The sequence below is a fragment of the Maylandia zebra genome, linkage group LG16 (genome assembly GCF_041146795.1).
Source record: "Maylandia zebra isolate NMK-2024a linkage group LG16, Mzebra_GT3a, whole genome shotgun sequence".
Classification (NCBI taxonomy): domain Eukaryota; kingdom Metazoa; phylum Chordata; class Actinopteri; order Cichliformes; family Cichlidae; genus Maylandia; species Maylandia zebra.
Window position 1 is genome coordinate 18,356,544 of NC_135182.1, and position 71,371 is coordinate 18,427,914.

The 71,371-nt window shown below is 40.6% G+C and overlaps 5 protein-coding genes, 1 long non-coding RNA gene and 1 other non-coding gene across 8 annotated transcripts; 4 read left to right on the top strand and 3 right to left on the bottom strand.

The window, feature by feature from the left end:
• Nucleotides 1-4,478: 4,478 nt before the first annotated feature.
• Nucleotides 4,479-6,091, top strand: LOC101469108 (potassium voltage-gated channel subfamily E member 2). Its single transcript, XM_004557875.3, has 2 exons — nt 4,479-4,923; nt 5,538-6,091. Exons 1-2 carry the CDS (start codon nt 4,894-4,896, stop codon nt 5,868-5,870), a joined length of 363 nt encoding a protein of 120 aa, XP_004557932.1. The 5' UTR covers nt 4,479-4,893; the 3' UTR covers nt 5,871-6,091.
• A 1,256-nt stretch (nt 6,092-7,347) lies between these two features.
• Nucleotides 7,348-12,338, top strand: casq2 (calsequestrin 2). Of its 2 annotated transcripts, none has more exons than XM_014409028.3 (11): nt 7,348-7,858; nt 9,607-9,691; nt 9,856-9,956; nt 10,057-10,168; nt 10,604-10,677; nt 10,755-10,885; nt 10,973-11,018; nt 11,095-11,149; nt 11,387-11,487; nt 11,623-11,697; nt 11,907-12,338. In XM_014409028.3, the coding sequence occupies exons 1-11, from the start codon at nt 7,622-7,624 to the stop codon at nt 12,150-12,152; spliced, it is 1,263 nt and encodes a 420-aa protein (XP_014264514.3). In that variant the 5' UTR covers nt 7,348-7,621; the 3' UTR covers nt 12,153-12,338. The 2 variants fall into 2 exon arrangements, with proteins under 2 accessions (XP_014264514.3, XP_076731051.1); XM_076874936.1 differs by having other exon boundaries at nt 7,348-7,544.
• Nucleotides 12,339-14,584: 2,246 nt separating this feature from the next.
• LOC101468313 (vang-like protein 1) lies at nt 14,585-37,540 on the bottom strand. The gene is made up of 9 exons (XM_004557872.5): nt 37,302-37,540; nt 31,529-31,778; nt 30,327-30,498; nt 23,671-24,099; nt 23,113-23,288; nt 21,694-21,827; nt 18,914-19,064; nt 18,030-18,264; nt 14,585-17,217 (listed from the first exon to the last, which is right to left on the bottom strand). The coding sequence occupies exons 2-9, from the start codon at nt 31,597-31,599 to the stop codon at nt 16,957-16,959; spliced, it is 1,629 nt and encodes a 542-aa protein (XP_004557929.2). The 5' UTR covers nt 31,600-31,778; nt 37,302-37,540; the 3' UTR covers nt 14,585-16,956.
• A 2,088-nt stretch (nt 37,541-39,628) lies between these two features.
• LOC101468015 (helix-loop-helix protein 1) lies at nt 39,629-41,192 on the bottom strand. The gene is made up of 2 exons (XM_012920881.3): nt 40,943-41,192; nt 39,629-40,423 (listed from the first exon to the last, which is right to left on the bottom strand). Exon 2 carries the CDS (start codon nt 40,411-40,413, stop codon nt 40,066-40,068), a length of 348 nt encoding a protein of 115 aa, XP_012776335.2. The 5' UTR covers nt 40,414-40,423; nt 40,943-41,192; the 3' UTR covers nt 39,629-40,065.
• Nucleotides 41,193-42,450: 1,258 nt separating this feature from the next.
• LOC143412887 (uncharacterized) lies at nt 42,451-51,055 on the bottom strand. The gene is made up of 3 exons (XR_013093399.1): nt 50,952-51,055; nt 50,461-50,745; nt 42,451-43,094 (listed from the first exon to the last, which is right to left on the bottom strand). It is a non-coding gene; the product is annotated as an uncharacterized LOC143412887 (long non-coding RNA).
• Nucleotides 48,898-48,980, top strand: trnal-cag (transfer RNA leucine (anticodon CAG)). The gene has a single exon. It is a non-coding gene; the product is annotated as a tRNA-Leu (tRNA).
• Nucleotides 51,056-63,509: 12,454 nt separating the features above from the next.
• Nucleotides 63,510-68,949, top strand: ackr3a (atypical chemokine receptor 3a). The gene is made up of 2 exons (XM_004557870.2): nt 63,510-63,652; nt 66,403-68,949. Exon 2 carries the CDS (start codon nt 66,472-66,474, stop codon nt 67,612-67,614), a length of 1,143 nt encoding a protein of 380 aa, XP_004557927.1. The 5' UTR covers nt 63,510-63,652; nt 66,403-66,471; the 3' UTR covers nt 67,615-68,949.
• Nucleotides 68,950-71,371: the final 2,422 nt, after the last annotated feature.

Here is a 71,371-nt window from a genome sequence, read left to right on the forward strand (position 1 = left end):
AACCCAGCGGCTTTCTTTTTTTAAAATATATGTCTGACTTCACAAGATGGTACGATAAGGTAACTTAACCTGAATACATTCAGTCAGCCATTTAGTGACTCTTGTGCTTTAATAGTAAACCCAACTGACCAATTTCAATGTCAGTCAGTTCACATGATGTCGTCCAGTGCAAAAACTTTCAGGGCTGTCAGCTTTGTAGGACAAGTAATGGTCGTTGTTAGCTGATATTTAAGATCACATTTTACTTAGGTGTTGTTCAAAGATTTTTTAAAGTATGTAAGTATATAACGAAAGCGATAAATATTTGTTATTAATGCTACTTTGAGTGTGAAATGAACATGTTGCAATGAGCTGAGCTAATGAGATAGCTGCAAGTTGTAAGTTGTATCGTGCGCCCTTTTAGGTCACGTTGCTATCCAGACACTTTGAAACATCAAAAACGTCTCTGTTGTTCTTTCTTATTGAAGTGACAACGGAAGCAGCCATGTATGCAATGTGCTGTGACCTTTCAAATATACGGCAAACACATAGTCAATGCATTCCTGACGTTCCAAATGCACCGCACCGACTAAACTATGGCGGCATGCCTGGGATTCTGCATTAATCCATGGAATAGGGCTTCAATGGCAAAAGGAAATATTTACCTCTTTTAGAAATAACAGCTGGGAGACTAGTGTCTAGGGCCCCAACACAATAACTGCGAATCACTGAAGCCAGCGAGGTCTTTTCCTATCTTTCTGGGTCAAATTGACCCCTGACAACAACATTCTTGATGAGTTACACCTCAACAACACAGCTGCTGATAAAGGGTTTGCTCAGAGAGAAGCAGCAAGTTATTGATATGATGTGCAAAAAAAAGTAGACCAGTTTAGTTAATACGCAACCAGCTAAATCCTTATCAATGCCGGTCAATACTGTATGTCATTATAAAGAGATAAACAATCCTTATCACTCTTCTTACATTAGTATTATCATAGGACAGTAAACTCACTGCAATAACTTAAGGCAAATAGGTGAGAGTGAATGGAAATATTTAAGAGTGTGTTATATTTCAGGCCCTCCAGGGTTAGAACTTTACTCTCCTGCCATGTGTTGTATTTCTTTAATACAGGCACGTGCTGTAATAGAAAAACATCAATTTTCCATATGGTCAGCACTGTTACCAAAGTCTGCTTGCAATAGAAATAAAAGCAACATCATATTTGCAATTATTGCTAGGCCAAGCAATGTATTTTTCCTTCTGTTACCATGCTGAGTCATTTGATTGTTAAAAATGAAACATCTTAACTTTGTTAATAACATATCCCAAGCTTTGGCCCGCAGCAGAATGTGTGCATGAAACATTTCCTTTCAAAGCAGATTAAAATTTATAATTTACATTTTATGGCTAGTCCTGTCTAATTTGTGGAGCATTAATTTAAGTGATAATATCATCATAATTATTGGACCCCATGACCCAAGAGACATATATCATACTGTATCTTTAATTAGACTAGCGAACTGGGTATCCATCACATTAAACAGCTTTAATGTCTTCATCAGTAAAGTGTAGGCTGTTCTTTAATTATTTTGTTTTTCCTGCTTTATTGTTTCATAGCCAGTGTCAGGCAGCTGCCCCCTAAAAGAAGGGCCGTTCAGCCACTGCAAACAGATGGTCCACACTTCTTTATTAATCACAGCATCAGCTTTGGTTTCATTACAGACTGAACTGTGTGCACCACATGACCAGTATGTGGAACGTTTTCATTGGTAATCCATTACTGTCTTTTGCTTTTACACATACACACATATGTTTTTAGCATCAAAATGAGGACTCAGAAACGCAGGGAGATCTCTGTTTTGAACATATTCATGTTATCCTTTACTTTTTCTGCCCTAACGTGCACTTGCATCCTCATGTAAACACAGTGTGACTGCTATCTTTTGCAGTATCTCATTACAATTGCACCAAGTCACTGAGATAGGAAGAAAGAATGCTAACGTAAGAATGCTCATGTGTGGAAAAGTACTGCAGCTCCAAGGTCAGGTGAATCACAGTGGAAAGACACAAAGGCTCGGTGTCAAGCAAGTTAAAACATGAGCTACGTCAACATGATTAAAAGACATAATTGAAATTTGCATCAAGGTGCCCTCTTTCTTAGAAAGGTATTATCTATTGAACTGCTACATACCTGATCAACTGAAAAGACAAGTCTTGACTGTACTTGTCGATGATTATATAACCATGAACACTGACTCATGTGAACCCAGAATTTGCAAACCAACACTTCATGGTAAAGTGCTGCCAGGACCCCATGAACATACACACAAGCTCTTTTGAGGAAACTGAGTGTGCTTTTTTTGCAAGTATTGTGACAAAGAAGAATGATCAGAATGTAGTTTTAGTGTGTGTGTAGTTTGTGTGTTTTTTTCTTTTTGCGTTTCTAAATCTGCATTTCAGAGTTTATATAACTTTCTGGCCTAGCTACACACTATGGTTCGCTGCGTCCGGTGGCACTGCCCTCTGTTTTGCATATGTCACCCTCGCCCTTGGGGTTTCTTTTGCCATCCGGTCCTTCCGTGACCACTGACGTTTAATCCAGCCAGGCTTGCGATGACTGCCTGTGTTGCCCTTTTTTCGGATCACGTTGTTGTACATTCCACTCATCCTTTTACTAATAATTCGGGGAAACTCAGTTTCTCTGTCTGGCTCTGTACTTAATTTATCTCAGAGTTTTTCAATCTGCCTCCCTTTAGAAGCCAAAAAACATGTATTCAACACAGCCCTGGATTTCTAGAAAGCACTCAGGACTCCATGCCAGAGGACCCATGTCAGTGCAATATTGAGTTTGATATAATCAGAGGTCATTTTAGGGGTTTTCTTAGCTTTCATGTCAGAGTATTGAAGCAGTTTTTCTTTAGTGCTGCTTGATTGTGACCTTATAAATGATTGCCGCACTCCTCTTTGATTCATAAACCCGTTTAGTTAACATGGTTTATAAATAAAACTTGTTAACTAAGATACCTGCATTTGCTGCCTGTGACAGTAAGTGTCTGCAATTTTAGAAATGCATGAACATAAAACGCATGAGAATGATGATATCATAAGTAAGATTATATAGATTATAAATTACAATTAAGGATTTAAGGGTAACGATTAATGTCACACTCACTAGTGTTGCATTAAACCTTGCAAGTCAAAAGCTAATCTGTCAACTAGTCTATAGTTGCTTTGTACTCTAAAGCATCATTACAACAGGTAATTGTAGTAATATACGACAGACTCTGAGTGACTTATTTAATGCCCATCTGCTGTATGCTTGCATTAAGTGCAACAATCAAACTGTTCATATAACTGTATGTTATTTTTTTCCATTCATTTCATACATAAGGTGGATGAGATAACAACTCTCTCGAGGCTGATGTGGTACTCTTGCCTTTTATTGCGAAAGCATGACATGTGGTCTCCCGCTGTCCGTCCATTTCACCACATATTGTGTTGTAAGGAGCTTTCATCAGACTAAGCCAACTGGAAAAATTCACCTGAAAAGTGTCTGAAAACTGACCAGAGTTAAGAGAAACATAGAAAAAATCCAGGGTCAGCGTGGAGACCCTGAAACACTTGGACTTTTTTTTTTTACTATGCAAAATCTCCTTTTATCTGATTTGCACATGAAAATTTCCATCAGACACCAGCCTGTAACTTTTCCACGAGGAGAGCATTAGCAGGAGGACCTACATTTGCAAAGTAGATAAGGCAGTTTCTATTTTACTTTTTAAGACTCTTTCCCCCCTTTTCTTTCTTTTTGGCACACTGGTTGAGGAATTTTGCAAGACATATTCCACAGAATGTCTATCGGGTTACAGACTTACTGTTTTCATCTATTCTGCTTCTATTGTCTCTCTCCTTTAGGCTAGAGACAACTCTTTTCAGTGTGTCTCATTGCACTGATGGTCTTTGTGCAAAACCTTCCATATGCCTTAAGTTTTGTGTTTACAGGGAAGAAACCCAGCAGCTATCCAACTGCTGGCCCAGCAATACAAAGCATGAATGATCTGGAAATGATCAGATATAGTAGGAGTCATCCCTTACAGCAACGTGGCTCTGTTGGGCAAAAACACCAGGCTTTCAAACAATTATAAAGTATGTTATCAAGCATCCTTTTTACACACAGACACAAAGCTGGAGTGTCCTTGAGACAGACCTCTTATTGCTCTTGACAGCTGGTACCGGAAAATTTACTATAAACAAGGACTTCATTTTAATTCCTTGGTTTTTCGCTGAATATGGAGTCAAGCATATCTGAGAACTGATTTACTGGGGTAATTCATTAATATATATATGTATATGTATATATGTATGTATATATATGTGTATGGCTCTTAAATGTGTTGCATTACGTGTTGCTGCCATCTAGGGTAAGCCTGTTTAAAACTGCTTTAGACTGGCTATCACTCAATTTTATACTGTGCTCCCTCTATGAGGGCAAATGAGGAATTACATTTCAAACAAGTCAGGCCAAGCCAATAACTATAAAGTGATGTTATTTCTTTTTGGTATATGGGAATTAATGGGCGTATAAATGTGTTTTTCACCTTTTAACCACTATCAGCACTCTTATGTCTCAAGTATCCAAAGCAAATATCAACATTTTAATATGCCTTATTCAAGGTCATGCCTCACTATCACACACACACACACACACACACACACACACACACACACACACACACACACACACACACACACACACACACACACACACACACACACGAAAGATAAAGACAGCAAATAAAATATAAGCAGCTTTCTGTGAGCTAATTACTTCGTAGGTTACTCTGACCGGCGACGCTCTTGTGCTCTCTCCCTGTTTTTCTCTGCTTTCATTCCAAAGTGATTTCCTGATCAGTTCCATGATGTGGCCTTCTCAAACATGGCAAAAGGTTGGTACAGTTGAAGCTTAAATGTTTATAGTCTTTGTCACTCAGTAATGTTAAATTGTTAAATCTATCTCTATATATTTAAGAGCAAATTTGTCTTCAGGTGACATTAAATGAAATAAATAAAGGAAAAATAATGCACTGTTACTTGTTTTGTGTTTTTGAGCTCTGAAAACTCATTTTCTCACCTGATAACAAATGTGTTACTTTGTGTATTCAAAAGGGCACATGAAGGGTGCATGTCAGTTTTCTATGCTTTTTCTTTTATAAGCAATTAAAGAAAGAATTTCAGTGTAACAATAAAAAACCTAACATCATGTTTTGATCAGACTTGCAGTGTTTTACATTTTATGCTGATAAAAAACAGTAAAGTACTGTTGACGCAAATCAAATGAATTGAAAGTTCAACTTTGAATGAAAATTGAATTAAAGAATACCCAAGAACATCTTCTTTGCTGTTTTTTCTTTTTTTTCTTCTTTATATTTTGCTTTATTTTTTGTGTTTGTGTCAAGCAGATTTTGGATTTACAGGATTTAAAGCAAACAAATGGGGCTTTAAAATAAATTTTCCATGTTTTTTCATTTTTTGATAAAAGTCTTGTGGTTCTTTCAACTAGTTGAGTGACACTAATTGGTCAAACTTGACCCTTCATCTTGAGACGTCCCTTACCAACGCACTGAATCACTTCCTGGATAACTGGAGGCGCAACGTGACTGCTGCAAGCAACTCTCTGGACAAGACTCTGGCTGAGGAGAACTTCAGGGACGTGATCTGGTATCTCGCCGTGATGATCGGCATGTTTGCCTTCATTATTGTGGCCATGCTGGTGAACACAGTCAAATCTAAAAGGAGGGAGCACTCTAATGACCCCTACCACCAATACATCAAGGAGGACTGGACTGCTCAAAAACAGCAGGGCGATATCATAGCTAATTTTGAGGCTAGATAATGAGGGCAGAATGAGGTCACAGCAGAGATTTGCTGTGAAGACCAGCAGAAAAAAAAGTCATATAAAAAAAGAACCATCATTAATCAGTTACCATTACTAATGAGCACAACAGCAGATTTTGCAAAGTTATTTCTTGATGTCCCACTGCTAACCTGTTAGATGAGCTTCTGAAGGACAGCTTATATGTAGATGTATAACAATGCAATACTGGAAATGTATTAGGGAAAAAAATGTAGATTTTGAGATGTTGCGCTTTGAAGCATATAAAGATTTTGCACTTTGAGCTGTTGTTTCTTTATTCTCACATATATGCACCCACACAAACATACCTAGAGACAAGACAGAGACGGAGAGAGAAAGAAAGAAAGAAAAAGAAAAGGAGGAGGTACACCGAATAAAGGTTTATAATTTTTAACCATTGTGATGGTTGTGATGTAAATTTCCAGAGGTATTTGTTGGACAGCACTCACATAAAAACATTTTTTCTGCCAATGGCCATCTGCTGCATGTGTCCAGATGACACCTATTATCTCATTTTCTTTACTAATCAACTCAACTTACAGTCAGTGTTCCCTTGTTGTAAGTAAGTATGGGCTGTGAGTTTTGGGCAGAACTTTACTTGATAAGTAGCACTCTAAAAATGTAATTGAAGTATCAGAGGTCTAAGGTTTCCAAAGCAACAAAAGTGCATAGTGAACATAAAGACATTCTGACATTCATGCACATTTTTCAAAGATTCAGCTTTGTGTAATCACACCTGCACATGCATTCCTGCTGTGCTGTGGCCAAAAGTGCTATGAAAAGGTTTGTCAGCAGCCGTACATATTTTGGCCTGAGGAGGGCAGCAGTACCTCTATCCCGAGATCTTATAAGCACCTGCAGTACTTCAAGCAGGAGCATGAATGCAAGACACCAAAGTAGAAGTGTTTCTAATGCTTTTTTGTGGCTTCAGTGGTTATTAAAGATGCAGTTTACTAGTAAAATTGTGTTAAAATCATTTGAGGTACATTTAGTTATGAGAAGCCAGTGAGACATAACAATTCAATCACATTCCAGCCAAAGCAAAAGCTGTTATATTATCAACACACTGGACAGCAGCACAGTGACTGTTCTTTTATTTGCTTGTCCTTTGCACATCTGTTGCCAGATTCCATTAAAATACACCAACATTTTCCACTGTAGCACCAAGCTCCTTGTGGACTTTTGGTCTTCACCGATATCTCAGAATAACTAAACCCTCAAATCTCTAGTGCTCAGCGTGCTTGTCCCACATTACTAACTCTCCCAAAGAGACATCACAGTGAGCAAGTACTGTAACTCATTATTAAACCCTGACTGTCATCCTTCGCTATCCTCTGTTCTCAGTTTGCTCTTCTATTTTTAGCATTCAAACAACTGGTCTCCTAAAAATGGGCCTATCCTGCATGAGTAGTGGAAGGGGAGTGCTGCTATGTATGGTATCCACCCCCAGTGTCTTGCAGCCCTTGCAGTACTCCTCTTTCGCCTTTGTGTCTGCAGGCGTGAAGAAGTAATGACGAAAGGAGTTTCTTGGCCCAGAGGATACGTTAAATTTTTGGATTTCTTTGGACACCGGGGGATGCCTGCAAACTGCCACTGACGGACCAGCAATATATCTGTTTCTTACATTTCCTCATCCTTTCATAGGCCTTATAGGTGACCTTTCTGACCGTGCATTTCCTTTATACTGTGAAACTAACTCATACTCTGGTGGTGTGTGATAACTCTGGACCATGCTCTCCCTGTGGTTGTTCTTGCTCCCCTGCCTAAACTTTGTGCCTCAGGCCCTGTCTGAGAAAGGCCTAGAGTTGCCACAGTATGATGGGAAAGACCGTGTTCTTGATATCAATGACAAGAACTACAAGAAAGCTTTAAAGCAGCACAGCATGCTCTGCCTGTTCTACCATGAGCCCATAGCAGACAGCAAGGAACTGCAAAAACAACACCAGATGACTGAGTTGGTGCTGGAGGTAAAGTATAAGGAAAAAGAAATCAATGCATGCAGTGCAGAAAAAGATTTGACAGGTCAGGGAGAAAAGTGCAGATAACTTTAAAGAAAGTTGAGTTAGCACTCAAGGAGATGCAGCAAAGAAAGGAAAACTCATATGATTTGGTTGGGTGACAGCGGTGTGAGACAGAGGGCGCTCATAATCCCATCAAACAGACTCATAAGTGACTCTATGTTAGTGCTACAATAAGCAGAGAGGGACCTGGTGAGCTATAAAACTCCAGAGCTCTCCATTTTAATCTCTGTATATATGAGGTTCCTCAAGGTCATTGTGTGCACAGATGCAATGAGATGCAGTGCTGCCACTTCAGGTTATTTCAGCCAATTCAGTGTGTGCCTCCTTTCCACAGAAATGCGTGAAATTTATTCTCCTTGTGATTATTCTTTGCTGGCAGAAATAATCCAAGAGCTCATTTATATAATGTTTTTAAGCCACACATGTGAAGGCTGATGCGACCTTCTCTTCTTTGGTATATTAAAGGTATTTAATAGATTGAGTAAGCAGCTGGAGACACGTCTATATAGGAGATTTTAGTCTGTCTTTGTGAATCCTGTATGAAACTGTTCATTCTACCCATCTCGTGTGACACATGGTGGAGGACATGTTGCTCTTTGAAATGTTAAAGGCAACCTGAGCCCATACGTGCAGGCAGAACAGGTAGGCCACGTAGTTACTCAATAAGGCAAACATGACACCATGCACAGTGTATTTGTAATAGCTGATTAGAGTCTACTGGTTGTAAGTGAGAAGCTCAAGTATGCCACATATCAGCTTATTTACCCCCAATATCTACAATTTGTAGTATTCTGAGGTCTGTCCCCATCATGGGCAAAATACATTTACATAAGTCTATTTTTACTTGAGTATATCCAAGTAATGACACTCTGTAATTTCATATATAACAGGGGAAAATTAAAATATAAATTCCCAGAGACAGGATTAAGTTGTGGCACATTTTGTTTGTGCATGTAAAAGTAAAGAAAGTTGTTGAAATGAACTTAAGTCAGGCTTTGAAAGACTGGCAACCACAGCTCTCACCCCGTGACAGCTGGGACAGACTCCAGCCTCCTCACAACACTGAAGTGGAAAAGTAGAAGTAAATGGATGGATGGATGGACATGTGAAATGAAAGTGCTCATATAAGTAAATACTTCTGCCAAAAGCAGACGTCCATTTAAAGACGCAATAAAGTAATCCTGTATTAGTAACTACACTGAGCTCTATTCACTTTTTTTTTTACTGTAAATGTTGATGCACTGTTTCATTTGGAACAGGATTGTAAAATAAATAAAATGAAGATCCACTCGTGAGTTCTTTTTAAACTCCATGTTATAATTTTACCAATCTTGATTATTAGTTAATCAAAGTATTAGTGAAGCTCATCCACCTTATTTCACACCACAATTGCCAGGCCAGTCATGTGTATAAACTTACCTGGCTATATTTAGAACAAGGCAGTCTGAATGATTATGTAACCGTATCTCTGTGTGGGCAGCTTGGACACCTCTGTCATATTGCCAACTTTGGTCATGCTGTCAAGCTCCCATTCACAAACAGTCCCATTTAACGTTTTAACCGAACCTGCATTACTGTTTCCAGTACTCAGAAGCCAAAGTGAAAGTTTCTTTTTGTCTTGCCTATTTACGTGCTATGTGTTCAGTCCTGTTCTTACAATTTAGTCCTCTGTGATGTTTTTGTGTTGGTTGCAGCTTGTAGCTCAGGTTATGGAGGAGAAGGACATCGGGTTTGGAATGGTTGACTCCCACAAAGATGCAAAGATAGCAAAGAAACTGGGTGAGTATTGGTAGTGGTACAGACTAAGTCTTTTATTTAACCTCAGTCTGATTGGTAGATTTTGATGAAGAGAACTGCCTTTGATAGCAGTCATTTTTGTTAAGAGTCAGACAACTTTAGGTGTTTGACTGAATCTAATGTCTTATCATTTCTTCTGATCGCAGGCTTAGAGGAAGAGGGAAGCATGTATGTTTTTAAGGCTGATAGAGTTATCGAGTTTGATGGTTTGCTCTCTGCTAACACTCTGGCCGAGTTCTTGTTGGATGTAAGTAAACTTGCTTGAGGGTTGATTCCCAGTTGCTTGCGCTAATCACCACCAGTCACACCCTGCAATCCTCTCCTCTTGCTTTATGCTTATATTCTAGCTGTTGGAGGAACCAGTGGAAATCATAGGAAATGCTCTGGAGCTGCGAGCTTTTGACAGGATGGAGGAAGACATACGTCTCATTGGTTACTTCAAGAGCGAAGAGTCCGAACGTGAGTGTGTATATTTGTAAAACTCGTGTTTTTTTTCAGTCTGAACACACTACACCGCCTCGTTAGATGGATCTGTGAAGGACTTTCTGTGGCCCATGCCCTTCATTATAACATGGATTTTTAACCCACTCGTCTCCATGGATTTACAGATCCATTTTTACCGTTACTGCACACGCAGCTGCCACTGCCTGGCCGCCCTTTCACACGCTGTGGAACAACTGAGCGTAGTATAGTTAACTTGCAGATACATCCCATCTGACCAGCTGTGGGAGTGATAAGCTGAGGTCAAAGTTCTGCTATTTCCGCTCCCCATTGTGGAAATGTCAAGTACCCATCGGCCAAAGAAAGGACAAACAGATGTACGTCCAAAAAACAAGGAAAAAAACTGTTTAAAAAGCTAACTTGTTCTTTCTTCCTCTTTCTTTTTTACCTTAGACTATGAAGCTTTTAAAGAAGCCGCTGAGCAGTTTCAGCCCTACATTAAGTTTTTTGCTACATTTGAGAAATCTGTAAGTTACAAACAAACACATAAGGCAATGAAACACTTGCATGTGTAGTCCTAACAGGTCAGTTTTGGTTGCTGTAGGTGGCCAAAGAGCTGAGTCTGAAGTTAAATGAGGTAGACTTCTATGAGCCCTTCATGGAGGAGCCCGTGTCCATCCCAGGCAAACCTCACTCTGAGGAGGAGCTGGTGGAATTTATAACTGAACACAGGCGGTAAAAAAAGATTAATGTCATACTTTATGAAAAGTATAAAGATATATTTTCAATTTAACGTCTAATGTTTTTTTTCTGTGCTGTCAGACCAACACTGCGAAAGCTGCGTGCAGAAAATATGTTTGAGACCTGGGTGAGAAAATTAATCATTTTAATTTTAGTTTCCCAAATGCTTTAAATAAATTCACATTTTGGTCTCTTTCTCTCAGGAGGATGATATTGAAGGCATTCACATTGTGGCCTTTGCAGAAGAGGAGGATCCTGGTGAGAGCATATTATATAACGATGGACCGCTGTTTTACTCGAGTGTAAACATGAGATGCTGAGCATATTTCCTGCAGATATGGAAGGCTAAACTATTCAGTCCTCAGGGACTGCTTATGTAAAATGAAAATTATAAAAGGTATGGACTTTAAAATGGATCAGGGTCAGCCTAAGGAGGTAGAATTTTTTCAGAAAGTTTTAGGATGGTTTTTTTTTTTAATTTTCTTTATTTTTTAGATGGTTATGAATTTTTGGAAATCCTAAAGGAGGTGGCCAGAGACAACACTCACCTACCTGAGCTGAGCATCGTCTGGATTGATCCCGATGACTTTCCACTGGTGAGAAGAAAGAGAAGCAGACAAATAATGAAAAAAAGAAAAGAAACAAACACACACGCAAAAGGAAAACCTGAAAATGTAGATTATTGTCAGACCTCATGCTCTTTCTCTTTCTGTCCTGCTGACTCTGTTCAGTTGATCCCCTACTGGGAGAAGACCTTCAAGGTGGATCTGTTCAGACCACAGATCGGAGTTGTCAATGTTACTGATGTAAGTCCCCGACTGTCACCACTAACACCGACGACACATGCTGTGCTCAGTTTTTACTGGCACTGTCTGATCTCTCTCTCTCTCTCTCTCTCTCTCTCTCTCTCTCTCTCTCTGTGTGTGTGTGTGTGTGTGTGTGTGTGTGTGTGTGTGTGTGTGTGTGTGTGTGTGTGTGTGTGTGTGTGTGTGTGTGTGTGTGTGTGTGTGAGCAGGCAGACAGTGTGTGGTTGGAAATGGATGATGAGGAGGATCTACCCACAGCTGAGGAGCTGGAGGACTGGATTGAAGATGTGCTCTCTGGCAAAGTTAACACTGAGGATGATGATGATGATGATGATGATGATGATGATGATGACGACGATGATGAGGATAATGATGAAGATGATGAGGATAATGAAGATGATAATGAAGATGATAACGAGGAGGAAGATGATGATAATGATAACGATGATGAGTAATTTACAGTGTTATCTGAGTATCCACTGTTTCCTCTTCAGAGTGTCTAATGTGGATATCAGTGCATCAGCTTTATGCTACAATAAGTTAATTTTTAAAAAAAGGTAATTTTTGCACTTAATGTGTGCCTGCTATTAATATTAAAAAGAAATAATATCAATAAAGGTCATTTTTGACTGAGAAAATAACTTTCCCAGTGTCTGGGTTCTATGTGAGGATCTTAGAAAAGAATCTAGAAGAGACAAAGAAACAAAGGGGTGAAGGCTAAAAAACAGACACACATATACAGTGGCTTGCAAAAGTATTCGACCCCCTTGAACTTTTTGTCACATTACAGCCACAAACATGAATCGATTCCATTGGAATTCCACGTGAAAGACCAACACAAAGTGGTGTACACGAGAGAAGTGGAACGAAAATCATACATGACTCCAAACATTTTTTACAAATAAATAACTGCAAAGTGGGGTGTGTGTAGTTATTCAGCCCCCTGAGTCAATGCTTTGTAGAACCACCTTTTGCTGCAATTACAGCTGCCAGTCTCTTAGGGCAGCGGTCCCCAACCCCCGGGCCTCGGACCGGTACCGGTCCGTGAGTCGTTTGGTACCGGGCCGCGAGAGTTGCGGCTCAGGTGTGAAATACATGTATATGGTTTCAGGGTTTTTATCGGTTTTCAGCGTTATTTTATTATCGTTTTTATCGTTTACTCGGTTTTCCTGGGCCTTTTCATGTGTGTTATGAATAAATCTTTTTTTTTCAGTACCGGTACTAGTTTTATTTTGTTGTATTTATCCGCGACACCTTAAAGGCTGGTCCATGAAAATATTGTCGGGCATAAACCGGTCCGTGGCGCAAAAAAGGTTGGGGACCGCTGCTTTAGGGTCTGTCTCTACCAGCTTTGCACATCTCACAGCCTCAGAGGTTGTCTAAGAGAATATTGGGAGCAACAACACCATGAAGTCCAAAGAACACACCAGACAGGTCAGGGATAAAGTTAATGAGAAATTTAAAGCAGGCTTAGGCTACAAAAAGATTCCCCAAGCCTTGAACATCCTACGGAGCACTGTTCAAGCGATCATTCAGAAATGGAAGGAGTATGGCACAACTGTAAACCTACCAAGACAAGGCCGCCCACCTAAACTCACAGGCCGAACAAGGAGAGCGCTGATCAGAAATGCAGTCAAGAGGTCCATGGTGACTCTGAACGAGCTGCAGAGATCTACAGCTCAGGTGGGGAATCTGTCCATAGGGCAACTATTAGTCGTGCACTGCAAAAAGTTGGCCTTTATGGAAGAGTGGCAAGAAGAAAGCCATTGTTAACATAAGAAGTCCCATTTGAAGTTTTCCACAAGCCATGTGGGGGACACAGCAAACATGTGGAAGAAGGTGCTCTGGTCAGATGAGACCAACATGGAACTTTTTGGCCAAAATGCAAAACGCTATGTGTGGCGGAAAACTAACACTGCACATCACTCTGAACACACCATCCCCACTGTCAAATATGATGGTGGCAGCATCATGCTGTGGGGGTGCTTCTCTTCAGCAGGGACAGGGAAGATGGATGGAGCCAAATAAAGGGCAATCTTGGAAGAAAACCTCTTGGAGTCTGCAAAAGACTTGAGACTGGGGCGGAGGTTCACCTTCCAGCAGGACAACGACCCTAAACATAAAGCCAGGGCAACAGTGGAATGGTTTAAAACAAAACATATCCATGTGTTAGAACGGCCCAGTCAAAGTCCAGATCTAAATCAAATCTGTGGCAAGATCTGAAAACTGCTGTTCACAAACGCTGTCCATCTAATCTGACTGAGCTGGAGCTGTTTTGCAAAGAAGAATGGGCAAGGATTTCAGTCTCTAGATGTGCAAAGCTGGTAGAGACATACCCTAAAAGACTGGCAGCTATAATTGCAGCAAAAGGTGGTTCTACAAAGTATTGACTCAGGGGGCTGAATAATTATGCACACCCCACTTTTCAGTTATTTATTTGTGAAAAATGTTTGGAATCAGTGTGATTTTCGTTCCACTTCTCACGTGTACACCACTTTGTGTTGGTCTTTCACATGGAATTCCAATAAAATTGATTCATGTTTGTGGCTGTAATGTGACAAAATGTGGAAAAGTTCAAGGGGGCCGAATACTTTTGCAAGCCACTGTATACAGCAGGTAAAATAAGTACAGAACAATCCATCCAACCCACAGATGCAATGAAATCAAACCATAGATGTCCATAAAATAAAGTTATGTGTAGCAATGAGTAAGGAATTATGGTATTGCAAACATATTATGTTAATTGTGCCAAAAATACACTTTATATGAAAGCAAATTACATGAAATTTGCTTATTTACATATAATAAGTGCTACTATTGTATGTAAATATGTATGGTTAACAAGTTTGTTAGACCAACTGTCATAAAAGAAGAAATATTTTGGAAATCTCAAAAAAGCAATTTATTAGGCAGATACCTGATCATAACTAATAATAAAGTTTTTATAGCCAAACGTCTCCTAGAAGAATATACACAGCTTGCTGCATAATTAATATAATATGAAATCAAAGTAACTGTAAGCCTTAGATGCCACATAAAGGAGCCACAAATGTCCCTTCTAGTAGCAGCCATAACTAAGTAACCGTAAATGTAGTTAAATCTTTAAAAACTTCTCCACAACATGGAAGTAGAACAACAATCAAATTCCCTGAAAACATCAGTACAAATATTTATTTCTTCATTTTTATTTTATTTTATTTTTTGTACAAATGTGACTTTGACACCGCTGCATTAATGTTCAATGTTATGCTGTATAAAAGGAGACGGGGGCAACTCACGACCTGTCAGCTGCATCACATTTGGACATTTGGGAAAGCGATCTCTGTGTTTTCTTCTTTTCTGTTTTACTCAGTTTCTTTCTCACACACATATGCTGAAACACACAAACTTGAAAAACCGCACATGTATGCTGAGCACATCCTAAATATGTCAAACCAGGCACGTGTGTAGTCGTACAAGAGAAGGTATTTACAACCACCAACACCCCTAAAGAGTCCAAAACAAAACTACACCCTCTGTAAGCACAGTAACACTCTTGTAAATATAAACTTACAACACATCAAGCCTTATAAGTAGAAAAAGTTTAAAAAATACACATCAAATATCCTCACTCATTAACAGCTGATGCCTAGAACAGTGTTCCAGTAGTTGTAGGCAGGTGGCAGTAGTGAGACACCCTGATGTCCAATACTGGCAGCACAACTACTGATACTGAGTTGAGTTGTTCACAGTAAGTTATTACTATTGTTTTTTTTGTTTGTTTTTTTAATTCTTGAATGCTTGCAGCATGAAATAATGCAATATGAATTTTGGAGTGAGCGATTCATTTTGTACATAAAGTACTTAATGTTTTGAAATTCTTCAGAAATCTGATTTTAGGTAATCCTTTAGGTTGTGTGTTGCATTAAGCTTGTGGCTGATTATAGGACACTGGCCAACAAGATTTACATTACATGGAGCCATAATAAAAAACACAAATCGAGATGAAAATCAGGGCCATATGTTCTGAAATAATACAGCAGTGGGTAAAATTTTACTTTACCAACTGGACCATCCCAGCCTTGCCGTATTGGTCTATTTGATTCACCTTTGCTTTTATTGTTTATTTTATTTTCATTTGCTGAACACGGGACAGACTTGACTGGGGAAAAGAAAAGGGAGAAAGAAAGAGGGAAAGATGAAACATGAAATATCCTAACAGTATTCAGGTGTAGCCATCCGCACAACTCTGGATTGGATAAGTGGTAAAACATTTTTTTAATGGATATTAGTTTCTTTATTTAGGTATTGGAGCTGGGACAGGCTCCATCGCTCCCACAGTAGGACAGTCAGGTTTCTATATTTATCTGCTTTAATTCTTTTTATAATTTCTGCTTCACTGTGCAAATACATGGCCCATCCGATTGGCCAGGACACAACAAACCTAGCTGTCTCTCATCAGCTAAGTACAGAAATTCTAATTTATGACACCTTTTTATAAATGAAGGCCTATTTTAATGTTTTTTTAATATTAATTACTATGTTTAACAAATCAATTTATTTATGATTTTTCAGTCTTCTTCCTCTGCTTTTTTTAGTACATGAGACTTCTTTGAATGATCTGACAACTACAAACACGTCTATCTACAGTCCAATTATCGTAACAAGTACAGCGCAGACAGACAGGGTAAAAAAAAATGTTTGAAATGATAAAAAAAAATCATTCAAGTGATACATGATTTTGGTATAAAAAGTCTGTAGGGATAAAGTATTATTCACGTATAAATACTGTACATACATTTCCAATACAAGACAATTAAATAATAACTGCTTAGACTGAAAAAAGAGAGGTTCAGTTTATATTAAATGTCTTGGAGAGAGACAGACCCCAGTGTACACTACGATAAAAACCACACTAACGCACACATTTGCATTCTTAAAATCTCAAACGCTCCTATGCAGGCACGCACCGGCACATGCACGTAAAGGAAGCTAAACGTTTGTGAGGGTCATCTGTAGTGCATAGAGACATAACTGAACTGTGTTCTGCAAATGTCACGACAGAGGACATTTCAGTGCATTTCTCCTCATTTTGTGTCTTTTATCATCTTTCAAGACTCCTGGGACAAAGACAAAGACATAAATACTCTATATGTGAGAAAACTACATAAACATAGGTACAAAAAACAGTACAAAAAGATATTTCTTGAAAAAATTCAGTTGGATAACTGCAACAGTTCTGCAAGTCCAGAGCAGCAGCGCTCGTCCACTCTGCCACTGTTAAACTGAAGTTTCTGATTGGAGCAACAGTAAAAACTTGTGCGACTTGGGATCGACGTACTCTTCGGTCAGTCGGATATAAGGGATGCTCTTGATGGTGATGGCTAAGCTAAAGTCGAGACACTTCAGAAGGAACTCTGTCCCCTGTTTAATGCCGCTGGTCACAGACGCTTCGCTCACTAAGGTCCACTGATCAGCCATCCAGCGCTCGGGGCCGTACTGCAGGGTTGGACCAGGCATGAGATAAGCCTCAAGGAAGGCCTACGCACACAGAGAAGCGGCTGATTATATCAAAGTACCCACAATGAAAAACAAAACAAAATTGATGTGTAAAGACAAAACTTGGGATAACATCTATATGGCAAGATTAACTCAATTTATTAATCTCCTGACCGATGAAACCATTTCTAATGTCAGTGAACCAATAAAAGTTGACCTCATGGCCCTTCTTGAATGACAGCTTGCCCCTCTTTTAGTTTCATCATATGATAATAAATTAATTAATCAATAAAACTGAAATTAAATGGACGCACAAGGGGGATTTAGCAAAGAATGCATACAAAACTAATAAAACCTCTTTTCACTGATGTGACACGATTAAGTAATGCTTCCATTTACTTTCTGTCTGATAGCTGATGTTATTTACTCAGTTTGAGTCACAGCTTGTTAGACATAAAAATAAATGTCATTACAGCCTTTCTTCCACCTCATATCACCCATACCCATATCACCCCATCCTTTGCATTCTCCTCTGCATTTCCTCCTTCAATACATCCATAAATCTTCTCTGTGAACTTCCTGTTTTCCTCATGATAGCTCAATCTTCAACATCATCTCTGTCCAGTATCCACTATCCCTCCTCTGCACAAGTTTTTGTCTTCAAACCTCTTGATCTCTTGCCTCTAGCTCCAACTCCTGTTTGTTAGTGCCACCATCTCCACCTCATTCATCACAGCAGATCTCATTAACATCTTGTAAACCTTCCCTTTCACTCTTTCTGCTATCCTTTTGTCATAAGTTACACCTCTTGGTAAACACCGCCTTAGTGCAAAGCTATTGACAACAAATCTGACCTTAGGACTCATGTTATTGACCAGGCAGAAAGCAAGATGCTTCTGGATGCTCTCCATGCTGTGGCAGTGTTGCCTCCTGGTGGTGCGGAGGTACTTCTGCAGGGCCCGAGCCATAGAAGGAAATATAGCCAGAGCTGCCTCTCGCACATCCATGATGTCAGACGGTGTTGCACGCTCATCTTCTTTCTTCATGCGGCGGACATGTGTGAAGGCCTCCTCAACAGCAACTACCAGCCTGACAGAGAAATACCACATTGTATTTGGCTATATACAGTTGTTTTTACTGATCATTGAGCAGCACCCTAATGTTAAGACAGATTAAACGAAACTGCAGACGTATATATCTGTTAAAGTAAAGGTATTTAAACGTACTGTGGAGGACTTTCCATGCAGTTTTTTAGTCATCAAGTTTACATAATAACGTGCATAGCTAAGTGCTTTCTCACAAGCCTAGTCCTCTTGACAGTTTTTTTTTAACTACACATGTGCATGCACCAGCCATCCCAGTATGTGCAGCTTCCCAAGTTTGATTTCTACTTCTGTGCAGAATCTATGTGGAACCTACGACAAACCATGTGCAAGTGGCTAACACTAGATTTATAACAGTCCTGTTGTGCCTCTGTCGCTTCCAAAACAGGAGTTGGCGGTAGGGTTTTTCTCTTCAAGTTGATTTATTTTCTTCCCAAGAAGAAGTAGCCAGAAACACATAGAGGTAAACGGGCCATTAAAGTTTGTAATGGGCTGGCATTAACATGTGCTGTGGTTGCATTTCTAGGGATGTGGATATGTGGCTACAGCGTAAGTTACAGAATAACTGTGGTACAGATTTAATGCAGAATTATTAAGCCACTGTAACAGTGTGACACTTTGCTCCCATGACTCACCTGGCTCTACGTTTACGGACTCTTCTTTCATAGTCGGCTTCCTCGTAGTACAGCTCATTGTGGGCGCTGTCTTTACGTTTGCCGGCAGCTGTAACCATAGCCCGTGACTGATTTCCATTACTTGGCTGAGCCCCTGCTGCATTCCCTGGGGCTGTATCAGAAAGAAAGGACAGTAGTAAATTGGTTAAATCAGCCTGACCTGGGAGGGCAGTCTTTAACGGGCCAGTCCCCCACCAGTGATTAATGGACAGTATCTCAATCTGAATGATTGAGGGAAAACTCATATTGAAGGACAAATTCAGATCTTATTATTAGTGGTGTAAAACAGCTGTAAATCAACCTTCCCAGCCAGTATTATTCCCATTTTATCCTCCACTTAACTGCGAGAAAGGTTTGATAGTTATCTGGGTAGTGTCGCCAGTCTGAATCACAAAACATTCTTAATTTTAGCACTGAGAAAAGAGGCAATTTCCACTGGAAGCATCCACATTTCTACACACACTCTGTGATGCAGAAACCTTTTTATTGGGGGTCTGGATTAAATATTCATTATTTTACACATCAAAGACCATGTGTGAATTTACTGGTTTGTGTGGCAAACCCATAAAACTAATGGGGCTTATATAGCAGTATATTAGAGATCCTGTGGTGTCACTGAGGCGGAGTAAGATCTGGTCCATATTCATGAAGATCACTAAATCTGGGGGTGGTTATAGATGGTAAATGCTGCAGGTCAGACATGGATATAAATTATTAATCTGATCTGCATGGGCGTATGTTTACGCTTGTGCATGCAGGTGAGAAAGAGAAACTGAATTTAGTGATGAAATATGGATGAAAAATCCTCCCAGTGCGAGTACTGTGGAGCAAATGCAGTCAGATCATTTGCAGAAGAAGCACTGTAGACACTTTCCAATGAAAATAAGAGTAAACATCCTTATACATCCTGCCCTACATATTTGTACTGTTTGTACAATGAGAAGAGTGACTGACTGGTATAGCGTGAGGGAGATGTGTGGGAGTTGACGACGGAAAAGAAAGGGGAAAGAACGAGCTGGAGACAGTGTGAGCAGGAGGAAGGAGAGATGTGGGAGTATTTGAGAAATGAGCGTTACACTGATGAATTATTTAAGGCTTGGAATTCCACGGCCGCCTAGAGACCCTTCCATTGCACTTTGATAGGAGAGGGGGTGGGGTGGATGAAAAGCACTGTGAGGACACGGTATCCAACATTGCTTCCCTGCTTTATACATCAACAAATCCAGCGCTGCGCAGCCAGTGGGAGATTAATAGGTGTTGAGTGGAAGACCCTTTTAACTCCAGGAAAGAGTGTGATATGTGGCATTACAGGATGTGTGCAAGAAAGTAATATATCAAGAAAATTGTAGCATTTAGAAGAGTGCTTTTTTCCCCTGCAAATTCAATATATGCATTATGTCAGAGAGGGACGCTTCAGAGTGACGCTTCACGACTGAAGCGTGAAATTAGTGTCTCCCTGTGATGGTGAGGGCTTTTATCTGTATTTACTGTCAAAACGGTATGTTCTCAGTTTGTTTTTCAAAGCTGCTCATTGAAACCAGAGTATCACAGCAAGCAGAACGAGGAGAAGACAGTTAAAACAAGGGAAAGTAACGGTATAAACTAAGGGACATCAGCAGAAATATTACATGCGGTGCACAAATAAATTAAAGGAACACTTTTTATGCGAGTGTAGCATTAAGTCTAGTTGATTAGCAGGGCGGGTTGTTAATCAGTTTGAGCTGCTTTGGTGTTAATGAAATTAATAACAGGTGCACCTGTTGTTAATTTCTTCTCCTCTTTTTAAGAAGGAACAGGATGAACACTGCCAGAGCTGCAAAATGATCTCCAGCAGGGTATGGTGTGAAAATGTCCAAACAATGTGTCTGACCAATCAGAAACAGACTTCAGAAGGGTATCCTGAGGACCCGATGTTTCTACGTGAAAAACCCAATATATTTTTAAGCAATTTTAAAAAACAGCCAGATGTAGCAAATATGACACAAATGAAAATTCATATATGGAAATTAAAATGTAATTATTATTTGATGGTTCAATAAGCTCTCCAACATAAAAAACGTATCTTACAGGCTAGGCAATGGGCCATGACTGCTACCAGTGAAATCCTCGGACCCACTGTCAAACCCTGTGCTGGTGCAGTGGTTGCTGGATTCCTCCTGGAGCACTACAATGTCAAGCCCCATGTGCCAAGAGTATGCGGGCATTTCCTGGACAATGAAGAAATTTATACCGTTGACTGGCCCCCATGCTACCCTGACCTAAAGGACACAATAGAGCACCTCTGTGACATCATATTTCAGTCCATCAAACATCACCAGGTTGCACCTCACTGTCCAAGAGCTCAGTGATGCTATGGTCCAGATCTGGGAGGAAATGCCCAGGACATCATCTCTTTCCTCTCATTAGGAACATGCCCCAGTGTTATCAGGCATGCAGGGGACAAACAAACTACTGAGTTCCATTCTGCAATGTCATTTTGGCAAAAGGACTAGCCTACAGCATGCTTTTCTTTGAAACTTTTATTCTGGGGTGACATAGAATTCAGCCTTCTGTAGGTTGAGCATTTTCATTTTCATCAAACGATGTGTTATCTTTTATTTCCTAACACATTACCCAGTCCATGTCAGTATAGCTTCCCCCCCCCATTGAGATCTGATGTATTTCCAGAGTGTTCCATTAATTTATTTGAGAAGTGTAGTACAGGAAAAAAATAAATAATTGGGACATATGAGGCAACTAACCGTCTACATTGTAGACCTTTAACCCAGCCAGGTGTTTGGCAGCTCGGTGTTTAGAAGCAGAGAGAAGGGCCGGGTTATGGAGTGGAAAATCTCTGTAGTAATACTCCAAAATGGACAGAGCGGCCCTTTGAATGCTGTGTGAGGCAAGAGAGAAAAGAGAAAACTTAAAAACAGTACAAGACAGTATAAAATCCCCCTGAATCTGGTGAACGAACAGCCCACTAAACAGTGATTGAATTACAAGATAATGCTGTCATTTAGAAATTCAATTAAACAATTTGAGAACAAACATTAGCACAGATGTGATCTATTTTATTTAATAAAATCCTCTTAATGGCCAAACTTTTGCATCTACATTACCAACGATGCACCTCAATCGCCGACAGTTCAGTGGGAGAATCTGTTGTTTTATGCCTCAGTGCAAGCATCTGACAAAAGATGAGCAGGCTACTGAGGTCTGGTGAGCTCACTACTTTATAATCCCTCATCCCTGGCTTCTTATTTTAAAGATTTTATTTTGACTTTATTTGACAGAGAAAGATTTTAATTCTTTCCCCCCATAAAGACATTTAGCGACCTCTCTTGTAAAGTTAAAGACACCTCAATATATGTAAAAAAACACGTGGTTCGACTGTCAGAACAGGTTTCAGTAGCTCTCAGTTCACTCAGTTCAGCAAAGAGAAAAAAAGGCTTACTGCTAGTAGGCATCCAAGTGGGGGGTAAAGAGTTAAGAGGGACTCAGCCCTTATACAAGCTGCAGCACTGTACCACGTGAGCTGCTGAGAATTGAGTCATCGACAATTCAATTTTCATATTTGTCCTCTTCAACCAATGAAGACTCAACTGACCTGACATGAAGCCATTTACAGTGTCACCATGTAAGCCACCACAACCAAGTAAGCCATATAAACTACTGGAAACAGTTAATGCAGTATGAATCCTTTTCTTTCTCCTCCGCAGGTCTTAACCTCTTGTTTACCATTCCACAAATTAGGAATTGGAAGAACGCCCATTATTAACCCATTAAACTGTTAGCCTCATTACACAAGCATAAATAGTAATGTCTCCTAGTCTTGTCATAGTAATAAACTTGTCCAAAGAAGAAACAAAGACAGTCATATGACGAGTCGCTTTTTCTCATCTCTCCTTTCCGAACTCCTAGAATAGCACACTAGCCGAGGTCACCGTAGAGTAACTCAATTACTGCCTGTGCCTGTCTTCCCTGTGGCCATAAGCTTCCAATTACACAAATACATCAACAAGGAGAGTGTGGCTGAGCACCGTTGTGTACTTACTGTGCACAGTACAGAAAGGTTATATCCGCATGCGAAAGTGTGAAACTTATCTATGTCGGTCAGCCTTGTGTTTGCTTTAGGAAAGACACACAAAGCTAATATGGTGCAACTGCAGCGTGCTCACCTGAGCTGTCCTATGTTGTAGTGACGAGTCTCTCCATCTGTGGAGCGGATGACACACACGCTGTAGCAGGGCTGGAGTTGGCGGAGTTCCAGAAGTACGACTGCCAGGTAGTGAACAAACAGCTGGGAGTCCACGAGGGACACAGCAAACTGGACGATGCCGTGGTAATCCTCATCCTGCTTGGACCACACCATGGGCTTAATGAAACTTTCATTCTCATTAGATAAAAGCTTAAAAAACAAAACAAATTACAGCTTTATTTAAGACTAAATGAATTAGATTGAACTAATACTCGGCTACATGCAAACAACATACCATAAAAAACAAAAACAATATGTCCCAAAAACCGAATCAATCAACCTTTATCTAAGAGCCATTTAACACCATTAAAGCAATAAAGGAAACAAACTCGGAAAAAAATTGTGTATTTTCATGTTAACTATTTGTTAAATGATCTAAAAAGATTGACTGATGAGAAAAAAGTTCACTGCTTAATGTGCAAAATTAAGAAAATACATAAATAAATACATAAATAAATGAAATACATCTCAAACCCACCTGAGCATCAAGGATCCGGACCCCATAGAAGAGCCAATAAGACATAGTGAGCAGGAGTGTGAGTGTGATGAGGAAGGCACGATACACACACACTCTTGGCAGGCAGGCCCGGTTGGGTCGCAGAAACAAGGCCCAAACAGCTACCAGGAGGATGAGGAGCTTGAAGGAAATGGAGAGGAAGAGCCCCTCGCAGGCTGCACCACAGACCTGCAGTCTGTCGGGCCACATTACTGCTGGTAGAAGCAGGAACACCAAGGGCGTGGCGAGCACCAGCAGCCCCACGCATGAGCCCACAGCCAAGGGAAGGTAACGGCGAAAGCCTTGGGTCCGGTCTTGTATTCCTTTCCCCAGGCCTACCACCTCCTCCTGGGAAACACTGAGCTCTGACGTTCCTGTGACAGCGGTGGTGGTTTCTCCCCAGTTATCATCCTGAAAGGATGTAAAGGAATACATGAAGGAAATCTGGGTTTCATGCCACAGATGTACATTTGGGTCTGCTGTATTGTGTATGCTGTCAATTAAAGTATTTACCTATTTCAGGTCATTTATTAAAAGACTGCAAAAGTCTTGGGAAGTTTGCCTCTATACACCAAAACTGGAATTTTAATTAAAGATATGATAAATTTCAGGCCTTCTTTTTTAATTTAAGGGGTTTAACAAAAAGAGTTACAGCCATTTTCACTCATAGTCCACCACTGTCAGAGGTTCAAAAGTAAAAATGATGTATATATGCATAACAATGGCTAAAACTACTAAACAATACTTTTGTTAAACCCCTAAATTTACAACTAAAAGTCTGCACTTTGAACACATCTTGATGATTTGACTTAAAATCCAGTGTGGTGGTGGTGGTACAGAAGCAAAACTCCCCAAAAATATGTCCAAGCTGTATGAATTGATTTGTTTGTGGTGCTAGGTAGATACACTGGGTTCATCAGCTTCATAAACAACATCCCAGCAAACACTAGTAAAACAGCAACATTGTGAAACTGTCAGACTGTCAGTCCCTCTTTTACTGACCTAAGAAATATTTATAATATTGTAAGCGCACGCGTCTTTGTTTGTTATTACACCAACTTTTGATTGACAGTTAGCTGAGACATCAGGTACACAGACTAGTACAACTAATGTTCTTGTTTGTTTTGTCAGTGATAAAAGGATGCATCACTCTCATGTCCACAACTAATGTACACAAAGGACATCAAGCAGACACTGCCACCACATTCACTCTTTTTTTTCAACCATAATAATGGGGTGTCTTCAATATTTGTTCAAACAACAAAATATTGCATATCATCCAACATCAAAATGTTTGATGGATCCTTCCATTGATAGAGCAGAAATGAGCTGAAAGACACTAAAAATGCTGTGGAGGGCCAAAGGGGGAAAACAGATTTGGGTATATGTGGGTTTACTATTTCATAAGATTCACACAATCATTTGGTTCACTGTTTATCCACTGAGTAGATCTTTAAAATGGATTTTGTTTAATGCTTTGGACACCAAACAAATGTATGAGACTAATATGTCAAAACCTGGGCCCATAAAATAACATAAGTTGACAAAGCAGAGTCAAATGATGAATGTGAATCAGACAGACAGTGCTTCCATTTTCTCACTGACTCCTTTCTTGGCCCACAAAGGCCCCACAGAGCCTATGCACCATGAATGCAGCACATCCTTAATTTTTTTTCTTTTTGAGCAAGTCAATATAATGGCAAGCCTTTTAAATTCTGTTTGAAGTAATAAAGGATGACAGGATGTGCATGCAAGCAAAAGCACACACACACAGCATAAGCCAAAGCTTTCCATGCCCATCATCACAAATTAGTCTGTTTTTTTCTTCTTCTTAACTACCGTGGTCATTTTGAGCATAAATATTTCTGACAAAGAGACACAAAGAGAATAAATTAGTGACAAGTCTACTCTAAAGAGACATTTATTTTTGTTTGCCTGCCATTAATTCATGTAATTAGCCATTCATTGTGCTCCAGAGTGTCACTGCATTGTACCTCCCGACAACCAATCAAAGGAGCAGCAGCTGCAGCGAGAGGGATGACGGCTGGAAAATTGACAGGCTGAACAGATAAGCCACCCTGGCTTCACACACGTGTGCGCACACATCCACCTAAGCACCATCAAACAGTGCTTAGATCCACACTGAAGCCACATGAGCCTCATGGAGCTGCTGTTAGCAGCACAGCTCGTTGTCATATACTCTTCACCTGTCTAGAGCTTGTGATTCCAACTATATGCAAGATCCTTTCCAGTCTATTAAAGTTAAAAGAAGCCTAAGTGAACCCCGCTGGAAATCTGACTTACTTTGCATATTTTACAAATTGTAATATAAATATGAATTTTGCTTCTCCAGCACAGCTCACAGCCAATTAGCTTAGCCTTGCTGGAGGAGGAGGAGGAGGTGGAGGAGGATGCCAACGGGAGCCAGAAGATGAATGAGCATGATCAGAGAAGAGGGGGGCAATGCCGCAGAGGGATGGCAGCAGGTTATGAGCAGAGAGAGGAGAGGTTGGGCTGGCGTCCTGAGTGTGTGTTTGCCAGACTAATGTGAGAAACAAGAGGTCAGCTGTGCACCGTAGGTGTAACATCAGCTTCATTTAGTGCCAGATCTCATTTGTATTCAGCCCACACGTCTTCTTTTTTCCCCCTTAGTTTCTTTCTCAAGCCAACCCCCCACTCACCAACCTGCATCTGTGAACAATCAATGTCATTCCGCGTTCCACTGTGACAAATGAACAATTAGGAACACAGAAACAACATCTTCCTGTTTGAACACAGATGCTGAGTAGTCACTTAGCTAGTGTCCAATTTTCTCTCATTGTTGTTCTCTAATCTCACTAATCTGGTGTTTTTCTTATAAACCCAAGAATGTTAGTCTTTCAGTCATAATTCTGAAAGTTTCAAAATAAACCTCTTCTGGCACACTTGAGAAATGCTCGGTTGTACAAAAGATGACAATTTTAATGGAATCAAGGGTGGCTAATCACGGGCTTATGGGATTAAGACTTAGCTCAGAATTTGTCATTTTTCATACTTGTGCTGTATGCATGTTTTGTGTTCTGGTGAACAGCCTCTACCTTTAATATTTACAATCAAAAGCAATATATAGAGTAACTTGTGTTAACATTTTGAAAGGAAAAGAACAAATAAGGAAAAGTAAGCATAAAAGAGGTTTGTGCAGTACTTTTTCAACACTGGGTGCTTGACTGATCTTCTCATGCAGCTCTCTGCAAAAACAAGAAAAGAAAAGCTTATTTCCCAAAATGCCAAACAATTTCTTTGAACCCTTTGTGATCACAGAGAACAGGAGGAAACAGATCACAAACAGAGACCAGACTGTCTGGGCACCTCCTCTTCACCAGATGTTGGCTAAGAGGCACAGCTTTGTTTTTATTTGTAGAGATTTACTGTTTTATTTTCCACTTATTCAGACATTGAAGTGCAGTTGTGGGTAAGAGATTAAAATGTGTTGGCCAAGTGTGTCTTAGTGCACTAACCACTTAAGCATATACATTTTATATTCTATATGCGAAATGCATGACTGAAACATTTCATTCATCCCAAGGATCCTACTGCAAATGCTTTAAGGCTAATGTGTCATTTAGAGGGAGAAAACTGAGCATTATTGAGTGAGCTAATATACTGCTAATACCTATCATTAAGTCTCAGTGGATTCATGCAGAAGATTAATGCTAACTAATCAGATCAGAAAGAGAAAGAAACCAGGAGAGACTGACACAAGGAAGGTTATAAAAGCAAGAGTGGAAGGGCATGACTGCCGCCTGCTCCCTTGGCAGTGTTTTAGTCTTTTTTATCTGGCAGAGGGTGAATATGGATTATGCCACACAACACAGAAAACAGTCTGCCAGCTACAAAGCCTAATCGCTGAGCAGCACTAGCTTGGGTGAAGGTTAAAATAGGCTTTGTGAGACACACACAAAAAAGCTTCAAACGCCTGCCAGGTTTCCTTAAATTTACTGCATTCCTTTTAGGAGAAGGAGCTTTTGTGTTTTTACCTCACATTACATGCATTGCTGGTGTAGTAGCTGTGAGTAGGTGAGTATTTTAGAAAAAGGGCAAACAAACAAGTTTATAAAGCAAGACTACCATACGCTATGGTGTTGCTACAGCTAACACTGTGAGGAAATTGAAACTGCTCCCTCTTGGCACAGAGTCACAGTGTCTAACAAAGCAGCATGGCCAGTCTCAGTAACAGATTCTCAGTGACTCACTCTTACACACACACACACACACACACACACATACACACACACACACACACACACACACACACACACACACACACACACAAACTGTGCTCCAAGACCGTATCCTTATGTCACAGGCATGCGTGTAAACATGGAGGATTATTCATATCAGCTTTCCTCCAAGTGGCGTTTGGCCGGATGCTAATGCTAATCCCAGTCTGTGAGAATGTTTCCTCTGCACTGGAGACTAGTTAGTGTTAATATGCGGCTCCACCATCTGACAAAGCTGCTCTAAAAAGCATGGGTTGGAGTGCACCGTGGTTGACGGTGTTTGCGGTAATGCTGGTGCTGCCACTGGTGTATGGTGTGCGGACACAACCGTCTGCAGGGGTACTGCAGTACAATGGCAGATTACCTTACACTGCTAACAATGGATGCAGGCTAGGAGCTGACAATCACATGCCAGTGTGGAATGTGCCTTTCCAGCCAAAAGGGGATGCTGAGCAGAGATAGCAAAATAGGTCAGACTTCTCCAACATGGTCAGAAAGTCAGGTTGAACGCACGTTTATTTTCCAGTCACATTAAATGTTGCTAATATTAGGAAAGTATATTTTGTCAAGGTAGCTTTCACTACTGATACAATGCTTTTCTGCAGCTATTTTAAGCATGCAAGTTGCACAATAAGCCAATGAAAAATGCACTCATTTTGGGTTACTATGTATTTCAAGTGGGTCAAAGACACTGTAAAGGCAGCCCCAGGCTAGCAATATCTTTAACTCGTCTTCAGGGAAGAAGGTGCTTTCTTTATCTCTCTCATTTTCTTAGTTTCTGCTTCTACTTTAAGCTCTATTTATCTTTCAGTACAGTTTGTGCGATTCTCTGCATTTAAAGGAACCCTAATATTTTGGAAAATAATTTTATTCAGGTGGCAGTTAGCTTAGCATAAAGACATATTTATATATATTTACATTTTTCTCCTATGTGAAGCTTCTAGAAAAGCTTAGATGTAAAACAAGGAGTTGCAATCTCACAGTGATGATAAGACCACAGGAGGTCACACTCCAGGCTATCACTTGGCTAATAAAAGCACTCTTGTTTTCTGCTAAGCCAAGCCAACCAATTGCTATCTACATGCAGACAGGAGGCAGGTATCAGTCTCCTCATTTATGTCTTGTTCATATTGTGCTTGTTTGGTGAAAGCTGTTGATATATTTCAGAAACCAGTTGGATATAATGCTGTTTATGCTGTTTAGGGATATTCCTAATTATCCCAATCAGTACCACATAACATTGCTGTTTACAGATATGTAGAAGCTGTAACTGAGATCTCTCACTCACTTTAACATAAAACACACAAATCTATAATCCATGCACATCTATATGGAAGCTTTTTTCTGCCACTTAAAAAAATGCCAGGATGGGGAAACCTAAAATTTTGTGATATTAATTGTAAATAACACAATGTAGGGATTAAACTAATATATTCTTTTAAAAGCAGCATTAGCCACATCTGGTTATAGCTTTGGGGCAATATTTCACATATCCATATTGCTAATATACAGTCTGAAACGCAGTTCCAGAAGATGTTTTAATAGTCATTTTTTTGAAATCCTGCTGCTCAGAGACAGGAGGACGCATAAGGTTTAGATGCCTGAGGCGTATTACGCTCACCAGGCACTGTCAGCATGGAAAAAAATCGCATTAACTCATCGTTTGAATACTCCTGTTGTAGCAGCAGAGGGACCGCAATGCATGATGGTCTCAGTGCATGGATCTAGTGTACATTGTGATGATTTTAAAGCACTCTGTGTGGTGGAGGACAGTTCAGAATTAGAACAGCACTACAAAATGGCTAGTAGATGTTCCCAAAATAGCCAATAATTTCTGCAAGAAAGAAATAACTCCTAAATATCCACACAGTATTATACTCTAATGAATCTTTAATCCTTGAAGCCTTAGTTAAATATCTGCCCTGCATTTTAAGCCTCATATCGCATCATTTTGTGTCTACACAAACCTATTTTGCTTGTAGCAGCAAAATCAGCTTTTTGATGCTATACTATGCCTTGATTTCAAAGCCATTAGGCATTACAGTCAGTATGTAGGCACACACACACACTCACACACACAGACACAGTAACGAAACACTGTCTGTACAAATCCAGCCAGGCCTATAAGAGAGATGCTAATCCTCTGACCTATCTGATCCCTTGTCGCCATTGTTAGCCTATCATGTGTCGGTCAGCCAGCTGTGCGAGGGCGAGTTTATAAGGTCGGGACGCAAAGTTCATGCATGGATTACTGGGTCTTGCTTTTTCTGAAGGAAACTGATACTAGCTGCAGTTTTAGTGTGCTTTCCTACAAAACAATGTGCATCTTTCACAGTTTCACTGTTGCTGTCAGTTTTCAGTTTAGAGTTACTCCAATACCTGCGCCTCATCTCCTTGTTCTGCTGCAGGTGTGGGCTCTCCAGGCAGCGGTTCTCCGTTATGAACTGGGGAGTCTTGGGAAGGGGTGTCGGGGGGATTGATGACCACAGATCTCTCCGAGCGGCTGCTGTCTTTACTGCTGCTGGCTTTGTGTCGCTCACGGCTTCGATCTCTGGAAAGTGAGAACAAGCACACATGGTGACCACTGGGATAATACAACAGGAAAAATGTACCGATATATAAGACTGAAACTGGAGCCTAACATATCGTTATTCAATGATTATTCTTTACTAATTAAAATGGAAATGAATACTAATTAAAATTAAAATAATGATCACTATACATGTCTATATAATTTCTTTAACAGAAATGTAAATTAAACAACCATTTCGGGTCCCTATTTTCCATTCATTAAAATGATTCAGCTTGGGATAAGTACCATATCATCAATATACACACAAAATAAGAGCTGAGACAATAAGCTCATTAATTTATATCAATAAAAATAATGAGCCAAAATGTTTTATAGTTTATTCTTGATGATTATTTGTTTAAGGTGAGTCCAAGAAGACAAAAATTCTAGTTTCTAAAATGTGAAAATGTGCTTCTTACTTAATAATTGTTCTTAATATTTGTGAGGTTTGGACTCCTTATTGGACAATCTTTGGCTTCTGGACCTTGTGAGCAGCGTTTTTTATCAGCTCCTGACATTTTATAAAATAACTTGTTAATTCTTTATTAATCAAAAATCAAGAAAATAATTTGACGGTTTCTCATTAATGAAAGCTCGTAAACAGTGAAGTGCATTAATACTCCAGCAGACAATTATAGGCATCAGGAATGAGGGGGGAGATAAACAAATGATTCTCTCGTTTGCAGAGCACACAGACTCAATCACTGAAATAGGTTAGAACCGCTCAGCTGTGACGACCCTAATCCACAAGCTCTGTCTGTCTCAATCTCTCGCTTGTTCTCTCTCTGCAGTTTCTCGCCTCATTATTTCACAACCAACATGTGGCCCACTCAAACGGAAGACAAACAAAGCTACAAAATGTTCACTGAAGGCATTCCAGTAGCCAGGGAGTGGGATACAGCATGTGAGCTGGAAGAAACAAATTCCTGTCATGGGAGTGCCGGTTAGACAGATACAGCAGAGAAGTAGACAGTCAGATGGAAAGGCTGACGACAGACAGGAAACATACCCATGCCGGTTTGATCTCCCGGAGCGACTGGAGTGATAGGAGTAGCCAGAGTGGGTCGACTCCGTGTCCATACCGACGCAGTTCAGAGACGGTGATTGGACAGGGGGATGAGGAGAGACTTGCCGTGTGGCAGAGAGGGTAACTTGGCAGCAGCGCTCAGGAGGACAAATGGGTTGCTATAGAGACAGGCTTCAAAAATCCACGACGAATGACAACTATCTTTGATTGCGGCTTCAGTGACCACATTGACCTGAGGGACAGATAAATAGCACAGTATGAAGGATGCACCAAGACATCAAACAAACAGAGCATTAGATATGTGCAAGAAAAGCTTCTGCATCTCTGATTCTCATCATTCGACACATTTACAAAGCAGACAGATTAATATATTAGCCATTGTGCTCTGCTGTGTTGTGGGTATATACTTCAGATTATCTATGATTAATGTATTAACCTGGGATATTTATTCCAATCTAACTTGATATTCAGCACACACACTACATGTGTTACAACATCCCCTTAACAGCAGCGGTCCCGGTTCAATTTTTACAGCATGCCACGCCCTACTATCTCCCCCAATATTTTCCTATCTCTCTAATGTGTCTCAAAGACAAGCAAACATGCAAAAAAACAAAAACCAAAAACCAAAACCCCAAACCAAAAACCTTTCCTCTGCAGTCGTTATAAGTTTGCCCTGAACTTGGAAAAAGTGCATTCTGTACCCTCTGCTTGGAATTATTTACAAGACGCACTTTATTTGGAAACTCTGACTTAAATCCAGCCATTCGAATGCCACATATAAAACATGTTTCATGAAGAAGCTTTTACACAGTCTTTCTGTCTTTTTACAAGTCTTATTTTATTTCTGTTTGGATGCGTGTTTTTATAGCTTGTGCCTAAATACTGCCTTTTTGGCTTGGTCTCGCTTGTAAACCACCCCCCAAAAAACATAATTATGCATCTCAGGAGAAACAAAAACATTAAGGTTGTATAAAAAAATATGGAATGGCACAGACATACATTAAGAGGTGCAGGTAACAAAACAGAAAATAATTAATGTCCCATGTTAATGTTAAAAATGCCCACTTGTATGAGCTCTTAACACTCATTAGGATTAGGTTTTCTTTCAGTTACATTCTTAAAAAAAAAAACCCTTCAGTAATAGAAGAGGCTAAAAAACCCCAAAACCCAAGTATTTTAAAATAAAACATTCCCTTTGTCAACGTACAGTTTAGACGTACAATATAGAGAAAACCTGCATATTCACATAAAAAGAGCACATTCAGGTAGATCATTTAGTTCTAATCTGTACTATAATTGATCTCATAATAACTGCATTTTATTTGATAGCCAGTGATTTGGAAAAGAGAACTCTCTCCATCCTGTCATTATTAACAGGAGCTGAATCTGCCAGACTCACTTCCTGTGAAACAAATGTGTGATATATGCATGACGATCTCTCACCAAGCATTCATTTAGACCTCAATCTCAACCCTGTCTGTCTCCCAGCTGTTGTCCTGACAACCACCTGCCAGTCAACTTCCCCATCACCATCTCAATTTACCAGCTGAGACTATTCTTCCCATCACTTACAGGCCATTTGTTATCTCTACAGCAAATGATGCATACTAACACCAAAACAGCCCATTCAGCATATTAGGATGTGAATGCTCCAGAGATCGTATTCTGAAGGGTTAAGAGAAGACACTGCTGTGCAGCAGATTTCCATTAAGAGGGTTTAAATGGTTTTTATTTCCCTCAGCTGCCTATTCCATTAAAAATGTTATACAGTACATATAAAGTCTGTAAGATTAATATTGCAACCTAAAGAATTACTTTTGTCAGATAAATACAATCTATATTGTTGTTCTTTGGGCTGTAGACTGGCTCCATAGTGTAGTGGGTTACATGTTTGCCTAAATACATAAAAAAAATCCCTAGTTTGATTCTGGGAGAACCCTTTTGGGGCTGCGTGGGGAAGTGCATCCAGTGCAAAAACTCTGCCAAAGCAAACATGTGGAGCTACCTGCTGTGCTAACCCCCTGTGAATAAGGAAACAGTTGAAACTAGTGCAAGACTGTAGTGTCTTTTATTACTTTAGACATCAACCGTGGAAATGTCTGTCTTACATAAAACTACTCGTGGCAAAGTTTTAGGATTATTTTGAGCAGTTGGAAAGAGATAGTGCTTAACAAGTGCTACTCAGTTTCAATTCATTCAAGAACAAGTGGACATTTTATCCACAGCTCCCATAAATCTTGATGACACCACAGCCCAGAGAATTATTATGTAAATTTGATTTTGGGATGAAGTGTCAGTTTAAGTTGGGATGAACCAACCTGATGCAAAATGATGCCCCAGTGACAAAAAAGTGCAATTTCTCAGAGCGTGACTCCATCAGTGGAGGCTGATGAATGCTGAGGGAACATAATGTTGAACAAGGCAGAGCAGCACTTACAGAGAACGTCAATAAATAATGCACTTGAACACACTGTAACATGCTACTCACAGAATCAAAGTCAGTGGTGCAGTATCAAATTTTAAACACAAGCCTGACTTTTAACAGGATTGTCATATGTCTCATCTTCAACCCACACCCGGAGCGTCCGGTGTTACCTTGGCAACACTGGAGGCAGGAGGCTCCATCTAACAGCAGTAATCAATCTGCCCTGCTGGGCCTAAATTTGTGGATGCACTTAAGTGCGTATGTGAGAGTGATGTTGGGGTGAGGCACAGTGAGAGGGCATAAAGAGGAAACAATAGCCTTCCATCACACCCGTCACTCGTGTGGTTAACCGAATCCCGCCTGGTGATTTGAATAAAATCCATTAACCCCCTGAGTGCTGATCTCTGGGCGTGTGGCAGTGGTATGTGGGGCACAGGGATCCCACTGAGAAGCCACTCATCCACAGGACGAGCATGAAGAGGCACAGTGAACCAGGCCATGTGGAAAATCGCAGCCACGGGGTAAGAAAAACTATCAGTTACAAGCCAACGATAACTATGAATGAAACATGCGGGGATAACAACGCGCATTAGAGACGTGCGCCTGTCTGAGCTTCCTCCGAGACTGTCCCAAAAATGCAGTACTCCTCCGAGAGGGAGCCTGTGCGGAAAATTGACTCTGCAGTGAAACACAGTTGCATCACTGCAGACCGTTCTGGTTGGCTGCACCGAGAAGAGATTCACCAAGGCAGAAACTGACACTAATGTAAAGCAAACATTCGTTAGGGTGTTTGTTTAGTGGAACGAGGCTGATGCACAGTGGGAGCTACTGTAATTACAAATGGTCAGGCTCAGGGGTGCACGCACACCCGCTCTTATGCTCCTATTGAGTAATTTTTTACTCCTATTATAAAGACAAGGCATAAGCACACTTTAGTCTTGCAACAAATAAGCATGGGGCTCGTTGAGGAAAAGCTGCAACGTATGATAAGTAAAATGCACTGTAGCATTTTTCCCACTGCTGATTCAGCTTATAAGTATAACGTGAGATTTTGACTGTATAGTAATTTGCCCTCTAAACTGAGCTGAGAAGGAGGGGTGTGGCATTGAGATTCCATTAAGGTATCCAATGCAGTGCTGGCAAATGAAATGGCACAGATGAGTCTCATAGCTCAACCAGGGCACATGCTGAGGCCTGGTTACCATGGCATCTGTGCCCTCCTCACACCTATTAGCTTTCATGCCTTCCTTCCTTGTTGTGCACCCTGCCCCGGTAGCATTATGCCATAATCTTCCAGATACAGCAGCTGGTAATCTGATGAATTTCTTGTATCAGCTGTTTTGCAGCTTCAAGGCAAACAAACTACAAAACTCCCATCTACTGTTCAAATATACAGTGGATAGTAGATTTCTGGATGGATATCAATACAGATGTTCAAAACCGCAGTTTAAGCACATTTAAATGCCAATGTAAATATGTTTTTTGGAAGGTAATCATATGTTTTAAGGTGTTTCAGATATTCATCACGAGATCTTTGCGAAATTAATGTGACACTACAGATAAATATTGGCCACCGGCATGGGTAAATGTCACCTAATTTACTTGTATGAAGACATATGGGTCGATATCAATGTTGGCTCACTTATGGATCAATACCTAACACACAGTAGGTATATTAGAGCCTCATCTTAGCTTAGTATAAGCTAAACCCATTTCATTATTGATTCACTGTTATATCAGATCACTGGTTTGCCGGAATTGAGAGCAAATGCCAAAAACATTTCATTTACTGCCAAATAAAAACAAGCCAAAAGCCACATTTTAGGACCTGAAACAACCAAGGTGTATATTATATTACTGTTTTAAAATGCATTCTTTTAAAATGGCAGCAGAAACAACAAGTCCACACATGCACAGGAATAACACAGTCCACTAGGCTGTGTGAAACCTCTCTGAAATCAAACAAAGGGTGACAGAGTGTGAGCCTGTGTAATATATAGTGGTTAATATCTTAAATCCGTTCGTGGACTACAGATAACCCAGAGGAACTGCTGCTCATTAACATATTACATTACCACTGGGCTAAAATCACATAAAACTGAGTCAAATATGCAAGTCATGACACTCCCTTAGAAACACCCCCTTTTTTTTCTTCTTATTTTGTGCCCCTCACTGCCAGGATATCTGACGTGATCAGGAGTGTGTTCCTGTGTATTTTTCCACAAGTATTTGCAGAAGCAAACCTGTGACCTTTCAGTGACTGGATATAGCTACTCCCACCCTGCTGCCCATTGTAAAAGGAGAAAGTTAAGACCTGACACAGTTCTCTGGAATGCAAACTTTAGTCCCCTCTGATCCGCTCATGTGGAATTAAAGAGAAGTACAGTAGAAGAAGAGAGGGAGGAAGAGGAGGGTAGTGCGGGCTGAGAGGGCTGTTGAAGAGATACCTTTATGTAGTGCAGGGCCTTTATGTCTCCAAATGCACAACTGTAAACTATACTGTAATATATTGCGCACTACCCCATGCTCCTCCATTACCTCTCTTTAGCCTAAAGGTAGCTCCAGTTCTCGTTGCACTTCTGACACACTGCCCTGTCGGGCACATTTAAAGGAGAACAAAGGCCAAAGCCTTGCCAACATCACTTTTGATCATGCATGGGAAGAACTGATAGCTTCCATGGGTTGACTCATCTATTCAGGGAGGGTTCCCAGGCTGGCAGTGTCCTCAAGCTCTCTGCACAGGACCCATCAACACTGCTCAATAATAAATAACTGTAGGTGCTACACGGCTTCACTGCAGCATCATGACTCTGACCGACAGAGAGAGAAGACACGTGAAACTGCTCCAGTCACAGTTAACACCTCATCCAGCTGTGTGCTCTCCAGACAGCTGCTGCTGCTGATGGAGACATCTCCAACCCCGCTTTTAATATAAAGGCTACTAGGTCGCACAGAACAAGGGGAGCCACTTCTCTATTACACAGCTGCAGCTTCTGTTACAGCAGATCTCCTTTCAGTCTCGCCCTGAACCCCATTAACCACACAAGACTAAATCACTTCAAATAAACCATGCAATCTGGATGATCGGCTCAAATAATATGCTTACATAAAAAGCGATACTAATGTAATAGAAAAAGGAAAGTCATGAGCTCCAGATAAATTCGGGTTATGTGGCTGCATCTGTCTGGCGAAAAGGAAACCATTTTCCCACGACGGCAGCATTGAACTTCATCAGTGATTCCTGCGTGCTGGTGTATCTCAGGATTTTTTTTTGGCAAGGGCAGCCAATACCCGGTGTGATGAACATCCGTGGATTCGTTTACCTACCTTTATCTCAGAAGCGTTTCATATTCCTTCACCTGCGTGTCGGTGTCAGCGAATCTGCCGCCGAGGAGCTGCAGCTGTTCCTGCTGCTGTGAGGCGCGTCTGCACGGAGAGGCAGCTCACAGGATCCTGGCCATTGTGGTTCGCAGGACCAGAAAGGGAGGCAGCATGGGTGTACAGCACGCTTTTACAGCGCGTTACAATGAGTATTTTCCGCTCTGGCCCGCAAGAGGTCGTCCTTTACGACTACTGTAGAAGGGTCAGGGCCGTCAGTGAGTGTAACTGATGTCTAAATGTGATTTGCTACTTAACTTGACATTTTTTCACGAAGAAGCTCACGTGGAACTTCTCTAATTAGAAAATGAAAAGATTAAGCCCCGCCCAAACGATCCTATATCTAACCTGTAGACTAAAATAGCAATTATTATTATTTTGTCATTATTGATAGATGCGTTTGAAGCCAGTCATGTTTCGCTGTGCAACTGAACACAGTATATAGTATAGTGTATGCACTTTTTTATACTACACGTCTCTGTGAAAACGTTGTAAATTGAAGACTGAAGATTTTGATGGGGAAACTGACAGATTACTAAGAATAGGACTACATTTTCTGTCTGTTAAGGGTGTCTTTAATAGCATAACAGAATTAAAGAAATATCCAGAAATATCCACCCAGAACCATTTCAGTTATTTTACCTATGATGAGCAACCCGTAAGGATGGCCATTACTCTGAAGATAAGGGTTGGATCTGTTTAACTATGATCATGGTGAGACCTTTGTTAATTCATCTCATACTTTGTCCTTATCTTTAATTAACTTGTATGGACTTGCTTTTGCAACACATCAGCTTAACACATGATATTAATTATAGAAGAAAGAAGGCTTAAAGGTAGGGTTAATAGGGGCTTAACACCTGCACCTGATTGTGCCATCTCATTAGTGTCATACCAGGGATGCAATTTCTATAATAGTTCGAGGTTCTGGTGTCATAGCTGACACTTCCAGGGCCCTGGCGCCTCACCTCTGATCTCTGCAGACAGAAACTGTCTGTGGGCTCTGTAGTGGATAAATTGCCAGAGGAAATTCCATCACAGGTAAGTGACAGAGACTAAATGTAGAAGGGAACGTGCCACTTTTCACTGTTATTAAAAGAACCAACTTTGCAATCTGAAAAAAAAGTGAGATTTTCTTGATCCCCTGCACAACAATAGCAGTAATCAATAAAATACAATGGTGCTAGTTTTTACTTAACTCCTGACCTTGAACACAGCAGTTGACAGGAGATACATTTAGTTGTTTCTCTCTTGGGTTTTTAAATGCATCACATCTTCGACAGGCTGAATTTCCCTTATGGCGAGACTTTTTCTGCATGGATTACACGGTAATTAAAGCATATGCTATTGAGGAATCTCCAGATGCTGCAGAACCTCTTGAGATATCTTATTAAACAAACATTTCTCAATAGCTCAAGATACTCAAAACCCGTATGACAACTATGATGTCAAATATGATCTATATAATATGATAACAAAAGATTTATTTGGGCCTGCTCGATAACCATATTTTAAAAACTGACATCACACCACGAAGAAACCGCTTACCGTATATGTAGTTCTCTACAACGCCAGCAGAGGGCGACGTTGCTCCTTTCAAGGAAAAATAAACTGGAATGAATTCTGAAATTTACAAACTCAAATTCGAATACATGTGCAGGAAGAATTGCATTAAATTTATAATTACATTAAATATATTGTATCAAAATTATGTGTGTGATCAATAAGCCCTTGTTTCACCATTTAACCAACATCTCTAAACACACACAAGCTTTATGCTTCTTTGCCCTATTTGCCCCGAAATCTGACATTAAGCTGAGCCCCGTGTTCCCTGTATTCTCAGAAGCATTGTGTTCAGTGTGTAGACCAGTGCGTGTAATGTGCTGCATGCACAAAGGACTCTCGCTCTTGCTGCTGGAGTGGACATGAACAATACCTCGAGCCCCATGGGCCACATTACAGATTCGCATAAATGGACGACAGGAGGAGCGCAGGCAGCCTCAGACTAATGGAGAGGAAAACCACAGGGGCGAGTGAGCTGAAAGCTACATCCTGATGTCATCCGGTATTTGGGCAGAATGTCAGAACCTTGAAATGTTCGGAAATCTGTTTTTGAATGCCCAGAAATTAGACCTGTGTGTTCGTTTACCCATGACTAAGACAGAGGTGTCAACTTCTTTACAAACACAACAAACAACCCTCTAAAAGAAAATATAAACTCACATTTATTTCTCAGCATTTTGGTGAAACTTTATTGTTTCTGAACTCTTCCGGATTCAAAAATATTACAAGATGAATTTGAAAAAACAAGATGAGCCTTTTTACTGTTTATTTTAAGCAAATTTGATTTGAAATGAAATTCCAGCTGCCATTAGAAGAAGGAACACAGAGCACACGAGTGTTTTACAGTTACATATTATATTATATAAGTTTCTTTAATACTTGGTGGAATAAGAACCCCAAGCATGATAATGTTTCCATAAGTTAGTGATTAATAAACAAAATGCAATATGTGATATAGAGAAGGTCCCAAAATATTTTCCATTCTTCGGGTGCTTCTACGGATGTTAAGTCTCCAGTGCTGCAGCTCATCCTCATAATGAAACATCATCATGCAATAATAATGTCAGCGTGGTATTCCATTAGGATACAGACCAGGGATTCCCCATATCCCTTGTTCTTTAGTGGCTGGATACGCACTGCCACACTTGTCCTAAATGTCCAGCACGTGGTCGAGATATGAGATGTAACAAATCGCGAGTCGCAAGATTTCAATCTTGGACAACTTTTTGTCTGGCGGGAGCGTTGGGAGCAGTTTCCTTAGTTCTGCAAAGGCCACATTGAAGGCTACAACACGGACCCGTTCCCTGGTGGCATGCGCAGATCGATATTTGGCTGTGGCGCGCCTCTTGCGCCTCTTCTCCTCCTTGGAACGCACTTTGGCCTCTCCATCGTGGGTTCCGACCGGCATGGACCCACACTGCGCACCGAGGGAGTCCAGAAGGGTGTCCGTGTGTCCCCAGGGGAGATCAGACTCCTGATGATCACCGCTGAGCATCATATCAAAACCTCTGTTAAAAATAGAATAAAAAACATACTACTAGGCAAATGAAACTGAGGCAATACTGTAATTCTATAAAACATGCACAAATCATGGATGCAAATATGAAAACATTTTATTTTCTTCTGGCTTTTCCTCATTAAATGGCAATTAGGAACAAATGCAGGGATATGAGAGACTCCTGCTGCCCTTCAGTGGAGAATCTGTAGTATTACCACTATAGCGACGCTGTCCGAGGTACTGAAACATCAAGACAAGAAAACAAAGCGAAGCAGCCCTTGTTTGTTTTGCAAAAAACAACTGGTATAATAAGAATAGCACACATTTATGATATATTTCCTGAAGATAATATCTATATGTAGAAGAGTGTGCAAGAGGAACATCGGATTGTTTGTGTTTTTATCTGGTAATGTTTCAACTTTCTTGCAGATTTCGACGAACCAAACAAAAAAACAAAAGAAAAAAACGAAAAACGCGCAGAAGACCTTGGAGTAACGACCGTGGAAACAAAAAACAAGGCTGAACTTACCTTGTGCATTCGAGGAGAAGGTTTCATCTCATTCAGCAATATCAAATATTTAAGCTGCAGGTAAAGTTATCTCGCCAGCAGCCTTCATGGTCTCTGACTCTTGATTTACCCGAGTGGAGAAAAATAGCTGAAAACTGGACTTGAAGTGGAGTAAAAATCAGCCCACCTCGTCTTTCCCTTCCACCACACTGTCACTATTGTATGGCTCCATTCAGCAGCAGCATTTTTTGGTCTTCTTCACCCCCCACCTCCCCTATGCTTCCTCGCCTGTCTGTGCGCAGGATTAGACACTGTCGTCTTACTACACGGAGCTCAGAGACGACAAGCAAGACGGATGACGCTGTCTTCTTTCGCTTTTATTAATCAGCAGGTAAAAATAAAACCTGCCTGAGTCCCCGCCCTGTTTTATGAGATTTGTTTTTGCAGACGGTTCATTTGAAAGGTTAAAATCCAGTCCACTACATTGAAGGTCCACTTGACGAAAACTTCTGCTAGTGACGTCACATTCCCCTGGCTCTTATTAGCAGAAGGTCAAGTGAGCACCTGGGTCTACACAGAAGGAAATCAAAAAGCCGGTGGAATATCTGCTGTAATAGCCTTGACCTGATGCAAGACTGAGTCATATTTGTGAAACTGGAGAATTAGAATGTGACAAGATTGCTGGTAGAAAGCTGTGGATCTGCAAACCAGTGTGCACAACTCTTGCTTTGGACTCAGGAGGGGAAGCGTTTTTACTTATACATATGAAAATCTAATTTCATGCAAGCTATGCATACCATGCATTAATATCTATTTTTATATTGAGGATTAGTTTTTGTTTTTTATACCTCGTCTGGTCCAGTGTGCTAGTTGCAAAGCTGCGGCTATGACATTTTGATCTGCTCATTTCTGGAAATGTCAACGCTAATCATTACTAACATAATCACTGAGAGTAAATCACCACTGAGCCTCCACCTCTGTGGTAGTGGAAAATGTTTCCTCAGACGCTGTCAGAAATGGCACAGTAAATGCTCGACTGGATCGTGTGAAGTTATTGAGATGGCCTTGGCATATGGCTAACATCATTACCGTTCTCTCGAAGCCGCTGCATTACCATTTATGTGTTGTCGATTTGAAAACGGCGTGGATATGATGCTCATCACAGGAAAGAAAGAGGTGCACGTTATGACAATGGCTTCCCAAAGTTGCAGTGTTGGCAAACATGTGGCCTTTTCAAAGAGGACTTGACAGACATGATGGCATCCTTTGCATTTCTTTACACCGCTTAGATCTAATGCCTATGTATCATTGACTTTTTCTTTTTCTTTTTTTTGCAGGACTGTGAGCACTTTAAACATCTGAATGAATTAATTTACCATCATTGCTGGAGCAGTGATGATCAGCTCTGCCTGTATCTGGCTGTAGCTGTAATCTTTCAGCAAGTTTTTATTTATGCTGTGATATCCTATAAAATATAAATGCTGGCCAGTCTGGCCCGCTGGCAAAATCACGCAATCTCTTTTGCCATCATCATGAAAAACCAGTACATGGATAATTTTTATTGATAATGAATAGTAAGAACATTCACAGTAAAGAAGGCATGCAGCAGCCAGAATAAAAGACCATTTTATGAACAGCTACTGTAATTATCAGTGTAAATACATAGCCTTGTAATGACTTGCTTCTTGATATTGCAGCCCAAAAAATGCTTTTCTCACAGATGTCTTGCAGGGTTACATCAGGCTGCCTTTTGCAGATATATACTATATATGCAAATGCTCTGTTTCTGTGCTAGTTTTTCTATTCTTTTTTACTCGTTGACCTTCATTTGTCTTCTTTGACTGCACAGTTTGGCTTAATGTCAGCAGATTCTGGAGATGCTCAAACAGTTGCTCAGATCTAATGACTGACTATCTATCTATCTATCTATCTATCTATCTATCTATCTATCTATCTATCTATCTATCTATCTATCTATCTATCTATCTATCTATCTATCCATCCATCCATCTATCTATCTATACACACATGTACATATAGAACCTGAGTCAACACCACATTATTCAATTCAAGCAGCTGTGACCATAAAGTCTAACTGGTCTTGTATCATCTCCTCCTTTTCTTATTGGTTCTTCTGGGTTTAGCTTCTCATCTGTCTCAGTCTGGACACCATCTGTTTAAAGGACACAGACACAAACCTCATATTTACATCTCCTTATTCTCATCTGTTCATAACACTCATGCAAACCCGGGCATTATGAAAATGCATTTGCTAAATATTTTTCTTACACACAATAAAATTACAAAAAAACAAAAATCAAACTAAAATTCCTGTTTTTGTCAAAGCTTCTATTTTTACTGTGAATAAAATATGCCTTAGTATCCCCCCCCCCCTTTCTTTTTCTTATTTTCCAGAACTTTACCTCCATCATCATTTGTCAGCTTCTATAATGAGTTTGCAGCAAACAGCACAGTAAATGTGAATGAGTTACAGTTTTTCTCAGTCGCTTTGGTGCGTTTCTCAGATCAGAATTGAAATTCTCATAACTATTAGTTCAACCTCCACAACACTCAGTCATTTGTGCACATCATAGTAGCAATTTCTCCTCTCTCTGAACAAGCTGCAAATGATTTTGGACATGAATCAGTTGCTTCCATACATTTCCCTGCTGCTTTCTGACATTTCCATTTGCTTATGTCATGTCAGTCAAAAGTAATCATACCTATGGATGCTGAATAGTCGTTCCCAATAAAACTAATAGTCATACATCCATTGCTTGAGTCATCACACACAAAATTGTTGAACTAGTTATCACATGCCAAATATTGGCCATCTGTCAAGCAAATCCTATACCTTTCTGTATCATTTTTCCTGGAAATGTCTCCGAAATTGAACAATTGATCTCAGGTGAATTACAGCTGTCACTCATGAGGTTGTTCACTGTCAATTATGGATGAATCCTGTGAATCCCCAATTGGCAAGCATATATAAACTGCGCAGGAGCTAGTGTGTAACATTTCTACACTTCTGTGACACAAAATGGAAGGTCAGCACCGTGGAAGAGGGGTGAGGATGCGGGGAGGAAGGGGAAGGGGAAGAGGGAGAAGAGGCAGATATAGGCGGATTCCTAATGAAATAAGGGCTACAATTGTGGACCATGTTGTCAATCACGGCCTCACCATGGAGGAGGCTGGTCGAAGGGTGCAACCCAATATTGGAAGAACTACTGTCAGTTCAATCATTCAAACATTCCGTAGGGAAAACAGGTATGCAAACAGTAATACACTGTACTGTACTGTGCCATCTCAGACAACGGCGTCCTCACCCATATCCCCCTTCTTGGTCCATACAATACCCAACATCTCCTGACATTTTTAGACACTCTTTACAGGGACCTAGTCCCTGAGAATGAGAGAGGTGGAGGCCAACTCAGCAAGTATGTTGTTTTCTGGGATAATGTCCGTTTTCACCACTCCCATCAGGTCAGAGAGTGGTTTGCAGCACATGACAGAATTCTGGTTGAATATCTCCCTCCATATTCCCCATTCCTTAATCCAATAGAGGAGTTTTTCTCTGCCTGGAGGTGGAAAGTTTATGACCGGCATCCACATGAGCAAATGGCCCTGCTAGCAGCCATGGATGCAGCATGTGACGACATCACAGCAGGGTCCTGCAGAGGATGGATTCGCCACTCCAGGAGATACTTTCCTCGCTGCATTGCGAGGGATAACATCTGTTGTGATGTAGATGAAAATATGTGGCCAGACAGACAGGAACGTCTGGATGTGCCAGAATGATTTACTGTACTGTTACATGTGCTGTTTATTGTTCACATTAGTGCACAGCTCTACCAAATGGATGATTTTATGTTTACATGTATTCTACAGTGCACAAGTGACTGTAGCATATTTTTCTTTTGCACAATTCTGTAGGATTACAAACACTTCTACACAATGGAAATGTGAAACGTACGTATTCAGTGTCTCAGTTACTCCCAAGACTCCCATAACATCTACAGTGACTTTACTGCACATTTCAGATGGCTGTACAGGTAGGCCATAGTGCTGTCGTCAGCATTTTCAGGTGTCACCAATTGTTTTTGCAATGGGAAACACTGAAATTATAAACTGTCATAGTGGAAACATGACAATGCCATTTGACTATCTTGTTCATAAAGATGGTGTCAAGACTTTTCATTTTGATGGCACTGACAGTTTCATTGACATGGATACTTGCTTTTGAGGTATGGATAATCAATTCTGTGCATGTGACGTGCTTTTGCAGGCTATCCACTAGGTTTTGCAGTTTGCACTAATTGTTTTGGGAAATGCACTAACTGCTGTGCAAATGTTAATGGTGTTCTGAGGAACGCACCAAAGCGACTGAGAAAAACTGTAAAGTAGTTAAGGTTTATTGTGTTCCCTATTCCTTCCCCTCAGCCTGGTTAACATCTGCTGTCATATTTCGTTTCTGCTGATTTGGACTTTGGTGGCATCTAATCAATCAGCTCAGTCCTCATGGTGACAGGGAAGGAAACAAAGAGGGCAACGGAGGAGGGGAACGACAACAGTGAACAAAAACAACAGACAGAGAGAACTCTGATGACTGAAGACAACATCAACCTGTGAGCAAATGTTCCGAATTATTATCAAGCTTTGCTGTAAAATTTAAGCTGACATTAAATAATTAGTAAAGTAGAGAGATAATTTTATTCTGTACACTTCCAGTACATAAATTTTACTCACTGCAATGCCAGTTGGCTTGGCACAGCTTCATAAGCTACTATAAATGCTGAGGAGGAGGAATACACGGGCAAAGAATTATTATATATATATATATATATATATATATATATATATATATATATATATATATATATATATATATATATATATATATATATATATATATATATATATATATATATATATATATATATATATATGACTCAATGCCCCACAGCTGGATACTGGAATGCCTAGAATTGTACAAGATCAATGGGACCCTAAGAGCCTTCATCAGGAACTCAATGGGGATGTGGCGTACAACACTAGAGGCCAACTCCAAGCCCATAGCACAAGTCACCATCAAGTGCGGGATCTACCAAGGAGATGCTCTGTCCCCACTGCTGTTCTGCATAGGCCTGAACCCCCTCAGTGAGATCATTAACAAGACTGGCTACGGATACCGACTACGGAACGGAGCAGTTGTCAGCCACCTCCTGTACATGGATGACATCAAGCTGTATGCCAAGAGTGAACGAGACATCGATTCACTGATCCACACTACCAGGCTATACAGCAATGACATTGGAATGTCGTTCGGACTGGAGAAGTGTAGTCGGATGGTAACAAAGAGAGGGAAGGTAGTCAGAACTGAAGGGATTGAACTACCAGAAGGCAACATTGCAGACATAGAGGACAGTTACAAGTACTTGGGGATCCCACAGGCGAATGGGAACCATGAAGAGGCCGCTAGAAAAGCTGCAACCACCAAGTACCTGCAGAGGGTCAGGCAAGTCCTGAGGAGTCAGCTGAATGGTAAGAACATGATCCGGGCTATCAACACCTACACCCTGCCCGTGATCAGGTACCCTGCTGGGGTAATAGGCTGGCCAAAGGAGGAGATAGAAGCCACTGACATAAAGACAAGAAAGCTCCTTACCATGCATGGAGGGTTTCACCCCAAATCCAGCACCCTGAGGCTGTACGCTAAGCGGAAGGAAGGGGGCCGGGGACTGGTGAGTGTCAGCACCACAGTCCAGGATGAGACAACGAACATCCAAGAATACATTAGGAAGATGGCCCCAACTGACCGAGTGCTCAGTGAATACCTCAGGCAGCAGAAACCCAAGAAAGAGGAGGGAGACGAGGAACCATCATGGAAGGACAGGCCCCTGCACGGTATGTACCACCGGCAGATAGAGGAGGTGGCTGATATCCAGAAATCCTACCAGTGGCTGGACAAAGCTGGACTGAAAGACAGCACAGAGGCACTAATCATGGCAGCACAAGAACAAGCTCTGAGCACAAGATCCATAGAGGCTGGGGTCTATCACACCAGGCAAGACCCCAGGTGCAGGCTGTGTAAAGATGCCTCAGAGACAATCCAGCACATAACAGCAGGGTGCAAGATGCTAGCAGGCAAGGCATACATGGAACGCCATAACCAAGTGGCCGGCATAGTGTACAGGAACATCTGTGCCGAGTATAACCTGGAAGTCCCGAGGTCAAAATGGGAGATGCCCCCAAGGGTGGTGGAGAATGACCGAGCTAAGATCCTGTGGGACTTCCAGATACAGACGGACAAAATGGTGGTGGCTAACCAACCGGACATAGTGGTGGTAGACAAACAGAAGAAGATGGCCGTAGTGATCGATGTAGCGGTTCCGAATGACAGCAATATCAGGAAGAAGGAACACGAGAAGCTGGAGAAATACCAAGGGCTCAGAGAAGAGCTCGAGAGGATGTGGAGGGTGAAGGTAACGGTGGTCCCCGTGGTAATCGGAGCACTAGGTGCGGTGACTCCCAAGCTAGGCGAGTGGCTCCAGCAGATCCCGGGAATAACATCGGAGATCTCTGTCCAGAAGAGCGCAGTCCTGGGAACAGCTAAGATACTGCGCAGGACCCTCAAGCTCCCAGGCCTCTGGTAGAGGACCCGAGCTTGAAGGATAAACCGCCCGCAGGGGCGTGCTGGGTGTTATATATATATATATATATATATATATATATACACACACTGTGTAATAATTAATACAGAGAAGGTTCAATAGAAAAGATGAGCTAATTATTTGTCATTTATTAGTTTATTTGTAATTAATACAGAGAAGGTTCAATAGAAAAGATGAGCTAATTATTTGTCATTTATTAGTTTATTTGGGGTTCAACACAGGGTCAAAAATAATGTATTAACAAGTTTTCTACTGTCACACAGAAGTGTGCAACATGTTAGAGATAGAGGGAGACATTAACCATAGAGAACTTTTTCATGCTTGTGCTATAACATCAAACAAATATCCGGGAGGTTTGTGTGTCATCCACTCGACAGAGAACACAGGGCAGTGTTTCCCTGCTAGACACTGCCACAGTTCAGTGAACATCTCTTCATGGTGTTGCCTTCAGGGGCTTTGAATTTGAAAAAATCTATTTGCTTGACAAACATATAATAAGTGACTTATTATCCAGATTAAAAAAAAAGTACTGAGGGAGGATCAGGAAGGGGCTGGGCGAGCGCGCTGGCACGCACACACTGACTAATGTAGAGAGAGAGCAGAGATGTGCCTTTTAAAAAATGCATCACTTTACAAAGGCACAAAATGTGAAAATATAGATTAAAATGGCAAATGGCAACATGTACTTGTGAAGAAACTGCATACATACCAGAATCTTGCACTGTTACTAACTCTGTGTTTCTCAGTATGACTCCTTAAAAAGGAATTTTAGGGTTTAAAGTTTCAGAGCCAGTGTAATATTGCTCCAGGACATCCCCATGGATCTTTTCCTAAAGGCTGATGCAGCAAACCCATTTGTTTCGCTGCCAGGCAGCAGTGCTGAGGTGGTGCCAAAAGTCTCCCAGTAAATCCTGGACTTGTGTTTACTTCTGGTCATTGCAGTGATTAAGCCAGTGACATTAATCCGTGAAAGGTTGCAGTATGCATGCTTCACAATGATTCTGTTCTGTCAGTAGCAACAAATCATGACTCACCATCTGGATGCCCATTACTCACTGTTGATTTTTACAGTTTGTGATTAAACCATAAACTGCATCAAATCAATGTGTTGGGTCCAAGAGAATCAAATAATGTCGCCATCTAGTGGTAAGTCAGAAGTACTCAATAGGAAAAGTGGAGAATGGATAATTATTTGTGTTATTCAAATATTTGTAATTCATATTAAATATATTCAGCAAACGCTTTATATGAAGTATTACCTAAACATGATCCAACAAAACAGTTTTTGAAGGATCGACAGCACAAGTCAGGATGGCCGAGCGGTCTAAGGCGCTGCGTTCAGGTCGCAGTCTCCCCTGGAGGCGTGGGTTCGAATCCCACTTCTGACATCATCTGTTTTGTGTAAAACTGAACAGTTTCCAATATGACATCTGCGACCGAGGCTTTGAACTATGAAAAGTTTATAAATCGTCATATCGGGGTCCTGGTTGATGTCATATTGTTCAAAATGAATCCACTAGAGGGCACATCTGGCTCTTTTCACTCTGTGCATCCAGTAAAGTGCCATAGAAGTCTCAGCGAATAAAGGAAGATTTAAAAAAGAAAATCAAGCTGTTGCTTTTTAAATGAATTCTTCAGACTAAGCTCAGTGCCTCATACAGTGAACCATGAACTGCTTCTTGTTTTAAAATCACAGTTTTTAGAGTGATCGAGTTGCTTGTTATTATTTATCAGTGATGTCAGCGGAAAATAGAATGAATTATTTAGTGAAAACATATCGTATGTATGTCTAGGTAAAAGGTTTCAACACCTCTTACTTCTCAAGCACATACGATTTCCAGTCCAACTTTAAAGGGAAAAAGGTTAATATTAATAAATGAATTAATTTTATATTTTCATTATAACTTTTTAAAATTTTTACATCTTTAGTTGTGACTCCATAGCTGCTGTTACAAAACTTCTCGAATTGTTGGTGGAAACGTGTGGATCTGGTTCCAGATTGGGCACAAGCACCAAATATATTCCCAATAACATTTATTAAGCTATTTATTTACATCTATCTATTCTTTTTTTAATCAATATTTTAATACTGCTATATATCTTTAATTTGTATGTAAGTATTTGTTTTTACTTTAGAGAAATAGTAATACAACTGCAAGACTTTCCATTGTCCACACGATGGCACTGCAACTCACCTTTTTCTATTAATACCCATATAGATAAGATTGATATGTAATTACGTTTGCTTCTTTTAATGCCCATAATTTACATGACCGCAGGCTAAACTACAATCTAACGATGGTTTCATCTGTGTGTAACTATGTGTTTTGAAGCCCCACTGCAACATGTGATCAACCACGAAAACCCACTCCTGGTAATTGTGCAACTGTAGATTGAGAGGATCACTCAACCACCGGACTCACGTAAGCACAGCAGAGCACACAATGCTGCAACAAAACAGCCTGGGATCGAGTAGCTGGATGTATCGCTGTAAAAACATACCCCCCAGCAAAACACATGATCCCTGTCTGTTACAACAAATGTACAAAGGGAGGGAATGCTATGACAAGCTCAGTAAGAAGCACAGTCAAGAGCAGCACACTAGAGTGAAGTTTAAGAAACAGAAGAGCCACAGAGATGACATAAAACGTCTCATAAACACTAAAATGCTCCGCAGTTTTCCAAAAATCTAAGAACTGCTTTGACAAATGTCTGCCAGTCATTAAAGATGAAGTCAGGCTCAATAAACTAGAAAAAAAAGACAGACCACAGAATGAAACATAGCTGACAGTGCTTAGGCTATACTGTATGTCTCATTCAAGTGGCATGCTGCTATGCGTTAATATGCAGCAGTTGCTGGTTACCCACCTCCTCCTCACAGTGGCTGGGATAGAGAGACTTAGGACAGCCTTTGGTCCCAGATGTATGCCAGCTCACGTCTGCCTTTGATGCCTTGTGCTGGCTCTAATTTTTCTTTTCTTTTCTTTTTTACAGGGCAACTTCCATGAGTGGGCTTCACCTCTGGCAACTGTTTCTTTGCAGAAAGCTAATGCAAAGGAAAACAGTGCTGGAGACCAGTAACAGTAGAGTGAGAGGATCACTCAGCCACATCTGTTTCATGTGGCTTGAAGACTTCAGGAGTGGCACACCATACTGAAAAACCCCAAAGACAAAGAAAGAAGCACACACGCTCAAACATCTACAGTTGCTGCACAATAGACCACACATGCAGAAACGCAGACAAACATGGGCTCTGTCTCTCTCAGGATTGGCCCAAATGGGAAAAAACTCACATTGTCTTGAAGCAGAAGAAATACTTGGATTTTTTAAGTTTAAAATGGGCTAAATCTCCAACTTACTTTCAGTGAATCCACATAAAAGTGCTACCCATTCTGTCTTGAAGCAGAAGAAATACTTGGATTTTTTAAGTTTAAAATAGGCTAAATCTCCAACTTACTTTCAGTGAATCCACATAAAAGTGCTACCCATTCTCAGTAACAGATATATGGAAATAAGAGGCATGAGAATTAATCCTCCAGTGGCAGCTGGCTGATTGATGACCTCGATTGCTAACTGAGAGCACCTTAGTGTGGCAGAGCTAGATGGGCATAGACAAACAGCTTGTTAGGCTTCACACTAGCCTGAGCAGCTTGCACACATTAGTAAGCCATCATTCATAGCTGACACTTTGCCTCAGAAAAAGGAATTTTCTTTGTCTAGTTTTTGCTGGTAATTGTGGAAAGTTTTGCTTCTGATTAGACTTAATCTAATCTAAATATTTCTTTTCTTGGCAGCTTGGAAAGCCTTGACTGTGTATGCTCACTAGCTTATTCAGCGCTGCTGCCAAAGATGCTGCTGTGGAGGTTTTAACAGTTAGGAGCTGCACAGCAGATGTAACAGAGCTGGCATGGCATGACGTTTGAAGTCACTGCTATTGCTGTGGACATCAGCGGTATAACTTTGGGTTGCAGGAAAAGTAAAGAATCACAAACACGTCTGTTATGCAGGGAAAACCTGCATAACTGGTATGGGAGGAAGGGAAACCAACATGAAAGGGCAGGATTAATTCACAGAGGAAGAGCTTTATTATTTTTCAGGTAGAGCCTGAGTGCCTGAGAGCATTTGTGTTGCCCTGTAAACACATATTAAACCTAGTTGTAAACGTTTTTTTATTAAATCCTCAGTTACTCATTCAGTGTTCTTGCAATCATGAAAAACTGGATGGATCAGGCGCTTACACTACTTAAAAGAATCAAATACCACGGGAGCTTTCACAGTAAGGGCTCATAAGAGATTTTTTAAATACTGTCTGGTTATGTGGAATATTTCCCCCCACTGAATCTGTTTACTACTTATACAGAACAAGAAAGCCATTAGGTCTTTAACCTCTGGGAGTTCTGAGTAAGGGTTTAGTGAAGATGGCATTAAAAGAGACTAAAAGTCACACTGTACACACTGCCAGTGTGTTTCACTACAGATAAAAAGGCATTAAACAGGCAGATAATGGTGGACATGATTTACTACATCCTGCACAACTGTGGCACCCAGGTGCTCAGATTTTCTGGGATCCAGCTCATGTTTCTTCCGAGCCCCGCAACGCTATGCAAAAGGGCTTGCGTGCATGACTGCAAACCTTCCAGGGAAAAGAGGCACTCTTCTTTTACTCCCTTGGACTCCTTTGATTAGGAAAAGGATTTCCAGCTGAGGCTCGAGGTCCTTGAGAAACACGATAGCAAAGAGTTTAGACTGACAGTAGAGATCCACCTGCGCAAAAGCTACTAACAGTGTTTGTTTAGTTAATGGCAAATTAAAGCTGCTTCTATTCTGAATTTATAACTGAGTAGAACATTTTATTTTCCTGTTAGACTTCCTAGATGGTAAATATTGTCATTAAGACCTAGAATGTCTACAGCTTGTCTTGTGTTTGGTATATGAGATATAGCCAGGATATCGTAAAAACATCTGTATGACGTAAAATATCATTGGCCAAGTAGAAAATTCTTAAAATTCAGCAAATGTGTTTATATAGTTTGTAATTTCAGCTGTTTTTTTAATGTAAAAAATAGGTTGCAGTATATTTATCAGAGAAAAATCAGACAGCAGATGAAAACTGACTTTATGAAGTAATCCTATTTCCCTTTTACTGGTAAGCCCACTCCCATTTACGCTGCTCATGTGGTGAAGCTTGCGCTTTGTCTCGTTCTGGCGTTTTTGTGTAAAGCTTCGACTCGTGTGTTTGGGTGACCTGACTGAATGTTGTTTTGAACAAATCAGTCGTCTTGCATGCCATCTGGGTGAAGATACGGTGCAGTTTGTAAACAAGCGCTCTGGTGAGTTAAGGGTCCGCTTCCATGCAGGAGCGAGGTCTGCGAAGACGCATGAGTGGCTGAGGCCTTTTCCCAGAGAAACAGCTTTTGTTTGGGTATGGAGGAAATGAGATGGGGGGAGGGGGGATGGAGGGGGGGGGGGGGGGGGGGGGGGAGGCACACTTAAGGAAATGGCCTTGCACTCAGATGTGCAGACCACAGCCTGTCACATGTAGGGACTGGATGGTGTGCATATTTCACAGCTTAGGTTTCACAAGGTCACTGCGTGTTTGTTTGTCTTAGTCGGGTCCAGCCTCATAATCACCTGTCTTCATAGCAAGAACATTTTCAGATCATATCCTTTTTTTGTTCTAAAATGACAAAATAGAAAAAAAAACTGTTGAGGTAATTACTAAAGACGTCATGCAGGTCAGTGGAAGTTTATCAGCTAACGTGTTTTAGCACATAACATATGTAACTCATTATGGCCTAATAATGAAAAAATATGGCAATCTTCCATGTAAGCAAATCTACACAGCAACCTCTCAATGCCATGAGAAGATTCTGAGGACTTTTTCTGATGACGTCATCGTCCCAGACACAAAACTATATAGTGCTGGAGTCTGAAGTGTTTATGTATGTTAGGGCTGTGCCATGCTCTGTGATCTGGTGTCCATCCTGCTCTCCCATTGTCCATATCAGTTCTCCCACCCTGTCTGCATTGAAGGCCATTTTTGGCTGGTTCAATGGCAGGAAGTGGGCACCATCTTATACCAGTGATTGAAAAGTCTCCGGAAAAACAGTGCTGGAAGTCCAAATGCAGATATTCATTCAGTCATAAATAACAATCTAATGTTGTGACCTGAAGGTAGATCTGGTGGACGCAACATTTCCCAGGCCCTCTTTATGTGGAGTATATGGAATATATATATTTTTTAATTGTACAAAAGCAAAAGAGTAAAAACCACCATGTGCAGTCTGATGTTATAAGTTTTCTTTTCTCATCCGTGAGTTCCTGGAATTTTCATTTGCTGCCTTGCAAAAACTTACACATGTAAAACAGAGGAAATAACACATTAATTAAGAGGCATTAAAGGAGCAAGTTCCTTTTTTTTTTGTTTAAAGCAGAGGAAGACTCTAGTGAGATGTTCCATCTTGTTTCCAGACCTAATCAAATGAGCCGAGGTTTCTTTTTCTTTTTTTTTCCTGTAGCCTTCTTTACAATTCAACTTATTTCTACAGCCTAAAGAAAGTCTGTAGATTTAAGACACTTCTTCATTAGCTTTACTTTTTAGACCCAGAAGCTACATAAAATTCTATTTGCAATCCATGACTGGGTACTCATCTAGTGTCATTTTTAAACATACATGGTTTGTGCTCTGCTGTAGCCAGATGTCATATAAAAACTCACAAATGTTTCCAGGAGGTGAGAACAAGCCACACAAACTTCACCCGGTACAAAGGACAACTGCAGAGCTACTTTTTCTTTACTCTTGTTTTTAGGTTTTTGTTTGATTTACTTTAGGCACAAAAATCTTTTGATTAGGTTTAAGAAAGGATCACGGATTGGGTTAAAATATATGCTTTGACAATGTTAACTGCATGTTAGAACGTAAACTTCTTCCAACTGTAACAAGGTTCTCTCTCATTTTCATTGTAAGTGGCACCGTCAGTGAAGACACCGGCTGAGACCTTTGGCTGGAGTTTCACAGAATCTTTTTCAGACTCTGAAGGACTCACGCCTAAGTAATAAGTAGTACACAAAAGAAGTTCTTCTGAATGTGTTTATTTCAACTGCACACTTCAAGAAATGTGTTTCTCAAAAAGTTAAAAGGTAAATATGAAGAATTTACAGTGTAAAGTAAACACTTTCTTCTACTCTAAATCTCCGAGTAAATCTCTGTGAGCCAGATATGACTGTTTGTTCTTTGTTAACTTTTGGGAGTTTTGATTAGGTCATAAATCGGTGCTTGTGTTTGCACCAGATGTCACAGGGTTAACAACAGGCCAGCCTTTAAATATGATGACTCACAACAGAGTGGGAGAGAGAGAGATGGTAAAACGCTGAAGAAATACGAAGCAAATTATTTATATCATCCATCCTTTCAATCTTTCGAGGGTTACATTAAAATCCAATCGGTTATTCCTTGACAAAGAAAAATGCAGCTTGTCGAACTTTGCTTGCGTGTGAGAGACTGAATCCATGTGTGCTTGTACACGAAGAAAAGCGAGGCGCGCTTCAGACCACTTCTATTAAGATTGGCAGCAGGAAAGGTCTGTAATGAAGAACTACCGGCGTTAACTTTTATGCTTTGACTTTCAGCTGCCCCCTTTACCTTCCCATCACAGAGTGCCCATTGTATGTTCCCCATCATTATGGAACTGAGGTATTTACTCTGACATCTGAGTACAATCCCTGGTCCAAAAGCCACACCAATCAGGCTAGCCTTTTAAACCACGTTTTTCTTGCAGCATGTAGATAATGTTGTTAAAAATGACAAATTCAGATCCTGTGAATAAAAAAATGTAAATCTCTCAGTTCCAAAAGCAATATCACAGCCTGTATGAAAAGAGTCCATTACAACAGCTGTGGAGGAACAGGACCAAAACACTCTATTCAAAGGCCTGAAAAGGAGGGAAAAAACACGGGTGAAAAAATAATAACAAAAACACCACCGCCTTCCTCTTTTCATGAACTTCTGCAGGATGTGTCTTTCATCCCTTGCTCACTTTATCCTTATCCTTTGTGTTAGTCTTCCTCTCACCTATGTTAAAACTCACAGGAAACTTTTACCACAATGGGAAATTTAACACATTTTTTTTACAAATGAGTGATCTGAATGTTCATTGGAGATGTTTTTCTCTGGGGATTTAACCATAGATTACCACATATAAACAGTCCCACAAATTAGGCTCTTGACAGGCATTTTTACTCGGGTCAGCTGGCATTGATAGGGCCCAGGCGAGCCTGCACTTTGCAACTCTGTAACTCTCACACGGAAGGCCTGCCATCGTGTGTTTTGATGAATGGACATGAGGCTATTGGCTACGATTCAGACTCTGATGTATAGGGTGCCTGGTACTGAGAGGCTGACGTGAGGCAGCAAAGCTGTTTTGTATTTACAAGCCAAGGTTGAGTGTGGCTGGGAGGTTCTTGGAGGCTTTTGGTGGTTTGGAGTGTCAGAGTGACAGGGTTAAGGCTCCAGTCAGCCATTACGCTCCCTCTTTAAATGCGTTTCTGTATTCTAATGAGAAGCAGATCTCTCTTGGAGCATCTTCACCTCAAACTGCAGGGTGATGATAAAAACAGACACACGATGAACACAGCACACCCTATTCCTCATTTCTGTTTGGTCCTTTGCACTGATGTTCAGTTTTGTTTCTATTTGACTTGTTTTCTCTCTTTTTTTACTCCCTGGGATCATTCTGTCTCTGTTAAACATCAATAAAAGCAATGAAAGACTGGAAATGGCCTCATATGTTTTTGTCTGAGAGCAAAAGCTGAAACTGGGCTCCGGCTTAGAAATGAGACTATGAGGAAAGGCTAGATGAATGAGGGTGCTAATGCTAGTGCCCCTCTCTAGCAGCCCAAAGCGCAGAGGGTTGGACTCCAGATGAGGCCTGCGTTGCCACATCCTGGCCGTAATCCCCCTGCAGTGCCATGTTCACTTGTGTGCATGAAATCTGTGGGGAGACCAGGAATGGGAACCACCTGGGAGAGAGACAAATGGCTTGAGGTAATTTTCCATCGTATGTTGCTCTTGTGATTTTAATCGATCACTCAGTTTTTTTTCTTTAAAGGACATGATATTTATACTTTACCACCATGTAGATCTTTTTTTTCCTTTTTTCCCTCCATTTAACCGAGTCAGACTTCGTTCTGCTAGCATGTTTACCTACATTATTTATTCCATCATCATGTTTGAGTGCTTTGGAGTCGTGTTTATATCCAATAAAACCCACACTGTTTGGTCTTCTCTCAGTGCCTCACGCTCACATAAAACCTAACATGTACTATGTTTGCATTGGAAATGTCGCTTTGTGTAGGTCACCTCGGCATGTTGATGCAACGTAAAAGTTTGAAACTTGTTATAACACTGTGAACTTGATCCCAGGGACCGTACGTCAGCACCAAGGCTTTCATGTACAACCATAAGCTGGCAAAGACACCTATAAGTATTGAAATATTGCTGCAGGCTTCTCCAAAACAACACCGCATTCCAGAAATCCTGATGGTCCATTTTTCATCTAATGTTACAGGACAATAGGGGTGAAAGTTACCTACAATTTCTGTGAACTTTGTCAACAGGATCGAAAGGCAATGTGTTGCATTGCACATGTCAGGATTGTCAGGATAGGATTACCAGATTAGCTGTAAACCCTGGGGTACAAAAAGAGAGGGACACCTTCTCCTGCAGCTTGTGGAGAGATTCTGTCATTCACTAATCCATACTGGACGTTCAGTGTCCCCTGGGGCTAGACTTTTCTTCACCTATTACCTATCTCCTGCATGATCTCAGTGACCTGGCTCATAGTAATGAACATGAGCAGTTTGCTGTGTGTGTGTAAAGGAAAGAAAAAGAGTGTGGGGTGTGTAAACGGCTTGGGGAAAGCAGAATTTGCTTTTTGTTTGAATTACCAGTGCGTGCAGAGATGATGGACAAAGTCAATGGAGTATATGAGCCGCAGCCGGTCATGGCCAACGACTTAGCATGAAGGCACTGACAGATTCAGTGAGGTAAGGGAATGTAGAGCAAAAAGAAAGCTCTTCCAGAGAGCCAGAGGAAAACAATGGGAACAAGTTAAGACTTCAAAGTGACTGCTCTGGTCTCTAATATTAAAAAAAAAAGGATCAGTTTACTGTCCTGGAAGTGATCAATCCACAGAGAATTATCTTTACAGTTCTGTTTAGGGTTTTTAAGTTTTGTACCATCTTTAAACTGATCCCTCACAAGTATGCTGCTTTGTTTCACTCTTATTGTTCTCTTCAGAGCCATTTTCCTCACAGGAGGAAGCGTTTTTTTCAGCAAAAAAGCTCCGAAAACCCCTCACTGTTTGCTCAGAACACAGATATAGTAACTTACCAGTGAACATAATGGATCTTTTGGCAGCTAAAGACCTATTTCCCCTAAGATCAAAAAGGAGAGTGAATACATTAACCAGATGGCCAGGATTAAAAAAAAAAGCTTACATAATCAATTGTTTCAGGCAATTTTAGGAATATTTTTGCATAAATGTTCAGCACAGAGACTTTTGACATTTTCCTTTTTTTTTGGACATCTGAGCAGGTCTCAGGTTTCACCTACATTCATGGAGCTGTTGTAAGGTATGCTCGGTCAGTGTGAGGAATGCCTTGATTGCCACATTTCCTGACAGAGACGCACTGTCTCTGCCAGACGCGCACCTGCACGAACAGATCCCGAAAGATCACCTCATCAGAAGCTCCGGTAAAAATATATTATTTTGGCAGAGACGGGTTGCAAAAACCCGAGACAAAGTCCAGCTTAATAAATAACTTCCAATCTTTTGTCCTTTGAATAGCTTTGTAAGGTTCAGTGGTCACCCCTCCCTCATGTTCATGCACTCCCTGACAAGCTCCATCCTTGTGCGAGCTGCTTTCAGCTTCGCTCACGCAGGTCCTTCTCGGCTTGAAAGATAAATTTAAATGAATAAGTAATTAAGTGAAAAATGAGTGAGGTTGGAGCAGTGGATAAGCTGGAATGTGCGAGTGTAGAGAAGTACACGGGGGAGCCTCTGAGCAGGAGGGGAGGTCGACTGTAACAATGTGGTGGGGAGAAAGTTTGAGAGGTACCCTTTGAATGGACATTTGCAAGAAAAAGAATGTGTCGGTCAAACCCGCCACCGTGAAGCAGGGCTAGACAATGCAAACAGCCGTCATTTGCAATAACTGATGCAGTCTTTCTCCGTTTGGTTCCTACTCACTGTTTTCCCTCTTCAGCATCCCTATCTTTTTCAATCCACTTATCTCATGACAGATTATCCTGCTTCATCTTGATTTAATTGGGCAAATATCTCTCAAAAACTGTGCTTGAATGATTAAAAACAGTAAGCCTTTATCAAAACAGATAACTCAGGATGTCTCTATTTAAGACTGTGCAAATGAAGAGTCAAATGCTGCATCTCAGGAATTTTGGCAAAGACAAGTAGATTTTACTTAACCTTGTTCCTTAGCGAACAAACCTGTCTAAAAGAGTTTTATAGTGTGTATAGCATGAAAAGAAAAGATTAATCGTGGACTCTACGTGTAGCCTGGTACGTGCTAGGTGTGGGATTAGTGAATCAGACGTGGAATAACACAAGCATTAAAGCTGAGTTAAGTAATACTTGACCACTTAAGGGCAGTGGAAAAAATACACATCACTTATAAACTAACAACTACTGTGTCAGTGTATTATTTAAAATATGGCTCCTATTTACTTACTTTAGAGATCCAGAATATTAACCACACATCTTTTTAGATACAGTTTCTCTTAGTTTACCAGGTTTTCTGGACTTGATGACCAAAACTTTATGCTTTCTTCTCAACCGAATGAACTTCTGAAGGAAATTCTCTCAGATGTTTTCTCTCTCTTTCTCTCTCTCGCGACATATATATGCAGTAAACATCATGGCAGCGGCTAAAATGAACCGCATGAAGATGTGAGCTGAAGATGTTTTTAAGTAAATAAAGTCAAAATGTCTCTAATGTTATATAAGTGAATTCTTTACTCATTACACCTTTATTAAGGATGTTTTTGTGGCAGAAAGCATGTTGAAAGCAGAAAGTACACAACACACACTCTCACACACACCCAGCCACCCCTGCTGTTCCCACTCTGGCTTCCCTGTGAATGAGGACAGCAGAACAGAGGTTGGCAGCAGTCTGCGGGGCTACGGATGCTTATCAGAAAGGCTTACAAATCCCCCCCTGATGCTTCTGATATGGAGGACAATGGGTATGCGTGCGTAGTGGGAACTCTCTTTAAAGCCTTATTGAAACTGACTTCACTACTTTGCTCTTTAATGAGGTCAGAGTAGGCTGCTGGCTGTATTTCATTGCTGTATACAAGGCATGCAGTCATAATAAACTTTAGCCCAATTGGTGACCCAAGCAGGTCAACAATATCATTTTCAGAAAGAAAGGCTGGACACTCTGTACCTGGTTAAGTCAATACTTCCCTCATTAAACACAACATCAAAGACATTACTTCCCTCTGCAGAGGCTCATGAGCCCGATCAAAGTATATTATTATGATTTGACAAAGCAAATATCCTTTTGCAGTGGACTCCTTAAATAAATCCCACAGTTTCTGACTCTCTTTGTGGTCCTGTCTTTGTATTGAACTTGGGGTTAATTGCTCCGGTGGTGGCAAAAGCAGCTGCGAGGCCACCAGAGTTGCAGGTGAGCAGAAGCTTTTGACAAACACACAAACCTCCCACGCTGCTTTGTGGCGCTTTCAAAGAACATTCTTGAAATGAGACAGCGTAAGAGTCAAATAAGAGGATAAAGACTGAAGTGAAACTGAAGAAAACTTTTAAAACGAGCATTGCATTTCATGAATTCTTTAAGAAAAAAAAAAAGACAACACCCGCAACACCCCTTTGCATCATGATTTGGTCGGATTGTTCAAAATGAACCTGAAACACAGCAAACATTAGACAAAAATGTAACTGTCATTATTCAGAGGATGTTTTCAGTTATCTTTCTGGGGCTGAATGTTGGGTTTAACCCATGTCTTGGTTTTGGGTGGGAGCCAAAAACAGTAAATGTGATTTACTGAATGTCTGCAACTGGTTTCATATTTAGTTGACTAGGCCGGGTGCGGCAGGGAGTTGCCCTCATATGAATATGTCTGCTGAATATAATGATTTTATCCTCAGTACTGGGATGTACTTGTTGTAATTGTTTTATACATAAAAAACAGTGGAATTTATTTTGCTGTATGAATTAGTGTAAAATTGGAGTTTTGAAATAATAGCAAATATGTTTTCATCATTTTTCTGATCATATCATCATGTTTTAATGATTTCTACCAGTTTTATTTCCATTAGAGACCATTCTTTGTACCAACACAGTCTCACTGCAGTTTGTGAAATTGCTACTAAGACAAGTGAAGGGCTCTTATTTTGAAAGAATTATTAAGTCTACTGTGGGAAGTTGGAAAGTTGGCATAACTCATGGGACTTTAACCCAGGACACTGGGGTTCAAATAGCTTATGATACCATTGTTTTTAGACTTCCTCTGTTATTTTGCCTTCACACCAACAGCCATTATCTTCGTCTCGTTCTTGGGAGCGTGATATCTCTTCTGTCTCTTGAAAGAATTTTTTCAACTTTTGGAACAAATGTTCCCTTTGACTCAAAGAGGAGCAAGTCACACGACACTGTGACCTCAGAAACATATTTTTGGTCATAGTTCAAGAATAATAATGACATAATTTCACACCAGTGAAAACTCAAATTGCAGTATGTGAAACTGTCCTGAAAGAAAAAAGAATCTGGCCATTATCCAACATCATAGCTTATGAGCAGAAGGCTCACTATGGTATGACCATAGTTCACGTTTAAATACCGAATTGAAGACACTGATCTGTGGTGTCCTCCAAAGTCCACACTTTAAAATATTTCAGTACACCTGGCTGATAGAAACATACAAGCTACTTGGTTGAGTTTATCATTGTTTGAGTTAAAAGTATTAGAAAAACCTGTTTGGCAGAAAGCCTTGAAGACAAACTTGTTCCATGTGTCTGTAGGCCTCTGCTGCTGGGAGACCTCCCTGATGCACTGATCACTGCTTCTCTCTTGCACTCTTAGTGCACTTGTATGCTCCTTTGGGGCTATATATAAATATATATTTATTTATTCTTTATTCATTGGACAGTGGGGATATTACATATTCATAAACTTACCGTATTACCAGTACCAGTACTACAAAGTATTTTTTCTAATGGTTTCTTTAAAAATAACATCCTTTGGGTATTATTTAACAGGAACAAAGGATGCTGAAGTAACAGTCAGGACTATAGCAGTATTTGCCAAAATTTCAAATAGTTACAATAACAATATACATACATCTCTGTATTACAAAGTGGAAGAGTTACTGTGACTGCCCTGCCAGTGTCTGTGTTTGTTGTGTCTCGAGACACATTCAGTTCATAGTTTGACAAATGTTTCCATCTGCAATCAGTGCGAGCCTGTGATCTTTTTCATAGATGTATAAGATCAACAACTGCTATCTATTCTTCTTTTGGGTGTGTGTGTGTGTGTGTGTGCGCGCGCAAGGGTGGGGGGGCTGGGGGGGGGAGTAGGGTATGTGTGTGTGTGTGTGCGCGCGCAAGGGGGGGGGAGTAGGGTGTGTGTGTGTGTGTGTGTGTGCGCGCGCAAGGGCGGGGGGGGGGGGGGAGTAGGGTGTGTGTGTGTGTAACCAAATAGTAACCACTTAGTTATTTTTTAAAGTATCCATTTCTGTTCAAATGAAAATCAGTGTTTCCCAACACAAAGGCACTAAGCTGTTAGGGTATGTTAACATTTAGAACCTTTTCCATTCCAGAGCTGTGTAACTGCTTGACCTCCTTTGGATATTATTAACTTAATATCTTCTCTCTCACAGAGTTGTACTGTTGCATTTCTCTCCCTTTCTCTTTCTGCGAGTTCTAGAGCTGGATGTTCCTGATCTACGCTTACTGGCCCCACCAAACTGCCAAGTATTTTTTGTTATCTGTGTTTATCTATTGTTTCTCCGCTCTACTCTCAACCTAACCGGTCGAGGCAGATGGTCTCCTTACCTGAGTCGGGTTCACTTGTAGGCTTCTTCCTGTTTTAAAAAGATTTTTTTTACTCCTCCTGCAGATTACAGATTATTTCTGTTGTGACTTCCTTAAATATAAATAGAGCTCCAGTGAATTGAAGGAAAATAGTGAAGATAAGCCCATAAGCAAAAAAACAAAACAAAAAAACCCCAACAACAACCAAAAATAAAACAACAACAACAACACTTTGACCATCTGCCAATAATGTTGACTCCTATGAGTTCTGTGTGAACCATCTGAACAGGTTGTGTTTATATATCTTAACAGATTTTTCATATATGCCAACTGCTGTCCAAAAATGCCAATCATGGCAAAATATAATGCAGATGCAATACTACAGCTACAGCTAATATACTATGCACAATTACTTAGAAAAACAATGCACATGCAGCACAAAGTTAAGGTAGATGTTGCATGAAGATTTTTAGGACGTTTAATCTAAAATGTAAAAATGATTGTCGTGGTCTACATAAAATAATAATAATACGGTAATATTATTATACATCATATGTTTTGTATTGGCTATGTGATAACGGAATAATTATATTACAGTGCATTGTTACAGTGAAGACGTACAAAAACCTGCATGTCATTTGAAACTTGCAACTGAAATAAAATTTGCCAGTTTTACATATTCTTTTTTAACCGTTTAGCTGAATTAAGGGAACAACAGTGAGGCTAAACCGAAACTCGCTGGGCAGCTGACTGTTGATTGAACGCTTGGCGATGCCATGTCAATACGCATATCTGTTTAGGACCAGCCTTAAAGGCGTAGCTCTTAGGAGTATCAGCAAGTGCAGAACAGGAGGCTCGCATTCATTTGAGGAGGCGGAGGGCAGCGCACGCAAGTTTCCTGCGGTGGATCTGAAGTTATCCTTTTAACATCAGGGGTTATCGCAAATAAACCTGCTCTTCGAGAGAGCTGAAAAGGAAAAGAAAGACAGGTACGGTGCTTAATAAGCAGCTGTGTGGCAGGAAAAGTGTTCTTTTTTTTCAACTTGTAATACCTCTTAAAAAATTCTTCTGAAATGCGCGACGTAATTTTGACCGCTTACTTCTTATACCAGCAGCTGTTTCTGTTCTATTTCTTACATTTTGACACTTTTATCGACTCTTTATCGTTATAACAAATGCCAGACGAGGGGAAAGTATTGCTTAATTGTTCGTGAAACATAAACAATTTATAATAATAGCCATTTTATTGCTCTCAATCCTTCCAGCCTATCTGTAATCTGTTTGTTTGCTCCCCTATTCAAATCTGGAGTCGGGCTTCTGTATACCAAGCTCAAATCTGATAACAGACGTTTGTTTCTCGTCTGATATAAATCAACAATGACAACAATGACATTGCATGTCTGTCGTCGGAAGCAACTTGGATTTAGTGCTTGTGCGTAATGACGCACAAAATAGCACTTTTACTGTTCATCTACGCGGAATCCTCATGTCCTGTCCTAAACAGCGAATATCTGATTACAGATTGTGAACTGTAAATCGAGCCTGACAGGAGAAACTTGTGACAAACATGCTGCACCTGCACGATCCGTGTGGGCAGCATTTGCACATGAAAATCGTCCTCCCTGTCTTTTATTTTCTGTGTATTGAGATACAAAAGACTTTGAACCTAATTTGTAAGTGGATAGTGGCGAGCTAAATAAAAGAAGAAAAGCTGGAGAAGAAAAGCTGGGGGAGAAGAGGTACGCTGAGCGATACAGCGAGTAAGACAGAGACGGAGAGATAGAGAGGGGTTTCATGCGCTGTCTGCGTTATCTAACGGTGTGGGTGTTGAAAGGTTAATTAGCTTGAAGCCCGCGGAGCTACCTGGCACCTGCAGGTATTTTCCATACAATATAAGGGAATTAGAAACAATTGAGGGGGATTACACTTTGGAAATCCCTCCAGGATGAATGGGTCTCCATGCCATCCCAAACAATTGAAAGTAAAAGTAAATGTGTGATACGTGACATCTTTTTAAACTGTTTTATCCCAGGCCATGCTACAGGTAGTACTTCAATTTATTATAATGTAAAAGCAATAATAGGAATGGATGCTGGAAGTAATGCTGGATCAACCGTCTGCATTCAGTATTACCACAGAACCTTTTATCTGATGTTGATATTAAAACCAAAAATTCTCTACTAGCCCTTTCTGTTACATTTAATTTAACACTACATATAAATTATTATTATTATTATTATTATTTTGATTGGAATTTCCTTTTTAACTCATTCTAATGTATGGTATTGCTTAAAAAATGTATCATGTCATCATACTGATGCAAAATCTTTAAAAAATCAAATATTTTCACAAAGTTTTGCAAAAACGTTGTCACCAGTCCTGCAGCTTAAAAGCAAAATGGTGCAAAGTAAACTGGACTGACCAATATTACCCAAAATTTGTCACAGCAGAGGTGTAAAGTGACATAAAATGAAAATAAATAATCAAACTGACTGCAGGCTTCGAGAGCAGACATAACCTTCCCTAGACAGCTGCACATCTTAATATGTTCCAGCTGTCCTTGTTTAGACTAAAATTCAACTTGTCTTTTTGTTCATCATCGTTTTTGAACTGGTGCCAATTATTATATGTACAGCACCGTTTTCTTACACAGACAGATGTCTGATATGGTCACATTTCACAGCTCTGTGGCGTGCTGTGTCACGCAGTGGTTGGTGACCTCCATGTTTACTGTGGTCGGACCATTCTGAAGGCGTCAAGCCTTCCCGCTGGTCTCCGCACACAATTCACTCTGTGGGCGTACAAGTCAGTCGGGGGCGACGGCGGGGTTAAGCCTCTTGTGTTCTGGTTTTGATGTATCCCCTTTCACCTCTGATCTTTCACACTGTGTCAAGCTGACAGTTAGCTGAGAGAGACATCACAGCAGAATACTGTGAATGAAGACCATGTAAGGGCGAATATTTTGGTGGTCCGCCAGGGTGAACAAAATCACACCGGGTTTTAGACTTGCCAAGGTGATCCAGACTGATACTTCTTTAATCTTACATACTGTTTCAGTCACCTTATTTGCTGCATGTATGAAGCCTCTTTTTTTTTCTTTTTAAAAAAAAAATGTGTGTGTGGTGTGCCATATGCTGCTGCATTATAAGATTCAGATGTTGCAGAATGACGTATTCAAAGTTACGAGCTGCCTTTTCTTTGATCATCTAGGGAGTGACAGCTGATCTTTGCCTGCTTTATGAGCAGAAAACAAACAAGACTCTGGCGTCAGGTTTCCCACCCTGACCACTGCTTTATCTTGGAATGCCCGGAACGTCCAGGAAATACACCCTGTTTGGACTTCTCGATCCCACTTCCTTGTGTCTAATCTGCACTCTGAGCCAGTGGAGCTAATGTAAACATTTATTGTGCTGCCCCCTGACTGCACATCAATCATAGTAAATCCCACTGTTTGTGACACGGTAACAGAGAACCTCTATTAAGTCATGAAAGCAGTGTTTTAACAAGTTAACCGCATTAAGATTCTTTGGGATCTGGTGGCATACCACAAGTGGGTTTATGTTTTATTAGTTCATTCAGTGCACATGAGTAAAATAAGCCAGGCTTTATGCAGCAGAACCTCAGATCTTAAATATAATACCCGAAGGTTTGTTGAAAAACCTCTCACATTTGGCAGCTGTGTCATTATCAAAATAAATATATGTTACAAGAAATTATAATTTACTGTCATGTTTTTCAGACTCTGTCCCAATCAGAGGCGGTGTGTGTTACCTCCCAGCGGTCTGTTGTCCTCTCCGAGTGCTGAAAAATGAGTCTAAGCAGCAGTGATATGGAGGTCCTGTGGGACTCTTTGGATGAGCTCAACTTCTCTGACCCATTCAGCAACATAACAAGTGTGGAATCAATGGTGTGTGCAACGGCATTCAACCGTACGGCTCTGCTGAATTCCTTGTGCGTCCTCTACACTTTCATCTTCATCGTCGGCCTGGCCGCCAATGCCCTGGTCCTCTGGGTCAACATCCGCGCACAAAGAGACTCCAGCCCTCGCCACGAGACACACATGTACATCACACACCTGGCAGTTGCGGACCTCTGCGTGTGCGCTACTTTGCCTATATGGGTGAGCTCACTGGCCCAGCATGGCCACTGGCCCTTTGGTGAAGTGGCATGCAAACTCACGCACCTGCTCTACTTCGTCAACCTTTTCGGGAGCATCTTCTTCCTGGCCTGCATGAGTGTGGATCGCTACCTGAGTGTGACGCGGCATGCAGATGAGGGAGGTGCACGCAGGAAGTTGATCCGCCGTGGTGCGTGTGTAGGGGTGTGGCTGCTGGCTCTGATGGCCTCCGTGCCAGACACCTACTTTTTGCATACTGTGAAGTCAGCACACGGGGACATCATGCTGTGCAGGCCTGAGTACCCAGAGGAGAACCCCAAGGAATGGATGGTGGGGGTGCAGCTGAGCTTCATCCTGCTTGGCTTTGTTCTCCCCTTCCCCATCATTGCTGTGTTTTACATCCTGCTGGCCAGAGCTTTTGCTCACTCCTCTTCCTCTTCTTCTACTTCATCGTCTTCCCCAGTGGAGCAGGAGCGCCACGTGAGCCGCAGGGTGATCCTAGCTTACATTGTGGTTTTTCTGGCCTGCTGGGGGCCCTACCACGGTGTCCTTCTGGCTGACGCTCTGTCACAGCTGGGCATAGTGCCGCTGACCTGTGGCCTGGAGAATGTGATCTACGTGGCCTTACATCTCACCCAGTGCCTGTCCTTGCTTCACTGCTGTTTCAACCCCATCCTCTACAACTTCATCAACAGAAACTATCGCTATGACCTCATGAAGGCTTTCATTTTCAAATACTCGACGAGGACGGGTCTGGCACGTCTCATCGAGGCTCCGAACGTGTCTGAGGCCGAGTACTCTGCTGTAGCCGTAGAAAACCCACCACAGATTTAAAAGTTACAAATCTCTGCAAAGCATTTAATGAAGCTTTAATTCAGTGTAAACTTATTTTACAGCTGATTTGTTTCGTCTATTATCAGCATTATGTTTGATATTAGAAGAGGAAATGCTAGAGTCACAGAAAAGCTTGAAGATCGTGACACTTCATCTCTGGTGGACTGATTGAAAAGCACTTAGAAAGCAATGTTATTATAAAATCTGTTACAGAAATCATGGAGCTAGTATCATTGCAAAGCCAAACCAGTGATTGTAAATGTGTTAAATTTTTGCTGTCTATGTAGAATTATATTTGTTGTAAGTTTGTATGTGTATTCAATGTATATATATCTTTGTTTATAGTTGTATTTATATGAGTTTAAATGTGATTTCCTCTTAAATGTCTTCACACACTGATTTCTGCTCAGAGCTCCACGTCATACAGTGCTGCCTCAGTATTTAAGTCCTGCTGTGTTATTGACCACAACCTCTTCTCACATCAGCAAAAAAAGCCTACTAATAAGACAAAAGACTTTTTTAGGTTTCTACCTATTAAAGGAACACTTCAACTCTTTTGAAAGACAGACTTTTCACTCTGACTGAATTTATGATATTAATGCTATTCTCATATTTCTAAACTAAACATAAAGACAGCAAGTTGCTGATTAGCTCAGCTCAACTTAACCTACCCTCCTACTTTAACCTTACGGCTCAGTTTTATTTTGGTCGTAAATCTTTCCAGACCATCAGTCTGGAACCATCAGCTGTGACTACTGAGCTCAAAGAGTAGATGCATGTCGCTTCTGACTGTTCTGGAAGGCATTATACAGTATCCATTGCTGTCACTCTTATCTTGTATCTGTGCTAGTGAGATACACATGTCCATGTGGTATTAATCCTGCTGGGTTATCACGCAGGCCGCAGACAGCGCAAACCTTATGACCAAAATAAATGAAAAGCTTTGTTCCTCTCATACAGGCAACACCCAAGTGTTTATTGGCAACCAAATAACAAAAACATCATCATGTTTGCATGTGTGTGTGTATGTGTGTGTGGAGGTGTCTGGGTATTACAGATGCCCTGTGTCTGTGTATGAAAGAGCATGACAGCAAACGAGGACTTTTACATGTTATAAAATGTAAATAATAACTTTTTCTTTTTTTTATATGCTGACACAGGCACATCTTCTCATGTGATTGGTTACATATGTAAGCTGTTACACCGAAATGTTTTTTTCATGTTGCAATTCGAACGAAGTTGAGAAGCAAACATGTGTCTACAAGAACAGAGGCATTCCTTTGACACGGTAATGTGTAACACGTGTATTATTCTATATTAAATGCAGACAAAATATTTTGCTTCAGTGATTTCTTCTTCACCCCAAATGATTGTTTATTTTTCTTAAACTTTTTAAAAAAAAATGGAATGTGGTTCAGAAAAAGCTTTTGCTACACTGTTTGAATAAATCCATCCAAAGAATCATCAAACTTCAGCTAAAAAGACAAGTCAGTATCACTTTTCATTGTTAATCCCAGCTGCCACCTCTAATATACGCTAAACTCTAGGATAGGAGTGGTTCAGCTATAGTTCATGAGATATGGTTTAGTATAAAAAGGAAAACACATTTTCCAGTTATTGACATACTGAAAAACTAAAGGAAAAGGAAACAGACTTTATTTTCAGGGTCAGATGAAAAGCCTTGATTAGTTCACATCTTGCCACCAGATTAATATACAAATGTGGGTTTAATATCTTTTTAGCAGCCGTGCTGCCACCAAATTGCAAAACTGTTCCAAGAAGATACAAACTAAGCACTTTTTTGGATTTTCATGCCCAGTGCTTGACCTGCAAACTTCCATGTGCATGCAATAAATTCTTTAGCCAGTGCACACCCCTCTAATGGGATGACGAGCTCATTAAGGAATATCATCTTGATGGCCAAGAGGGAGGTATCTTGGCCAAAGTCAATGCTCATGTTTGCCTGAGGGCAGAAGTGTTGATGCAGTTCCTTCCAGTGTTCCCTCCTATCCTGAGGAAATGGATAATATTTTTTTTTCTCAGGAGTCACTGATAATGTTATCCTCATAATTTAAAGTACCAAAACTCTATTATTTTATCTATAACAATAACTCTGTGTTGCCTTTGTTTCTGAGTATGTGCCTGCTCTTTCTAACGTTTTAAAACAACACATTTTAAAACAGCTCATCAACCCTTGTCTACATATTTTCAGTGTCTTGACCTCCTTTTATAGCGTTAAGTCACACCACCAGCTGTAGTAACCTTGGGACAGTATAGTCTTGCTGACACACTGTGTTGCTGTGTTATATTGGGAGCTGAAGAGCAGATCAGCAGTCTTCGTTGTTGAACCAGGAGTGCATTTATGTCATGACTGCGATAAGAAAGCTGTGCAGGGATATCCAAAGGTCAACCTAGTCAGTGCTCTGCTAATGATACTCTCCCGGCCTCCTTCTTGTCTGAGAGTCTGCCGTGATCTTTCAGCACTCAGCGTGTGGTAGTCGCCTCACCAGAGCTATGGCCTCTCTATCTGTTCTTGTGTGAAGGATTTTCCACACACAAGCCCAAGCTATCTGCCCTGAACTTTGTCAATACATTCCTGATGTTAAAGCCTAGTTACGGCTCATTTCACCCCTGCTAACTTGCTCATCTGCAGTAAAAGAATGAGACAGCTTCTGACTAACTGAGAAATGGATACTTTTGCTCTTGATCCTCCTGCATGCAGGTCCCGATCAAGCATTTATGAGCATGTGTGCTCCCAAATTTCAATGTGTTGTGAGATGATTTAATTGAAAGGTATTCAGAAACATAAGAAACTTAGATGTTAAAGTAGAGCAGCGACTGCATCATTCCATGTTTGGCACTGATCACCACCTGCACTCATGTATATATCTATCTACTTAGCACTTTTAATTCTTATTCTTTTTTTTATTTTCATGTCTATTTTAGCGTAATTTATGACAGTATGTTTGCACTGAAGCACCGCAGCAATTTCCTTATGTTGTAAACCTGCTCAACATTTGGAAATAAAACCCTTTCTGATTCTGATTCTGACTCAAAATAAAAGAGCAGTTGCCTTAAGAAGGAACTGATTTGGCCTCGCAGTCCTGTAACACTGTCAGACTCAGGATCAAGTACTAGATAACTTATCATTTTTTTCTGTTGAGTACTAATAGATTTAGATTAGGAAAATAATTTATGTTGGTAAGGATTGTGCAGTTGCTTGACGGGTTTTACAGGTTTTAAACTGTTGGTGCTTGACAGTTGAGGCCTTTTTGTGTGGTGTTTACATATTCTACCTGCACTTATGTAAGCCTTCTAAGGGTCCTTTAGTTTCCTCACAGTACAAAAACCTGCTTTTTAAAAAAAAAAATTAGGTTACATGTTGATTCTGAGTTGGCTGTAGCTGTGGACATGAGCATGAAAGGCTACCTGTTCCTCTGCAACGAGCTCAGGGTGCAGCCGGCCTTTCACATAGAGTTACACACTGCTATTTGCCCGAGCACCGCCTGCAACCTTAGTTGGATACATGTTTAAAAAACTAAGTGCAAATAAATCAAAATTTTTTAGCTGTTCCACTTTAAAACCCATGCCATTTCCAGATCACCATAAAAGTAACTGCTACACAGTGAGTCTGGGGTCCCTGCAGTTGTGTGCCTTCAGGTCCAGCTCAGGCTATAAACATCCCATGCGCTGCTTACTTGCATGACGGTAAGCAATCATATTGCTTCGATACTACAATTACACATGGAAGATGGAT

What these genes read in the sequence shown, in the direction of transcription:
- LOC101469108 (XM_004557875.3), top strand. Translation starts at nt 4,894, where the DNA reads ATGATGTGGCCTTCTCAAACATGGCAAAAG. An exon ending in CTTCTCAAACATGGCAAAAG is followed by an intron (nt 4,924 to 5,537) that starts GTTGGTACAGTT and finishes TCTTTCAACTAG; the next exon opens with TTGAGTGACACTAATTGGTC.
- casq2 (XM_014409028.3), top strand. Translation starts at nt 7,622, where the DNA reads ATGCTCTCCCTGTGGTTGTTCTTGCTCCCCTGCCTAAACTTTGTGCCT. An exon ending in TTTATAACTGAACACAGGCG is followed by an intron (nt 10,886 to 10,972) that starts GTAAAAAAAGAT and finishes CTGTGCTGTCAG; the next exon opens with ACCAACACTGCGAAAGCTGC. An exon ending in TGCAGAAGAGGAGGATCCTG is followed by an intron (nt 11,150 to 11,386) that starts GTGAGAGCATAT and finishes TTTATTTTTTAG; the next exon opens with ATGGTTATGAATTTTTGGAA.
- LOC101468313 (XM_004557872.5), bottom strand. Translation starts at nt 31,599, where the DNA reads ATGGACACGGAGTCGACCCACTCTGGCTACTCCTATCACTCCAGTCGC. An exon ending in TCCGGATCCTTGATGCTCAG is followed by an intron (nt 23,289 to 23,670) that starts GTGGGTTTGAGA and finishes TGGTCCAAGCAG; the next exon opens with GATGAGGATTACCACGGCAT. An exon ending in AAAGGTCTACAATGTAGACG is followed by an intron (nt 19,065 to 21,693) that starts GTTAGTTGCCTC and finishes TTTCTGATACAG; the next exon opens with CCCCAGGGAATGCAGCAGGG.
- LOC101468015 (XM_012920881.3), bottom strand. Translation starts at nt 40,413, where the DNA reads ATGATGCTCAGCGGTGATCATCAGGAGTCTGATCTCCCCTGGGGACAC.
- ackr3a (XM_004557870.2), top strand. Translation starts at nt 66,472, where the DNA reads ATGAGTCTAAGCAGCAGTGATATGGAGGTCCTGTGGGACTCTTTGGAT.